The sequence below is a fragment of the Thermobia domestica genome, chromosome 3 (genome assembly GCF_964235325.1).
Source record: "Thermobia domestica chromosome 3, izTheDome1.hap1.1, whole genome shotgun sequence".
NCBI lineage: Eukaryota > Metazoa > Arthropoda > Insecta > Zygentoma > Lepismatidae > Thermobia > Thermobia domestica.
This window is the reverse complement of record NC_137456.1, coordinates 221,004,372-221,076,460: the sequence shown is the minus strand read 5'-3', so window position 1 is coordinate 221,076,460 and position 72,089 is coordinate 221,004,372. Positions and strand designations below refer to the sequence as shown.

The 72,089-nt window shown below is 37.8% G+C and overlaps 1 long non-coding RNA gene across 1 annotated transcript; it reads right to left on the bottom strand.

Annotated features, from left to right (window-relative positions):
• Positions 1 to 28,295: 28,295 nt before the first annotated feature.
• Positions 28,296 to 33,453, bottom strand: LOC145681583 (uncharacterized). Its single transcript, XR_014130825.1, has 3 exons — positions 33,292 to 33,453; positions 30,292 to 30,457; positions 28,296 to 28,390 (listed from the first exon to the last, which is right to left on the bottom strand). It is a non-coding gene; the product is annotated as an uncharacterized LOC145681583 (long non-coding RNA).
• Positions 33,454 to 72,089: the final 38,636 nt, after the last annotated feature.

Sequence of the window (72,089 nt, the reverse complement as noted above, 5' to 3'; positions counted from 1 at the left end):
GTGATAATCCTTCTTCTTCAATGGGGAAAAAGACAAAAAATACAAATACATGTGACAACCAGGATTCGCAATTTGAAGTGTTCGATTTCGAGGAAAGTGAAAATGAACTAGATGTTGGAGAGAGCGAAGACGACAGCATTGCTTCTGAAGTTACTCATTTATATTTTTTGTCTCTTGCTTTCTTGTAATAAATACTTCAAAGATAAAAATGTTTGCAGCAGCCTATTTTAGCCTTGTTTTACTCTACCTACTTATTGTGTATTTTATGTTATTAACGAAAAGTAGAGTATTATCTGTTAGTCTGCGTTGTTTGAACCTTCTTTTATTTCTATGCATTCATGTGCATTCTTGGAGCGAGAGGAGGTAAAGCAGTCTTCAACTTCTTCGACTACACAGAACACACCGTTATTATTGTTTAAAAAGCTGAAAGAAGAGGTAGTGTGTGTGCCACGCGGAATTCGGTAGGTCGAGCATATTGCCACGAACTCCCGCAGCCCATCCTAAGTCCTGCATTTTTTCAGTCTTACCAGGTGAATGCTGGAATGGCACCTTCTATAAGGCCAACACAGCTGTTTTCCACATTCTTGTTTCTCCCCTATTTTGGTCTGAGCCTTAGCTAACTAAAGAGTATAAAAATTGAAATTTAATTATTGTCAAAAAATGTCTACATTGCCCAGTTCTCACTTTCGTTGTCCGCCCACCCAGCAACTAGGTCCGCCTCTTTCCGCCCACCCATCAAGCGTTCCTGGCGCCGTCCCTGGTGCAAGGCCATAAGCCGAACAAACACGACGGCCTGGGAGCAAAGCCCCCAGGTATTTCAACTGAAATTCAGTATACTTGCAGGTATGTGAGGGCGAGGCCGTAAGCCTAGCAAACACTGATGATTGCAGGTTTGAGATGCAAAGCTTTAGACCGAACAAATTTGCGAGTCTGAGGCAAAAGCCTTCAGCAAGACGAAGGCTCGTATTGAATAAACTCTGATGAAGACACTAAGGAGGCTCACACAATATTTTCTTAATTAATAAAGAAATAGGGAGTGATAGTAGATTTATACCACTCCCGGTGTTAGTAGATTATATTCTTGGGGATTATATTCTTGGGGTGCTTAATTGATTGCAGAAAACTGCGTCTTGCTACCTACTTCCGTATAGAGGTTGATATCTACCAGTTCCAGTTTTAGTAAAGGTTAAAAGATGAAGATGAAGTGTATTCTTAGTCGATTGTAGAAAACCGGGTTACGGTTTCTGCTCTGCAGTGATCAACGTTAAAACCGGAAAGGGTTGATGTATACCACCTCCGGTTTTAGTATAGGGTTAAGGATGGAGATGAGAACGGATGGTTAATCGATTATGGAAAACAGCGTTTTGTTAACTCCATAGCAATCAACGTTAAAAACAGGAAATAGTTAATCGCTACCACTTCCTGTTTTACTTGTAGGTTAAGAACAGAGATAATATGCATTCTTAGGACGCTTAATCGATTTTGAGAAACAGCTTCTAGTTTTCTACTAACGTCTTTTGCTCTACAGTGATCAATCTTAAACCAGAAGTCGTTGATTTCTGCCACTTCTAGTTCAAGAGTCACCTCCATTAATTTTAAAACATTTTTTCCTTCATAATTATGTAACACTTGGTTTAATTCCAACTAAACTAGATATGTCTTACAATCTGGAAAGAAATACGCGGGAGGGTAAGAAACCCCTAGCATCCCAAGGAATGGGGATGGGAGAGATGACATTTTAAAATAATTGTAATGATCGATATTCGTGTTGAATCCATAGTTTTCGGGTGAGTCGCTGATATGGATAATGACTGTTTCCATGCCGTTCAAGTTCATCTATGAAGAATCGGGAAGGGTGACATTTTAAAAATAATCGAAAATGACGGATATTAAAGGCGAATCCAAAGTTCTCATTAGTGCTAAGACGAATAGTGGTACTTTTGATACAATTTAAGAAGAAGTTAGAAGTTTGAATTTAATTAATGTAAACTTATGCATTAAGAAAAACTAGACTATTTGCCATTCAATGTTGTAGGTGCGACTGTAGAGTTTATTATTATTATAATTTTTAAAGTATACTTTTAAATAGCACCACGACATGGGAGGGAAAGAGATTGAGAAATTTCTGGCCTTTTTGACATATTCTTAAACGTTGAATCATAAAGATTTTATTAAGATTTCCTCGTCAATTTAATTTATGTTTGTTTCTTATAATGCAAGTACATAGAATTTGTAAGGTGTCAATAAAACTTAATTTTGAAGAGACTAAAAAATGGTGAGGCCATTTCCGGTGTTCTAGTAGCTAGCACGCGCGCCTTTCGTGCACGTAGTTGTACATTCGATTCCCAGTGGGAGTCTCTTACAAAATTTGGACGATTACTGTGTTTGAGTTTCATCATAATCTTTGAATCTACGTCTTATATAATCTCGATGCAGAAATGGAATCCTAAACGTAAATAATTAACTAACTCGAAACCGATGAGAGTTCAAAACTCAAGGTTTCGGCAGGAAACTAGCACAAAAGTTTGGAATAGAAAAAGTATCAAGTATCCAGTTGGAGGGGGAGGGAAAGGATGGGAACACGGACATAAGACCATAAAACACATTATTGAAATGGCAGTCAGTGATGATTACAGAGGTGGCTCTTGGGCCTAGAGCTTCGAAATTCCCTCTAGGGCATTTCCCGAGCGTGCTCAATCTGAGTTACCAGAATTTTCACAGTACTATATTCACCCATCGTTTATTCAATCCCCCAGCACTGGAAAATCTGAAATGAAAATTGTCTCTTATCATGCTCAATATGAATTACATGTATTTTTGCAGTACTGCTTTTCACCTATAGTGTAGTTAAATTCTTCCACGAGAAAATCTGTAATCAACACTCAGGTCCGGACCCCCCTCGAGACCAGAAATGAAAAAAAAATAAGGAAGGATAAAACAAGGAAAAAGAAGGATCAGCGTTAAAAATTAAAAACGAAACTACAGGAAGCTTTTGTTTACTCTTTCTTATGAGGAGATATGTACACCCTCCATTCCAAAAGAAACCGAACTTTTGAAAACAAATAGTACCACTAGTGCCATCTGTTGTAATATTTTACCGGTAGATGGCGTAGTCCCTCATTGACAACTGGTATAAATGTCATGGCATTTGGATGCACGGCAACAAAGTTATTGCGTTTCAACTGTCAGTGTGTTGTGTACATCGATCGGAAAATGAGTTTCAAACAACGAACTGCAATTGAGTTTTGTGTTAAACTGGGTAAAACTTTTAGTGAAACGCACCAAATGCTACAAAATGCATATGGTGATGAGTGTCTATCCCGTACGCAAGTTTACGAGTGGTTCAGGCGATTCAAATCGGGTAGAAAGACGCTGGATGATGACGAAAGATCAGGCCGTCCCAGAACCGGATTATCGGAAGAAAACATCGAAAAAGTGCGTGAATTCATCAAACACAACAAACATAACATAACTTGGGCGTCATGAAGCGTTTGCTGGCAAGAATTCGTCGTATTCGGCCCGAATATCGCGAAATCGGCAGTTGGACTCTTTTGGACGATAATGCACCATCACATCGTTCGCGACTTGTAACTGAATTTTTGGTCAAAAATCACATTATTCGATTGCATCATCCGCCCTATTCACCAGATCTCGCTCCGTGCGATTTCTATCTGTTCCCGAAACTGCATTTGGCGATGAAAGGAAAGTGGCACGCATCGATTGATGCCATTGAGAAGGCGACGACCGCCGTCCTAAAGACCATTTCAATAAAGGACATGGAGAAGTCGTTTGACAACTTGTTGGAGCGTGCAAATATGTGTATCGATGCAGAAGGGGAATACATTGATTAATAAAAATGATTTGTTCCAAAATGTACATTGCTTTTTTGTTTTTTTAAAACGTTCGGTTTCTTTTGGAATGGAGGGTGTATTACTTGCAATATGGTGGCGAGGTAAGCGAGGTATTCTGGAAGAGTCAGAGAATTTGAAAAATCAAGAAAAGTTATGGAATTCTAAGAATTCCTGCTACTAGTCAGGGAGATTTCAAGCTTTCGAAAACGTAAGTGCCGTTGTGTAACAGCGTGGACATTTTTAATCATAACTTTTCGTCATCGCATCCTTGCAGTATCAAATATGTCATTTCAAGGACAATTTTCTGTTGCTTCTTTAACCTGTCATTTGGAACCGAAAGTAGTTGACGGAATAATAAAAACAAAAAGTTCTGTTGAAAGAAAGTTCTGTTAGCATTTGATTCAACAGAGAAAGGAACGCATAGATTGTAAAACTAGTTGAATATACACATGCTTCGCACAGGGGCTGTATTTGGAAGTCAACGCCTGTGGGAGTATCACCATTGATCTCAGCGGCCGCGAAAGCTGTGGATTTGATACTAATATTGGTCATTTTGGGATATTTTTACATGCCTCGGTATCCACCCCCCGCTGACTCCCGGACCGCATACTTGTAAGTCATCGCTAATGGAAGTGTCACCATTGATTTCAGCGACCGCGAAAACTATGGATTTGACACTAATATCGGTCATTTTGGATTACTTTTATATGTCTTGCTATCTCACTCCCCTCCGGTGACCCACGGCCCGGAGCCGAATAGCGTGAATTTGGAAATTAATGCGACTGGAGTTTCACCATTGATTTCAGCGACCGCGAAAATAAGAATTCGATAATAATAGCTCAAGTGGTAGAGCGTTGGCTTCGCATTCGGGAGGTCGTGGCTTCGAATCCCTCTGCCTACCATCTTGACTGAAGTTTTCCAGGGTTTCCCTTAGTCCTACCAGGCAAATGCAGATATGGCACCCACTAAACTGGCCCTGGGCGATACCTTCCCAAATCCTTTCCATTGTTAATGTTGTTGGATATTCAATAAAAATGGTCTCTGAGCTGTATCTGGTGATTGTTAAATAAATAAATAGTAAAATATCGGCCATTTTCTACTACCTTTACATGTCCCGGTAAACGCCACCCTGAGACCCCGTGGCTCAAATTTCGAGAAAAACGTTTATTCTGGTCTGGACCCTTGACCAAGGTATTCGTGACTAAAATTTGGTAACGCTCGGTCAATTTATCTGGTTCCCAAGCCGGTTCCGGTAAAAGACCCCTGAGACTCCACTGCTTCGAAATTTGAAAAAATCGCTGCGTCTTTATCTGGGGCCTGGGCCAAGGTACAACTGACCAAAATTTGGTAACCCTCGGTCCACTCGTCTAGTCCCCAGGCCGCACACAGACACACAGCAAGACAAACACACAAACAAACTCTTTATTTTATTTATATTAAAAGATAGTTTACAAGACAGTATTCAGTATGTACTTTTTATAATAATTGAGGTCATAACGAAAGGAAAATTGTTATATTTGAATAAAGAAGAGAAGAACGTAGATATTGCAAAATCTTTTTCAATACTTTTTTTTATTATTTAGCTCGAAATGTCTTCATAGTTTGTTATTAAAATATTTGCCAACATATCCTCATTTTATTGTCCTAACAAACCAATATATATTGAAAGTAAAATAGTTAGATTGATCGAGGTACTGGGTCTTCAGAATTTCATGTCACTCCCACTCACCGTTACGAAATGTTGGCTAAACGAACCAATATATGTTCCAGTAAAATAGTTTAGACTAATCGAGCCCTTTTAATGATGACCACAGTATTTCATATCACGGACCCCCTTCCTTCACGAAATCCTGGCTACGTGCCTGCAACACGGTCAGTAGCTACGTCTTCGACTAATATACATTTACAAGTACAGCTTTATTTTCGTATTTTTTGCAACAGTTAACGAATTTAAAACCGTATTATAATTCAAAGTACTTATCATATTTTTATCGCTAAACAAGAATATGTAGTTAACTTCTTAAATACTTCGCTCCGCAGGAACTCGTTCAGCGCGTGCAACAAGCAAAAACAACATGCTTGGCGTCTCACAAATTTCAAAGGAGAAAAAAGAAAAGCAAAAGCAGCACAGCAGTGCCTTATCGCAGTTAGAGCTGACAACATAGTTTCGGTCGTCACTTACGCCAATAGACCTACAAGCGGTGTTCAAGAGTTATACAGTTACAATATACGTTGTGCCACAGTAGCGCTACAGGCGGAATGTGCACGAACTACAAATGAATACCGGTATGTTTCTTCCAAGTATCAGCCACTGTTGAACCCTCTTTACATTCTACACATCCTTTTTTTCCCACTTTTTGAACTTGACAAGCAGAAGTACCAGGCTTTCCGAGTTCACAACCATAAACTGTTTGTGTACAGAGTACGTTTTCAGTTCTTCGAATGACTCTGCGCGCGAAGAACAGGGGTGATGATCGGGCTACCGAATACGGCAGCCAGGAACACCCGGTTGCAATTTTAAATGATTTTCTAGTAAGGAATGTATATAGAACTTCTTTTAATATTTTTTGCTGTGTAATAAACAAAAATTTCAATACGTTAACATTCCGATTTTTCTATTTAAAAACAGCGTTTTTGTCTGATAAACTCATAAGGAACTAATTGCACTGAATTGTCATTCTGTAGGGAACTACCTTTTTTTTTCTTGATTAATTTATCTAGAGGATGTTTACAACGTTATATAAAATCAGCGAGTAATTTAGTGCCGAGAAAATAAAATAATGACCGTAATAATAATAATAATAATATTAGTATTAATAATAATAATAATAATAATAATAATAATAATAATAATAATAATAATAATAATAATAATAATAATAATAATAATCTGAAGGTGTCCAAGAAAGTTCTGTCTGTGTTCAATTGGCCTTTACTCCGTGAGTTGAATGCGAATAAAGATATGGCGAAAGTCAGTTGTTGGACAAGACGAGACGAGAGAGAATTTTCATGAAGGGGTATGAGATGAGACAGAGTTCATTCTATAGAAACATATGTACTTTTCGAGACGAGACTACCTTCACGACACATTTTCGAGACGAGAATGCCCCAAACCTGGTCTCGTGAGAAACACTAGTAAGTATATCCAACATACTACCTGGTTGTGGCTGTTCAGATACACCGTGAGCATGCGTAAGGACAGAGTAAACATGGGACCTTCACAGAGCGTCATAACGGCTTGTTTGCTGTACGAGTTCAAATTGGGGTAAAACGCTGCTCAGCGGGTCGGAAGATATGCTAGATCTTTGGCGAGGGTGTCGTGACTACGCGGAGAGTGCAGCGGTAGGACGGTTTAAGGATGGTGACGAAACACTCGAAGACGCACCACGCCGGAAGACAAACAGATGTTCATAATAAAGATCTTCATTCAGCAATTGAGGCGAAGACCCGACAACCCGACGGTAGCTGACCCGACCCGTTTGAGAGCACTATCAGAGGGGTACAATTTACAGTACAATTTATTTTGTATGGTTTAGCATACTTTAAGGCTACCATATTTTTTGAAAACAGGATAAACGGGACATCGTACAAATTAGTAGTAAATATTGCATTTTGTATTAAATTTATCTTTCGAATTTCACTACAGCATCGCACTAATTACACAACTTAAAATAATGTATTAATATAATACATAATTAATGAACAGTGCTAAAAAATTATTATAGAAGCTAGAAGCTGTTACACAATATAAACGCAATCAGTGAACATACAATATTTAGTCAAAAATTATATTTTCAATATCAGTACACATACTACCTCACATGCTCTACATGTCTATAAAGAAACAAAATCCAGATTTATGAAGTTGTTTCCATTTTCAATGGACTTATTTATTTTTGTTAACCTAAAATGCGAACTAAAAGAAAGCAATTTGCATAATTGTTTTTCTGAAGCAAAAAAAAAATGTGTTTTCGGGGCTGGTTTGCAACGTCACAAGAATTTGTTGCCACCTCGGGGTATACATTCTTACTTTTGGTGATAAGAGTGCTACTTAGGAGGATTTAAACATTGCATGTTAAATCCGGGGAAGCAGCGATTGGAATAATAATAAAGGTTAGAATGAAATTGTTCCTATAGTATTGTCGGAATTGAAAGCAAAAGGAATAAGTCAATTTTATCATCTTTTCAGAGCTTTTGATATGTAATTAATAATAATAATAATAATAATAATAAAGACAGGGCAAGAAGTAAAATTTCTGCACACCGGGGCAAATTTTAAGAAACCGGGACATATGGTAGCCTTACATACTTATTTGCATGCGGAGTGTCAGTACGGAGCCACTACTTAGCGGAATTGAAACAAAACCTCGTAAATAGGGTGCTAACTGAAGAAAGCAAAATTACCGACACACCATCAAAATTCTCTGTACAAATGAGAAACTAAAGACTGTATTGATAATTATTGTATTTACCAGCAATTGCCACTTCTTTAAAATTTATCGAAACAGATGAATAATACTGGATATTAATCTTTACGTAACAACTGTTGATTCATAAAATGAAATTTACTCTATAAACTTACACTTCAAACAAAGGAAATTGCTTTAAAAAGTCATTTCTACTCTCAATAAATGTATAAAATTCTTTTACAATAGAATCTGTGTTATCAAATTACTTATGTTAAATAAATAAAAAAAATAAATGGCATAGATTAAAAATAAATATCGATAATGTATAATACAACGGAAATTTGTGTTTGTAAAGGCACTGTTGAAAAATTTCGATGTTCAATGTTATATTCTGGATTGCAAATTCCAAAATACCAGTCAGAAGCGGGCTAATAAGAAGTTTGTACTGGTTACCGGCCTTAATCAAAATCACAGCAAATACCGGCCAGTTAGCAACCCTAATCGTAAATCAGAATGCTGAATGCACCAAAATACTTCACCATACATTCTATAGTTTCTGCAAAATGAGTTTAATGAAGATGTTCCAATAAAAGAAAATACTGTGTGATAATATTCCCTTTAACAGTCTGCTTTGTGAATTTGTTATATCTTCCACTTATCAATTTCCTGTACGAGATGAGAATAACGGTTTCTGCGCAAGTAAGATAGAAAAAAATGCATTTTTCTCATAAGGATTCAGCTCACGTAGGAAATAATGAATAAGGTTAATAATAAAAGCCGAATAGTGATAAACTAACTCAGCAATAATGATTGTAAGTATAAATATAAATATAAAAACAAAAAGGAAAAGCATTTAATTCCTTCATCGTTAGAATAAGATCAGTGTAGTGAATCTCACGATAGTGTGAACATACCAATCGACACAATAGTGTGTACAAAGTCTTGTTAGTAAATACTTCAAAGTATATGACACATTTTTTAAAGTTTCTACCATTTAGACTGTCCCCCACATTGTTTTCCTTCTGGCGGCGCCCTTAATTCTGTACAAACGAAAATTTCTCCTGCACATTTCTGTACAAAAGATGTACAAACGATTACGAGAATTTGTGATTGAATTGGACATGGTGGGGGGCTACCATTTGGACAGCCCACACTTTGTTTTCGTTCTGGTGGCGCCCCTAATTGTGTACAAACAAAAATGTCGCCTGAACATTTTTGTACAAACGATGTACAAACGATTGCAACGATTTGTGATTGAATTTGACATGGTGGGGGCTACCATTTGGACAGACCCCCACTTTGTTTTCGTTCTGGCGGCGCCCCTATTTGTACACAAACGAACATTTTGCCAGCATACTTCTGTACAAACGATGTACAAACGATTGCGACAATTTGTGATTGAGTTGGACATGGTGAGGGGCTATCATTTAAACAGCCCGCCCACTTTGGTTTCATTCTGGCGGCGCCCCTAATTGTGTACAAACGAACATTTCGCCTGCACATTTCTGTACAAACAATGTATACACGACTCCAAAAGAGCATGGCCACCTGCAATTCAACTTTTCCTGCAATAGGAGGCAACCCAAAATGCTCGGCGTTTGGGTTGCTTGCAAATTCGAAAGGCGTTGACTAAACCTCAATTTTGTCACAAATATATCAGTGTGGAAAACTGCAAATATGAGAATAAAACAAATTGTTACGAATGACAATTTTATTATTGTGACGGAGTTGGATGACATCAAAAGTTACAAAATGACTTACTTAAGCAGTTCAAACAAGATGAATGGTAAGAAACAGACAAAAGAAGAAAGCATTTCTCTCTTCCCCCATCCAAATAAAGAAACTCATAAAAAGAAAAAGTTATATAATATAAAGCTTTCATATGAAAGCCTAAGAGCACAAAAACAAATAGATAAACGAAACGAAAAAGAGACAATCACAGAATAGGGGACACCAGTGGCGTAGCAGACTTGCGGTCCTCCATTGCAAGATAAAGAAATGGGACCCTAGTTGTAAACCCCATTGTAATAATAATAATAATAATAATAATAATAATAATAATAATAATAATAATAATAATAATTAGGAACAGAAAAGTTCTGCGCCTAAAAAATTATACCATATAATATTGCAAATTTGCAAGTGGATGTATTTACATTGCAATTTGTGGTAATAAAGATATTATGATTAGAAAACAATATTGTAAAAAGTAAGCTTAATTTCTTCATCGATCGCAAGTTTTAGGGGCCTCTTATACCTCGCCGCCCCCCGAATATCGATATCGAAAATTTAGAATGATATATTCATGTCCATATATTCGCGATATCGAACGTTGATATATGATAATATATATATCGACGATAGCGATGTATCGACATATCAGAGGCCCAGGTCCGAGAAGTGATGCTTGAAATATACTGGAATCAACAATCAAATTCTAAATAAGTTCTCTATTTCCGTATTCAATGTTGAGGGGGAAGGATGTGAACCCGAATAGAAATTTTAAGAAAGACAAATGTTAAGATAAAAGTAGGTTTTCCGCGTCCCCTTGAATACAAAAATTAACAGAAAACTATTACTGTAATTTACTTTTTACTTCTGTTTCTGATTGTTATCACAAATCAGCGACAGTACACATACTTTACATAGTATACCAATACACTCTATAACTTTTCACAACCAAGCAAGCAGGAAGATGAATTTCCTGTGAAATTAAAGTTTAATTCTACAAAATAGTCATAATTCTTGGCCACATTTCTATCAGTTCTTTGGTACGGACTAAGAGCTACAAGACTAACAGAACTAGAAATTAAAGATTTCATTCCTTTTTTCTCTCAGACTAAAAGACTTCTGCATTTTCCTGAGATTTTCATTTTCTTAATATAGGTCCTCTATCCTGGGCTAATTCTGGCCACCGCGGTTTCGAGGTAATCGGTAAACGAAAGAACAAAGTTTGTCGACTCTCAACTCTCGACAGTTTGTGAGAAGATATTTCACAGTTAATGTTATTTCTATGATGGATTTCTGGGGGCTCGGTGGTTGGTAATACTCCTATTTAGAGCTACTTTGAAAAGGTCCAAACTCTAGAATAAGTTTTATTTATATATAAAATAAGAAATATTCCTTTTCTGGGGAGGCAATCGCCATGATCGCCTGGACCCGCCCCCGCTCTTGTGTTGCAGACTTTGAAGATATATAGCTCGTGTATGCTCCTGACGATGCTGATTAAGGATTGCCACATCTGGATAATTTTTTATACTGAAATCGGATAGAAACTTATACGGATTTGCAATATCCGGTTGACGTATAACAAAACGGATGACGGATAACGGATAATATCAGGATAACGATAACGGATAATATCCGGATAACGAATGAGAGATAATATCCAGATAATGGATACTATCCGCATGATGGATAACGGATAATATCCGAATAACGAATAACGGATAAGGTCCGGATAACGGATGATATCCGGATAACGGATAATATCCGGATGTCGGATAATATCCGGATAATGGATATATCCTGATAATTTATAAAACTAAAGGATAATATCTGGATAATAGAGCATTCGGATAACTGATTACATCCGGATGACGAATAAAGGATAATATCCGGATAACGTATATGGTTTGAAAAAGACCATACAGGAGAGGGATATATTAGCCCTTTCCGCTCATGGAGTTATTAAAAGACGACCATCGGGAAATGGTATTTACCACTGAAAGATATTGCTTCTTAAAATGTTTCCTAGTAACTTAAAATTTTCTTATTCTTCTTGTGGGGCACAATGGTAAACCACTTAGTCTGGTGCGTGTGATCTTTATTGTTTCCATCCACGGGAAAGTGAGTTTGCGGTGGAGACGATCGTATCCGTATGTTTTCCCAGGGCACTCCCGCTTTTTGCCACTTTTCCTTCCACCAAATCTATTATCATTGACTTGTTGTAATCATTGGGCGCGGTGGTTCCTCTCGTGCGTGAGGTCCTTATTTTTTCGAACACCAGCCAGGTAAGTTGTGTAGTGGACAGGACCGTGGGTTTCCTCAGGGTACTCCCGCTTCTTCCCACTTTTCATTCCACCAGACCCTCTATTATCACTGACTTACTTTATTCATTCAGCACTGTGGCTCAGTGGTAGAGCGCTTCTTCTTGCGCGTAGAGTCTTTATTGTTTCGATACCTGGCCAAGTAAGTTTGTGGTGGACAAGATCGTATCCGTGGACTTCGCGAGGGTACTCAGCTTCCTCCGACATTTAACTCCACCAATTTTTTCTATCATCATTTACTTGCTTCAATCATTGGGCGCAGTGGCCCAGTGTTAGATCGCTTCTTCTGGTGGGCAAATTAAGTTTTTGGTGGACAAGATTCCATATGAGGGTTTCCTCAGTGTACTCCTGCTTCTTCCCACTTTTCATTCCACGAATTCTTCTATAATCATTGAATTACTTTAATGATTGGACGCGGTGGCTTAGTGGTAGAGCGCTAACTCTGATGCGTGGGGTCCCTAATGTTTCGATCCCTTTCGTGATAAGTTTGTGGTGGACGAGATAGTATCCGTGGTTTTATTCAAGGAATTCCCGCTTCATCCCACATTTCTTTTCAGCAAATCTTCTATTATCGTTAATTTGCTTCAATCATTGGGCGCAGTGGCTCATTGGTAGAGCGCTTCCCTGGTGGGCCAAGTAAGTTTGTGGTGGACAAGCTCGTATCCGTGGGTATTCTCAGGGTACTCCCGCTTCCTCCCACCTTTCATTCCACCAATTCCTCTTTTATCATTGACTTGATTTTATCATAGGGCACCGTGGCTCAATGGTAGAACGCTTCCTCTGGTGCGTGGGGTCCTTACTGTTTCGATCCCCTCCCTGATAAATTTGTGGTGGACAAGATCGTATCCGTGGGTTTTGTCAGGGCACTCCGGCTTCCACCCACATTTCATTCCAACGATTCTTCTATTATCATTGACTTGCTTCAATCATTGGGCGCAGTAGCTCAATGGTAAATCGTTTCCTCTGGTGAGCCAAGTAAGTTTGTGGTGGACAAGATCGTATCCATGGCTATTGTCAGGGTACCCCCGCTTCCTCCCACATTTCATTCCACTAATTCTATTATCATTGACTTGGTTCAATCATTGGGCGCAGTGGCTCAGTGGTAGAGCCCTTTTTCCGGTGGGCCAAGTAAATTTTTGGTGGACAAAATCGTGTCCGTGAATTTTCTCAGTGTACTCCCGCTGCTTCTCACTTTTCATTCCACCAATGCCTCCATTATCATTGACCTGCTTCACTCATTGGGCACGGTGGCTCGGTAGTAGAACGCTTCATCTGCTGCTTGAGGTCCTTACTTTTTCGATCCCCGGCCTAGTAAGTTTGTATTGGACAAGATCACATCGTGGGTATTGTCAGGGTACACCCGCTTCCTCCCACATTTCATTCCACAAAAAATTCTATTATCATTGCCTTGGTTCAATAATTGGGCGCAGTGGCTCAGTGGTAGAGCGCTTCCGCTGCTGGGTCAAGTAAGATTGTGGTGGACAAGATCGTATCCATGGGTTTTCTCAGGGTACTCCCGCTTCTTCCCAATTTTCATTCCACCAATTCTTCTATTATCATTGACTTGATTTAATCATTGAGCGCGGTGTCTCAACGGTAGAACGCTTTCTCTGGTGAGCCAAGTTATGTTTGTGATGGACAAGATCGTATCCGTCGGTTTTGTCAGGGTACCTCCTCTTCCTCACACAATTCATTCCACCAATTCTTCTTTTATCATTGACTTGGTTCAATAATTTCGCGCAGTGGCTCACTGGTATAGCGCTTCCTCTGGTGGGCCAAGTAAATTTTTGGTGGACAAGATCGTATCCGTGGGTTTTGTAAGGTACCCCCGATTCCTCTCAAATTTCATTCCACCAATTCTTCTTTTATCATTAATTGGTTCAATAATTGGGCGTAGTGGCTCAGTGGTAGAGCGCTTCCTCTGGTGGGCCAAGTAAATTTTTGGTGGTCAAGATCGTATCCGTGGGTATTGTCAGGGAACCAGCGCTTACTCCCTCATTTTATTCCACCAATTCTTCTATTATCATTGACTGGGTTCAATAATTGGGCGCAGTGGCTCAGTTGTAGAGCGCTTCCTCTGGTGTGCCAAGTAAATTTTTGGTGGACAAAATCGTATTCATGGGTTTTTTCAGGGTACCCCGCTTCCTCCCACATTTCATTCCACCAATTCTTCTATTATCATTGACTTGATTCAATAATTGGGTGTAGTGACTCAGTAGTAGCACGCTTTCCCTGGTGGGCCAAGTAAATTTTTGGTGGACAAGATCGTATCCGTGGGTTTTGCCAGGGTACTCCCTCTTCCTCTCACATTGCATTCCACCGATTCTTCTATTATCATTAATTTCCCTTAATCATTGTGCGCAGTGGCTGAGTGGTAGAGCGCTTCCTCTGGTAGGCTAACTACGTTTGTCGTGGACAAGATCGTATCCGTGGGTTTTTTCAGGGTACTCTCGCTTCTTCCCACTTTTCATTCCACTAATTTCTCTATTATCATTTACTTGCTTTAATCATTGGGCCCAGTGTCTCAGTGGTAGAGCGCTTCCTCTGGTGGGCCAAGTTTTTGGTGGACAAGATCGTATCCGTGGGTTTTCTCACTGTACTCCCGCTTCTTCTCACTTTTCATTCCACCAGTTCCTCCATTATCATTGACTTGGTTCAGTCATTGGGCGCAATGGCTCAGTGGTAGAATGCTTCCTCTGGTGAGCAAGGTAAGTATGTGGTGGACAAGGTCGCATATGTGGGTTTTGTCAGGGTACTCCCCCTTCTTTCCACATTTCGTTCCACTAATTCCTCTATTACCATTGACTTACTTTAATTATTTTGCGCAGTGCCTCAGTGGTAGAGCGCTTTTTCTGGTGGGACAAGTATGTTTGTGGTGGACAAGATCGTATCCGTGGGTATTCTAAAGGTTCTCCTGCTTCTTCCCACTTTCCATTCCACCAATTCCTTTATTATCATTGACTTCCTTTAATCATTTGAGAGGTCTTGTTCACTTTGCATTTCGGTGATGTCAGAAATCAGATTCGGTCCCAAGCATTTGGGTTGTGATGTAAAGCTTTGCTGTGGTTCAATCTCAGTATTTTATTACGCGAGAAAAAACCATCCATCCACCTATAAATGTTGTTCTCTCTTGCGCAACCAGGTATTGATATAGAGCCAATTCGGAACCTCATTTCTGGCGCTTTGAGACGAGGAACCGATTTCGGACATTACGCTGTTCTAAACGACTATGATCTTTCCAATGATACCATCCGCGTCCAACAACGCCATGTTTAAAATGGGAATAGAAAATTACCCGTGCCTAAAACTTCCGAACCCAGTTTCTTGAGGTTCAAGGCTAGGGATCGATTTCTGACAACACAATTGTGCTCAACGGATCAAAACCTTTCAAATGGCGCCAACGCCGTACAACAACTTCATCTTTAATAGGTAAAAAAAAGGACCCGACTCCATAACGTTAGAACCCCTTTCCTTGAGCTTCTTGGCCTGGCCAGACTTCTGACATTACTACTGCACTTAGGGGACCCGACCTTTCCAACGCTACCACTCGCGTCCAGCAACTCCATGTCTAACATGGTCGTCCTGACGTAGGAGAATCGACTCCATGCTTTTTTTCATAATTATTCTCCAAATGGATTGTATATGAGGTAGGGTGGCAAGTTTAGCAGGCAATACATAACGATCGCTTTTGGCTGTTGCAATGGTCTGTCCAAGCGGCTTGGTAAAAAAAAACATCAGCGTAGCACAACAACAAAAAGGTGTTTCTCTTATATGTTAAAAATAAAAGCACAGAAAGGAAAAGTCAAAGTTTGGTAAGGTGAGTGTCGGTGGATGCCGAATTCTATTTCGACCCGGGCAAAAAAAATTGTAGCTACGGCTCTGAGCTCCAACACTTAACGGTCTTTCAGAGTCTCATCCCTTACCTACAAAAACGTAGGCCTAGTTTGGTTAACCTGTTATACAAAAACGTTTGGAAAATCCTGTGAGTTAGACTTATTGATAGCTATGTTACGATTACGATTAGCTATGTTACGATTACACAATGTTACGATTTACAAGGCACAGACAAAAGTAGAGAGCAATGCAATATGTTGACAGAGTGCTAGTCTTCAGTTTAGCAACGAAGGTGCAAAATATATATCACATTTGAAATATCACATTGCTCTCTACTTTTGTCTGTGCCTTGTAAATCGTAACATTGTGTTTAAAGGCAAACAGAAACAACGTCAGTTGTTTAGTAGTTCTTTGTAGAACACCTGATAAAGTGTTTGTGTCTTTTACACAAATACTTTTTGGCAGATTGCTGTTTGAAGCCTTTTTGCATTATACACTACAAAACAACGTATCGAGATTCAGGGAAGCCCAAAGAAATTTTAAAGAAGGGTGAAAAATATCTTTATTATTCAGATGCTTTATTATTATTATTATTATTATTATTATTATTATTATTATTATTATTATTATTATTAGTAGTAGTAGTAGTAGTAGTAGTAGTATTAGTAGTAGTAGTAGTAGTATTTTCTTGAGTACAGAGATACAAAGAACAAGAACTCCGTCACCATTAACATGGAAGCGAAAATGGCTTCGAATTGGAAATAATAGATCAATGTTTTTAATATCGGGGAGAGGCTATAGGGCAGGGATGGATCCAGGGAGCGATCGGGGCAATCACTCCCTTCCCAAGGAAGAGGAAGCTTTCTTATTTTATATATAAATAAAACACATCACAGAATTTGGAGCTCTTAAATCTAGCTAAGTAGCAGTATTACAATGAAAACTTGACCCATGACCCACTGACCCACCACCCACCGCGATCCACGACCCACTGACCCACACCCACCGTGACCCACTCTGACCCACGACCCACCATAACCCTATGTGACCCACCGTGACCCACCACCCACCATGAACCACTCTCATCCACTATGATCTATTCTGACTAACCAAAATCCATCGTCATCAACTCTGAACACGATCCACGGCCTCTTCTGTACTGACTAAAGAATTTACACTTGAAATAAAACAAGACTGCGAAATTGTCACTAATCGAAGTTTGAATTTCTAGTTAATCGCTCAAGCACCACTCTGTTAGAATAACGGTGGATCTGACCTTTATAATATAAAATGGTAAAGTGTTTGTCAGTGAGGAAATTGAAACAGTTCATGGTGGGGGAAATTAGTGTGTGCCTCAAATATACTTGTGCTAAGAGAGTATTCTTGCAAGTGTTAATTTCTGAAGGCATTCCAAAAGGAACTTCTATTCGCAGGAAAATACCCCTGTACAATATGGAAAAGGTTATGGTTTCTCAGTTCACAGTATTTTTCTCACAAAAGACTTGAAAAATCAGTCTTTCATAGTGTATACAGGTGCTCGGGTACCCTCTGTGAGAGCATCTCCATAAAGTATGCTCATAATTGTAATTTGTGTAATCACTAAAAGACCACGTTAAATTTAAGTTACAAATATGCATAATTGCAATTATTATGAATACCCATTCAAAGTAGTTTACCTAAAGCATAGAAGAGACTTACTAAAAACTAGGTACAAAGTTGAATAACACAAATAAGCCATTACTAATACAACTATACATTTTCTATAACTCGTAATTTTCCACCTTAAAACAAATCTGAAATTGGGTTTATTTCCTGTTGGTAACTTTTTCGTGGAAAATCATCCGCAGCGGAATGATGTCCATCCTTCAGCCAAGAAATAACTAGCTCGTGTACTTTGAGCTTGTCTAGCGGCGGGCCATTAACATTGATGAACAACAAGTTTGACAATGTTTGAGCACTTAGTCTATCTCTAATATCAGTCATCTGTAAATTCATAAGGGGGAAATCCCCTTCGCACTCTGTCGTGGAAATTGATAATATTTCTACCCGATTTCTGCAACTTCTCATCGATAATCTGCTTGTTAAACTTAAGTCTGATAACGATTTTTCTTAGTCAGTTTTGAAATACTCAGTAAGAAGTATAATCTCTCTATCACCATACAACATCTTTTCCATATCGACCATGTCACTTGGTAATTTCGACTCATGGAGAACAGAAACTTCATCTACCACGCCTTCGACAGGGAATCTTGTGAATAAATTATCAATTAAAGCCTGATAAACTGATGATTTCTTATTTGTTTATAAATTTAATTTTTGTAATTACACATAAAGGTTTGATGCCATTACCAAGTTCCCTCTCCCGTCTAGAAAGCGAAAGGAACGAGGTTCCTGCAGTGTTCAGGGGTGATTGAGAATTTCCCTCCTTCCTCCCCTTCAATTACCACACTGCTGTTTGCCATGGGCCAAATTACGATGAATTAAAATTAAATTATCATAGTATAATTATTTCCTTGTTGAATTATCAATACTTTTCAGTGGAAATAAGGATGAAATTTGAAAGTTCGAAATCAAGGTAAGTAGACAAACGCAAAGGGAAAAAAGTGCAAAATTTTCCATATCCGTATAATCCAAACTTAAAATTTCCGTGTAATTAAGCTTACAGTACAAATTTTATGCCTATTTTAGTCAAACGTTTTTGGGTTGACTGCCCTGTGCTGTAAGCGCTCCATATAATAAACATAAGCTTCGGCAATTATTATAGTAGAAAGCAATGGATATATGAAGTCAAACACTGTATTTTTTGTTTGTGATTTTTTTTCTTAAATAACATCGATCGTTTTCGATTATTTTTACAAACCAACTCACTACCAATTTTCCATATATATATATAAAGTGCCCCCTTCCCCACACACACATAAGGAAGAATTTTAAAAAATGCTCGGACACATTCTATTTATTTTCAATAAAGAGTTAATACACTGAATTTCAGGTCCGAAAGTTTAACGGTTTGCGAGATACTCATTTTGTTTTCGCAAAAATCCGGATCCTCTCTATCTCCTTAGGATATTATGCATTATAATAAAAGCAATATAACATCCCAGTTTAGATTAAGGCCTAACAATATATCAAAAGTAATTTCATTTGACTTGGCAATTTGACCGTGATGATCAGGCACACACAGTTACATTCAATTTTTTATATAATAATTTATATATCACAGTGATTCAAAAATGTATTTTTTCCTCTAGTTAGCTCCTCTAAACACTCACAGATCTTGAAAGCCAAGTAGTAGTAGAAGTCCTATTTCTATTATTACAGTTAAAAATATCAATATCCAAAAGTCCTGAAGTTCTTTTTTCACTTGGTTAGATATACTCACCTCAGGTAAGTAGACATAAACAAATGGAAAAGGAAAGGAAATGAAGCTCTTGAAAATAAAACGAAGACAAATTTACCAGTCTTCAGAAGATACTGTCTACAATGCAGTGAGCAGAGAGGGTCGGTAGATCATACTGAGTCGGTGGGTCGCAGTGGGTCACGGTGGGTGTTGGGTCGCAGTGGATCACGGTAGGTGGTGGGTCGCAGTGGGTCATGGTGGGTGGTGGGTCACAGTGGGACATGGTGGGAGGTGGATCACAATGGGTCACGGTGGGTGGTGGGTCACAGTGGGTCAGATGCTGTTGACCCACGATCCACTGACCCACTCAGAAAACTTGCCCACTTGACCCACTAACCCACCGACCCACTGACCCACTCCATCTCTGTATTACAATCCACGACCTCCCCAGAAGTCCGTTCTGGATCCGGCCCTGCTACAGGGGTACTTTAGGGTTCACTGCTCTTCCTTGCAATCCACGCTCATTGTTGGATAAGTATTATATTTTATTATATTATTTGTCAAATTGAGCGAAATAGTTTTACCACAGCGGCAAATTCAACAATTAGGTTTAGAAAAAACAACGCATTGGTTCAAACACACACAGAAAAGAGAGTCCATTTGTTCGGGATGTTTTTTGAGGTTCGCGGCGTCTTCCAAGAAGAAATCTTGGTAAAACATATGTTGATTTTAACAAAGAACGTAAATGGCCATCCGGTATATCAGTACTTCAAATGAGACAAAGATGAGTGTATTTTCCTATACTGTATTTTCGGCATTGAAGAATACCGTTACTGTTTTATTGATCTACTGTACGCACTTCTGCGTTTTACTAACCAAGCCCCATACCATATATCGGCTAGGTACAATCTGCTGCCAATGCGCCTTTTCTTCAAGGAACTTTTTTTTTATTATTACACGCTCAGAAACAAGGATAATGACCTGAAACCTGAGAAGATCTGGCGAATGACCCAGTAACAATAAACTGACAAAGGGAAGGAAAGACAAAAGTGGAAAACTATTGTAATCCAAAGTTGAGGCATTTTTTCTTGCAATAACCGACCCTTCAAGTCGGGGGAAGTTTCTAGAAATAATAGTAATATATTTTTAACTTCCTCCTTATTTTAGTTTACGTGGTAATTTAAGACACAAAGATGTATCGCAATTTGCAATACATTTTTCAATTTGCATTGCATTTCCATGTTTGTACTACATTGCATTCCCATTTGCACTACAAACTGCGATGTGATACTCCATTAAAAATAATGCAAGGAGATTCCTGACCAGTTGTTCTTTCAGAAAGAAAATTTCCGGGGGGGGGGGGCACTGCTGGTACTATTCTATTTATTATTGTATTATAGACGTATTATTTTGGTCTCCTTCAGGGGACAATCTCAGAGCTCCGGGGGGGAGGCAGTGCCCCCAAAAAGATATCTGGAAGAAATACTGTTCCTGACACCAAGATAAGACAAAAGGTAATAACCAACCTGGGTGCGCAAATGCTTAATTTCGGAGTTATAGGCTGCCAAAAGCATGAAGAAATGAACTTTAAAGGTCCATACCTCCAAAACTAGGCGACCTACCGTAGTAAGGTCAAGAATTTATTTAGGAACTAGTACGTGCCTATAAAAATATCAATGTTTCAGAATTCTGCCATATTTTTGCAACAATTTTTATACAGATATTTGGTGAGTACTTCAAATTATATGCACATAGCCAAATTTCCTCTCTGAAAATTGTCGCGTGTGTACTTTAGATTCTGAAACATTGTATTTTTGGATAGCACACATATTAGTTTCTAAGTGAAGTCTTAACCCGACTACGATAGGTAGGGATGCGCACGAGGCAAGATTTGAGGCTGTCACGTCTCGAAAATGTGCTGTAAAAATGATGTATCGACTCGAAAATTATATTCTTTTCTCTTGGAAGAGCTGTGTCTCAACTCGAAATTTGTCAGGAAAATTCTGTCTCAACTCCCTTCGTGTGCATCCCTAACGATAGGCCCCATAGTTTTACAGCTATTGACCCTTAAAGCCGCGGATCCAGGATATGATCAAGGGAGAGACTAAATCACAGTTTGCCGCTTTATCCAGTGTAAAGCAGGATTGAAGCCTATTTTATCTAGTGTATACCTGAGTATCAAGAGTATCAAGAGGGCTCCCCTTGGATCCGCACCTGCATAATATATATATATATATATATATATATATATATATATATATATATATATATATATATATAACTGTTTCTGAGTGATTAGTTTCTTCAAAATTATTTTTAAAAATATGTGAAGAGTTTGGAGACATTCGAGTCGTATCAAGACTTTATTGCAGTCTCGATTCGACTCGAATTTTAGAAATTGTGTCTCGACTCGTGCGCATCCCTACTTCTCGGTTCGGTTTTTATATTGAATAAGCTGTGAGCCAAGCCGCACAAGTCGTTGACAACCGTAGACCCAGGCAGAACAGTTTTAAACATGTTTGCTTGGCACGCTATAACTTTTAACAAATTTTGGCAAAGGCACGAATACTTGCTCCTCCGGAACTCAAACCCAGAACCTCGTGAACGATGTCCTTGTGTCCTAGATTTCACGACTACCGAAATCGGCAGTCAACTAGTTTTAGTATTCAGACGCAAACCGCCTATGTTTCAAGTTTAATTACAGAATTTAATAATAATAATAATAATAATAAGTTGTAGTGGAAGTAGCAACATTGATAATAATTATATTGTTTATGTAGAATAAGTGAAAAGGGAACATGAAACTACCCACAAGATTTGCTCGATTTGGGTCGACTTGACTCGAAACTCGATCCACATTCGAGTCGAGTTTCGAGTCGAGTACTCGAGACAAGCTAAAAGATGTCTGTTTCGAGTCGAATCGAGTTTCAAAAAAAAAAACTCGCTCGTACCCATCCCTAACCACTGCCCCTTAGTGCAGTAGTAATGTCAGAAATCAAGTCCAGGCGACGAAACTAAAGGAATGGGGTCCTGACGTTATGGGCTCGGGTCCCGTCTATTCACCTATTAAAGATGAAGTTGTTCGACGGCGTTGGCGCCATTTGAAAGGTTTTGATCCGTTGAGCACAATTGTGATGTCAGAAATCGATCCCTAGCCTTGAACCTCAAGAAACTGGGTCCGGAAGTTTTAGACACGATTCCTTTCTATTCCCATTTTAAACATGGGGTTGTTGGTAACATTGGAAAGATCCTAGTCGTTTGAGGACAGCGTAATGTCCGAAATCGGTTCCTGGCCTCAAAGCGCCAGAAATGAGGTTCCGAAATGGCTCAATATCAATACCTGGTTGCGCAAGAGAGAACAACATTTATAGCTGTATGGATGGATTTATCTCGCGTAATAAAATACTGAGAATGAACCACAACAAAGGTTTACATCACAACCCAAACGCTTGGAACCGTATGTGATTTCTGACACCGCCGCAATGCTCAAGGGACCAAGACCTCACCAATGATTAAAGCAAGTCAATGATGATAGAAGAATTGGTTGATTGAAATGTGGGAGGAAGCGGGAGTACCCTGGGAAAACCCACGGATACGACCTTGTCCACCACAAACTTACTAGGCAGGGAATCGAAACAATAAGGACCCTATGCACCAGAGAAAGGGCTCTACCACTAAGCTACCGCGCCCAACGATTAAAGCGTCAATGACAATAGGGATATTGGTGGAATGAAAAGTGGGAAGAAGCGGGAGTACCCTGAGAAAAACCACGAATACCATCTTGTCCACAACAAACAAACTTGACCGGGGATCGAAAGAATAAGGACCCAACGCACCAGAAGGGGGGCGCGGTGGCTCAATGGTAGAGCGTTCACCTCCGGTGCTTGGTGTCCCTGGTTCGATCCCAGCTCGCACCGTGTGGACTTTGTGGTAGACAAACACCGTGCTCGTGGGTTTTCTCGGGGATCTCCCGTTTCCTCCCACTTTCTTCATTCCTCCATTTCATTCATTTCTTATCATCACCGTCTCCTTTAGCCAAACCGGCATAACCATGGGACGTAAAACTTAAAGATTTCATTTCATTTTTTTCCAACGCACCAGAGGAAGCGCTGTACCACTGAGCCACCTCTCCCAATGATTAAAGCAAATAAATGATAATAGAGAAATAGGTGGAACGAAAAGTGGGAAGAAGCAGGAGAACCTTTAGAATACCCACGGATACGATCTTGTCCACCACAAACTTACTTGACCCACCAAAGGAAGCGCTCTACCACTGAGCCACCGCTCCAAATGATTAAAGCAAGTAAATGATACGAGGGCTAGTCAAGAAAGACTTGGACTGATTTTTTTTCTAGGCAATTTATTATTACTCAGCAACAGGCACATGATCCTTTTCAAAGTAGTCCCCGCCCATTTGAATGCACTTTTTCATTCGAGTCTTCCAGTCCTCAAACACGTGTCGCAGGCCATTCTTTGAGAGGTCCTTCAAAACCGCCTCCGATGCCTTCAGAACCTCGGAATTATCGGAGAAGCGGCGTCCACGCAGTCTGGATCGAAATGATGAAGCCATGACTCATCGCCGGTGACAATTGACTCCATATAGGCGTCTCCACCATCCTCAAACCTTTGCAACAGCTCCCTGCAAGTCTCCACTCGAACGGCCTTCTGCTCTGGTGTCAGGAGTCGCGGAATCCATCGCGCACACACTCGGCTCATGTGGAGGTGGTCATGCAAAATTTTGAAGGCACTGCCATGAGATATGCGTAGTGCGGCTGCCAGATCGTCGATACTGATGCGGCGATCTTCTCTAACAATGACTGCTGCCGTGTTAATGTTCACCTCAGTAACAGCTGACGCTGATACACCTGGTCCACCAGCTTTCGTGATTGTCATTCGGTCCTCTTTAAACTCTTTGAACCATCAGAACACGGTACTTCGTGGCAGAGCGTCATCTTTGTAGGCTGCTCTCAACATTCCTAGAGTTTCTGTTGCACTTTTCCCCAGGCGATAGCAGAACCGTATAGCTGCAAATTGTTCATCTCGTAATGACTCCATTTCTTCTACAGGCGACTTCTAGAGGCGGCGCAGAACATCACCTGCAATAAAAAGTCGTGGTTACCAAACATGCAATGATTCCTTAACAACATTTTATATATATGCACAGCAAGACCCACCCTACTTGTATGCCAAACTATGAAGCTCCAGCGTTAACAGAACTGCCGGGAAAAAAATCAGTCCAAGTCTTTCTTGACTTGCCCTCGTAATAGAGGAATTGGTGGAATAAAAAGTGAGAAAAAGCACGAGAACCCTGAGAAAACCCACGGATACGATCTTGTCCACCACAAACTTACTTGACCCACCAGAGGAAGCGCTCTACCACTGAGCCACTGCTCCCAACAATTAAAGCAAGTAAATGATAATAGAAGAATTGGTGGAATGAAAAGTGGGAAGAAGCGGAAGTACCTGGAGAAAACCCACGGATACGATCTTGTTCACCAGAAACTTACTTGGCCGGAAATCGAAAGAGTAAAGACCCCACGCATAAGAGGAAGCGCTCTACCACTGAGCCACCGTGCCCAATGATTAGAGTAAGTCAGCGATAATAGAGGGATTGATGGAATGAACTGTGAGAGGAAGCGGGAGTACCCTGAGAAAACCCACGGATACGATCTTGTCCAACACAAACTTACTTGGCCCACAAGAGGAAGCGCTCTACCACTCAGCCACTGCGCCCAATGATTGAACCAAATCAATGAAAATAGAAGAATTGGTGGAATTAAAATGGGAGGAAGCGGGAGTACTCTGACAAAACCCACGGATACGATCTTGTAAACCACAAACTTCTTAGATGGGGATGGAAACAATGAGGACCCCACGCACCAGATGAAGTGTTCTACCACAAAGCCACCGTGCCAAATGATTGAAGCAAGTCAATGATAATAGAGGAATTGCTTTAATGAAAATTGGGAAGAAGCGGGAGTACCCTGGGAAAACCCACGGATACGATCTTGTCCACAACAAACTTACTTGCCCCACCAGAGGAAACGCTCTACCACTGAGCCACTGAACCCACCCAAGCAGCACACCGACGTCGAAAAGACGTGGTTTTTTTGGTGTAAAACACCGTAAAATACACCGAACATGACGTGATTTACACGTCTTTTCCCACGTGGAAATGTCCGGGAATATGACGTGATTTTTATGACGTCTTTTACACGTCATAGAATATGACGTGATTTTTATGACGTCTTTTATACGTCATAGAATATGACGTGATTTCTATGACGTCTTTTACACGTCTGGGGGGTTCTCGAAATGGGGCAGCGAGAAGCAAAGGGGTGTAAGTGACATTTGCAATAAAGTATGGATGACTCAAAAATGGATTCTGCACAGCTAAATATACAAACTGAATGGTGAAGCCCGTCGCAGTCCAATAGAATGTCTATCCGTGAATGCTCTACGCCGAACTTCATTATGCAGTTTGTATATTTTGCTGTGCATAATCCATTTTAGACACATACATACTCTATTGAAAATGTCACTTACAACCCCTTTGCTTCTCGCTGTCTCAAATGTGATGAAGGTCTGACAGGATTGTTCAGTTCCAAATGTCAAAACCATTAGAAATTGATGTGCATCCGCAGTTTTGACATTAGGAATCTCAATCCATGTACTATCTCGTTTATTCGCCACACTTTTCAGGCTATTTCTCATCCCCTATTCAACCGATTTGCACCAAAGTTAAGGTTTAGGCTACTAGGGCTACCTAGTTTTGCCCCTGTAAATTTGAAACAGATCGGTTGAATAGTAGTTGAAACAAAAAACCCTTAAACTGTGACGGATAATGGAGATCCTACTATACATGGATTGAGATTTCTAATGTCAACACTGGATACACATTAATTTATGATGATTTGGACATATGGAACTGAATAATAATAATAATAATAATAATAATAATATCTACTCTAAAACACACAGCTTACAACACATTTCTAAAAACATGATCAATAAGAAAAAATCATACTTTTTCTTTCTTCTTAACTCCGCTTTTTTTTTTTTTTTGACAGTGCTGAACTGGTCTCTAACCGCAACACTTTTCTTGGGTAAAAAAAAGTCGACGAATAAAAACTGGACAACGATTATTATAAGTAAAAACAATAATGAAAATAAATTTATCCTTGTGACTGCTGCTTGATTTTTCACCATCACTATACATACAATTGTGTTGTAATGTGCATAATAATTTACAAGATTCTATATCAGATAAGTAAGATCACTGGATTATTGTAACAAATAACTGATCAGGATAGACCCTAGGAACCCTAAGATCTTGCCACAGCGAAATGCATCACCACCCTCTCTCGAAAGCACACATTGGGGAACGTCAAAATATTGTGGTCTATTTGATTGGTCTGTACCAAGATTTTGAGATTTCGCTTCTCCGAAGGTTCGTATTATCTACGGATTGAGGATTTGCATATCCAATTGACCACCTCTAGTCTTGTTGATTTCTATTCTTTTTAGTATTTGGATAGTAGCCTATTGAAGAGTATATATTCGCCTCTTAATGTGTGGTATATTTACCTAATATTAAGAAGCGAATATACAATAGCTGTCAAAGAATAATTATATACGTAGTGCTACAGGAAAGAAACGGCAGCGCTTGCTCCACGAAAGGATAAATTTAAAGGCATACATTAAAACGAAAACCGAGACGCGTTGGAAAAATTAAAAAAAAACTCGAATGTAACTCACCCTTGTCAAAAAAAAAACTACATGACTTTTAATGAGAAAAGACGAAACATGGCAGAAACAAAGAATGAAATGGAAAAATAAAGAATCATTGTATTTACAGTACTAAGAAGAATCCACTCATTTCGGCACTGGAATTTATTCATGTGCATTTACTGGTACCTTTTTCTTAATGAAATTACCGTACAACACGTGTTTCCATAAATTTTATAGCTATCCATTATTGCGCTAGTATGCACAAACATACACACAAACATCCACATCCACACACTCACACTCACAAACACACAAGCACAATGGGTTTTATTGACAGTGCAAAATTTAGGACTAAACATTTATAACTCCAATTTAAGACATCTTTACTTTGGAGGTGAAAAGTCGAAAAAGAAAGTACATCTTAAAATTAATTAATATCTGAGGGATGAAAGCGAAAAAACATAACCATTAATTTGAATTCTATATTTATTAGTTATATGTACAATGTGCACATTTTTTCGTATAAAATATTATTCATACTATTTGTAATGCAGAAAGAAACACTAATTGTCCATATTATTTGTAATACAAACAAGAAATATGTAGACAATGCATATCTGTTGGTTATAATCTAAAACTTACAGAAATCTTTTAATAATATAAAATAAAAAGAATTAAATTTTCCTATTGATTTCCTATGAAGCAAACCACATTTCATAGTTATTAAAAGTACAGAAATACAGCATCATATCAAAAAACCCTCACGTGCTTAAGTAGGTTAAAAAAGGGGACTGCGATAAGTATCCCACTTCGTCTATTATTTCAGTAGCAGTTTCTTCCATCTTTTAGTTTTCGAAAGAGATGCCTTTACACTGATTTCCAACAAAGCGAGGAGCAGGTCAATATGTTTCGAGAATGCCAAATCCTTTTCATCCTCAAACAACAAGGCAGATGGAAGTGAATATCTTTCTAATAACGTTTTGAAGATTTGTCACAATTGTTCATTTGAAGATCTTGTTGATGCTTTATTTTTACTTACGACTATGTCTTTGAGACTAGTTTGCACAACGGGTATTTCGCCCTTTTTCTGCGGTAGTTGAATTTCATCTCCAGCTCTTTGGAAACCAAGCATTGGAGAAAGGTCACTTTTCCTCCCAATGATGACAGATAGGAACACTGAAACAGAAAAATAAAAATAAAAATCATGAACAATCATAGTGCAATTTTTCAGGTAGAGAGAAAAAGGAAAAAAATAATTACAATACCTCATGTGTAACTACAATCAATACGCAATAAAACGATTGGTTACTGTACTCGATTGCATGAAGTCACTTATTCTCAATAATCCACTTTTAACGACCTTCCATACAGCGAAATTAAACTACCATTAATTAAAGTTATTCTGTATTACCTTAACTTTTGATTTTATTGCAGCTGTTAACTCTGATTATTCAGGAGGATCAAAGAAGTTGGAAGGATATAAGACTTTATATACACACGTACATGAGAAATAATTCTGAAACGCTCATAGAAGGCTACATTACGTATGTGCTCATAATATAAAATGCCACTCCAAGACCAACTTTAGGATGTGAGCTAAAAGTGACGATCAAGTATATCGATACGATATCATAACTGATGCAAAAAAAAATCTTTGAGTTTTATGTCTCACGATTATGTCGTCTAGGCTAAAGGAGACGGTGATGATGAAGAATGAATGAAATGGTGGGTTGAAGAAAGTGGGAGGAAACGGGAGAACCCCGAGGAAACCCACGCACACGGTGTTTGTCCACCACAAAGTTCACTTGGCGGGGACTAGGATTATAACTGATGCAGACCAGCATGGTATGAAAGAAAGAACTTTCTAATAATAAAATAATATAGCTACTCATTTATGAAACACAACTAGACAACGATAGAAATTATTATCTTTCACTACTGCTACGTAACCTACAAAAAGAAGTTAAAATTCAGCATTTACTTATCGTGACAGAACTACGCTATCGGATGCAGCAATCTGACAAGCTGCATACAGTTGGAACTAAGCAGTAGAGGTATTCTTCTACTGTCATAAGAAATTTCATCCTGATTGGATACGATTTAGTAAGTTGAATTTATGATGCAAGTCGAAACATGTATTAGCATTTCAAAATATGGCAAAAAATAAAGTGAAAATTACAAACAAAATGGTGTATAACTTTTATATTCCGAAAAATCCCAAACTGAGAGCATAACGCTGGCTCCCTCACTTGTTACTGGAGTATTTTAAAAAGTAAGACTTCTAGGACCAGAATTCTATCACAATCAGTAGGGTGAAAATAGTCACATTATTTTTTCGAACAGTGTTAGAAGTTGTGGTAATAATAATAATAATAATAATAATAATAATAATAATAATAATAATAATAATAAAATATACTTCTCTTTGGTGAAAATTATATATTTTACCCCTCTGTTGAGAAATATATTTTCGGGAGGAGTACTTTTACCCATTCAAAAAAAAAAAAAGCGCGAACACAATAACATGTGATATATTCCATATTAGAGCTTTCCTTATATATAAGTACTTAAGTCAAATAAAATAATTGCTGAAGTAATAAAAATTATTAAACAAGGAAATCTTTAAAAATCTAAAATAATAAATAAATAAATAGTGTGTGTTTGAAGAAGACAAGGGTAGTTGCTGAAACAGTTACATTTAAATAAAAGTGGGGCAGTGGTGGCTCGGTGATAAGAGCGTTCACCTCTTGTGTCTGGAGCCCCTGGTTCGATCCCAGCTCACGCCAAGCGGCTCTGTGTTGGACAAACACGGTGTGTGTGGGTTTTCTTGGAGTTCTCCAATTTTTTCCCACATTCTTCATTCCACCATTTAATTCATTTCTCATCATCACCGTCTCCCTTAGCCTCAGTGCCTGATCGTGGAACGTTAAATCGAATACTTTGTTTACATAAAAGTATTGCCTTGTTCAGCAATTATTTTATTTTAGTTAAGTACTAATAAAATATTACTATTTTCTTTTCTTCTTGCTCGGCATTTTCTTACATGTGTATTATAAAATAACATGTCTAAAACTCACCTGTCACACCGTCGGTGTGTAGGTCATCCTCCACAGTGATTATTTCTAGAGCAGCTCGACGAGCAGAAAGGGGTGAGAGTCACGGCTTCAAGTTCAGTTAAGAAAGATTCCGTGCTAGGTGGTCTGCTGATCAATTCATCATTTGTAGGAGCATTGGCCACACACTCTGGAAAGTGGGAGTACATTCAAGTCTTATCTTTGCAAATAACATGTATTTACAGCTAGGCCTATTACAACGACTAAATACATTTAACATGAAATGTAGCAGTGTAATTTCATGTAAACAGTAAAGTGAGCTTTTTATCATATTTTGTATTTTAAAAAAAAGACCTAAGAGCATATAGAGGAAAATGAGTTGGCAAGAAAATATCAGCCATAAATTTCACATGCTTTCTGTTCTGGATATTTTCAGCGTAAAGGACGGTGTGAGGAAGAAATATTTTACAAGAATACCATGCTACAAAAAAAAAACAATTACATCCCATTCATTCTGAATATACGTTTTCATAATTATCTTTAAAAGTTAAATTTAAATAAATTACAGGTCGTAATGAACAGAAATGACTACCCAAACTGTTCTAATGAAACAATTTCTTGTTTTGGACATGCATTACCAATACTGGTACAATTTCGTTCGAAATTAAATTTATATATCAACCCAGAGTCCGAAATCGTGCTAATCTCAGTACGGGAATGGTTACTTCTTAAATGGAGAGATACGTAAAATAAATATTGACAAACTTGTGGACAGATAGATTTTATGGATTATTGTCTGCCCGTTGTTAACAAAGCAGGGATCGGATTTGAGAACGCAAAATATCGCATCTTGAAAACAAAGAACACTAATGACTACCTGCGTTTACGAAGGTGGACATTTTCTGAGCAAAGACACCAAGCCAAGTAATTTCTTGCTATGTACTGCTTCATTTAAATTCTGCAATGTAAAAAAAAATCTTACATTTATAATACAAGCTTGATAAAATCAAGAGCTCCAACTCTGGGATGGGTTTTATTAAAAAAATATATCCTACTCTGGGAGGGGCAGTCGTCACCTCTGGATCCGCCCCTGTTGTGTACACAGCTTCCTTCTGGCGGCAGCAGATATGTAAGCCCCGAAACAATGAGGTATGTTTCTCTTTACTGATGGGGCTGCAATGCCCCAGTGATAGGGCGTTCACTTCTAGTGCGTGGGGTCCCTGGTTCGATCCCAGCCTGTGCCAAGTGGGCTTTGTGGTGGACAAACACCATGTGCCTGGGTTTTCACGACATTCTCCCATTTTCGCCCACTTTCTTCATACCACCATTTTTCACTTTTCATTATCACCATCTTCCTTAGCCTCGGTGCCTTATCCTGGGGCGTGAAACTAAATATTTAATTTCATTTCTTTTTAATGATGAGGATGTGGTGTTCTACTTGAAAGCAGGCTTTGACACAAAGAGACTTCCCTTGTTATTGCACGCATAAATATTAGGGGGATATTCCCTATGTCAATAGCTCGCTAAAATACATCTGACTGGGACCACCACCAGCCCCCAACCACGGACCATTAATAAGACATTAGGTTTCCTTTGAATCGTTTTACGATTAGCAGTGGAACTTCTAATAATGTAGTCATGTAGAAGATACTTAACTGAGTTGGAATATATTTTCTTGAAATTTAGTGGCAACATTGATCAGTATCCATCATCACATGCTGGCACAGGAGCCTAGAATGCGATGGAGCTCTCTACTCAATTAATGAACAAAATATTCGAACACTGTCGAACGAATAAAACCCGTTACATTATTATGATTCCCACACCCAATTCTGTGGCACAGCTACGGTAGCCAAGTGTCTTGTGAGGGTACGTAGGTGCGACAGGACGGTGGTCGCAGTTTGAGAGTGCTCTCAACTGGGGTAATATCCTCCCACTGATTATGCACATATACAATGAGAGCACTACTTTAACAAACGAGTCTGTCAACTATACATCGATTTTGTGGATTTTTTCTCTAGATTTAAGGCACTAGTGTTACAAAAGGCTAAACAAAACATAACTGAGTGAGCCAAGGGGTTAGAACTTCCATCGGTCAGAACTTTGAAGTCATACACGATTTATACCAGCTGGCCACTAAAATGCAGGAATGCTATATAACCGAGTCAGTAGGAGCACAGCAAGAGAGCCCGAGTAGCAGCGACGGGACGCGTTTGTAGGGAGCAGGCGCGTCAGCGACGGGAAGTACACGTATAAACGAGGATCGTGGAAGAGCACACTTACATATACGATGCTTTCACTGATCACTTATGCTGTACACTGACAGTAATTGTTTTTTTTTTCACACCCATTCCTTCACGAAAAATGTTTCTCATAATATTTTACCTACACATTTTCTATTTGGTAGAACCGTGTGCTCGAGTGAAGCAGAATTTTGAGTGATGGTGAAAGCATTGTAAGCGTAAGTGTGCTTTTCAACTATCCTTGTTTACGTGTATAGTCTCCGTCTTTGACGTGCCTTCTCCCTACGGACGCACCCCCCCCCCGTTGCCGCTCGGGCCCTCTTGTTGTGCTCGTGCCCGGACTCGAATAGAATGCATTTGTCCTTTTTAGTGGGCACCTAGCAAAAGTTCGTTCGTGTTTTATGCACTGTGCTTAATATGCCATACGTCTACTCTGTATTTATACTAACCCCCGTGAAGTAAATCTGCAACTAGTAATGGAGCTCCGCACTTAGTGCATGAAAGCTCTAACCTAACCTGAAAATGTAATGTGTCAAAATTTGGTAGAACTGTCTGTTAAAGTAACGCCTCCAATATATTTAATTTGGTCTGTAAAATATTTAATTTGGTAGAGGTGTCTGCTAAAGTTAACCTAATGGAGGTATCCTCGTTCTTTCTACAGTATTTTAATACACTCTCATAAGAAACAATAGGCAACGCTGTATGAGAGAAGCTAATACTCAATCTGCTGAATTTTACACAGAATATACCTAGATAGGAATAGGATAGGAATTATACTTACTTGTCTTAAAGCTGACTTCTTCACTTAAACACAGAAAACCATCATAACACCACAAAGTTCCATGGCAATTCTGAAATGGCTCACGATTCCCAGCATGCACTGCTCAAACTGCAGTTACAATACAGGGAACGTCCGCGCTTGTAGCACTTAAAAAAGACGTCTATTTTTGGTGATGTTCGACACGTGATTCTTTGTACCATTCTGGCACGTGATAAACACGTACAATTTAGGTCATTTTTCACACGTCATTTTTGTTACCATTTTGGTACGTGATAAAGACGTTCCAAATTTTCAAAAGACGTCATTTTGAATTCGAACCCCCAAAAAAGACGTGTTAATGACGTGACTGTGCTACCTGGGCAATGATTGAAGAGAGTCAATGATAATAGAACAGTAGGTGGAATAAAGTGCGGGAGGAAGCGGAAGTACTCTGAGAAAACCTACGGATATAATCTTGTCCACCACAAACGTACTTGGCCCAGCAGTGGAAGCGTTCTACCACTGAGCCACCCCGCCCAATGATTAAGGTAGGACAATGGTAGAGAAATTGGTGGAATGAAAAGTGAGAAGAATCTGGAGTACCATGACAAAACCCACGGATACGATCTTGTCCATCACAAACATACTTGGTACACCAGACGAAGCGCTCTAGCACTGAGCCACGGCGTCCAATGATTAAAGTAAGTCAATGATAATAGAAGAATTTGTGGAATGAAATGTGGAAGGATGCAAGTGTACCCTGAAAAAAACCCACGGATACAATCTTGTAAACCACAAACTTACTTGGCCCACCAGAGGAAGCGCTCTACCACTGAACCACCGCGCCCAGTGATTGAATCAAGTCAATGATAATAGAGAAATTGGCGAAATGAAAAGTGGGAAGTAACGGGAGTACCCTGAGTAAACCCACGGATTCGATACTGTCCACTACAAACTTACTTGGCCCACCAGAGGAAGAGCTCTAACACTGAGCCACTGCGCCCAGTCATTGACCCAAGTCAATGATAATAGAAGAATTGGTGGAAGGAAATGAGGGAGGAAGCGGGAGTACTCTGAAGAAACCCACGGATACGATCTTGTCCAACATAAACTTACTTGGCAAACCAGATGAAGCGTTCTACCACTGAGCCACTGAGCTCAATGATTGAAGCAAGTCAATAATAATAATAGAAGAAATTGTGGATTGATATGTGGGAGGAAGCGGGAGTACCCTGACAAAACCCACGGATACGATCTTGTACACCACAAACTTATTTGGCCCACCAGATGAAACGCTCTACCACTGAGCCACTGCACCAAATGATTGAAGAGAGTCAAAGATAATAGAAGATTTGGTGGAATGAAATGTGCGAGGAAGCGGGAGTACCCTGTCTAAACCCACGGATACGATCTTGTCCACCAAAATCATACTTTGTCCACCTGATGAAGCGCTCTACCCTTGAGCTACCGTGCCTAATGATTAATGTAGGTCATTGATAATTGAAGAATTGGTGGAATGAAATGTGCGAGTTAACGGGAGTACCCTGTCAAAACCCACGGATACGATCTTGTCCACGAAAAACATACTTGGCCCGCCAGAGGAAGCGCCCTACCACTGAGCTACCGCGCTCAATGATTAAACCAAATTAATGATGGTAGAGAAATTGGTGGAACGAAAAGTGGGAATGAACGGGAGTACCATGATTAAACCCACGGATACAATCTTGTACACCACAAACTTACTTGGCACACCACATGAGGCGCTCTACCACTGAGCCACTGCGCCCAATGATTGAAGGAAGTCAATGATAATAGAAGAATTGGTGGAATGAAATGTGGGAGGAACGGGAGTACCCTGAAAAACCCATGGATACGATCTTGTGCACTACAAACTTAATTGGCCCACCAGAGGAAGCGCTCTACTACTGAGCCACAGCGCCCAATGATTAATGTAGGTCAATGATAATTGAGGAATTGGTGGAATGAAAAGTGGTAAGAAGCGGGAGTAACCTCAGAAAACCCACGGATACGATTCTCTCCATCACAAACTTACTTAGCCCACCAGAGGAAGCGCTTTACCACTGACCCACTGCGCCCAATGATTGAAGCAAGTCAATGATAGTAGAAGAACTGATGGAATGAAATGTGGGAGGAAGCGAAAGTACCCTGACAAAACCCACGGATACTACCTTATCCACAACAAATTCATCACGCAGGGGATCGAAACAGTAAGGACCCCACGCACCAGAGTAAGCGTTGTACCACTAAGCCACCGTGCCCAATGATTGAACGAAGTCAATGGTAAAAGTGGAATTGGTGGAGTGGAAAGTGGGAAGAAGCGAGAGTACTCTGAGAAAACCCACAGATACGATCTCATCCTCCTCAAACTTAATTGGTCCACCAGAGGGAGCACTTACGTATCGTATATTCCTTTTTAATAAATCGAATCGGATATGTCTATAAGTACTGCTATTTCACATCATATTTTTCCGTATTGTTGCCTTCCACAGGGTTCTGCCCTCAGCCCGCTCTTATATATACTATATGCCTCTGATATACCAAGACCTACGGAAAACGTATTCTTATTTCAATATGCCGATGACACGGCCTTTCTAGCTCTTGGCAAGACTATGCATCAGATCAGCACGGCATTACAATCTACTCTAAATGGATTTATGCAATGGTGCAAAACTTGGAAACTTACTGTCAATAGTGACAAAACTCAAGCGCTGGTCTTTTTAACCCCGAAATGCCGCTCCAAGTTTCATCGCAATACGCGAAACCTTAAAGTCACACTTAACGATCGTTCTCTACAACCAACTACTACGACCACATATCTCGGGGTTGTATTCGACTCCAAACTTAACTGGAAGGCTCATCTTGAGAAAATCTCTCAAAAGGCTAATATCCGGCTCAATCTTCTTCGCCGTCTAACTGACACTAATTGGGGCCTACACACCGCCTTGCTCCTAAATACATATAAAATGTTCCTTCGGCCTATCTTAACTTTTGGCCACATCGCTTTGTGCAACGCTCCCACGAAGTTCTATGACCGTTTGTCAATACTTGAGCGTCATGCCATTCGACTTGCACATCATATCAGGCTGCCATATCCCAACTTTCTGAATTATGAGCACATTGACTTTCCTCAACTGACTCAACACCTCGCCGATATCAGCTTGAAATATATACTCTCTCGACTACCAGTCTCACACCCATTTCTTCTCGATATCCTACAAGCAGATGCTGAAACTGACGCCCCATATAAGTACTTACACATGCCATTAAATGTACTTATTACGATATATCTTAATACTGAACACCCTATCACCGTCGAGCGCGATATCTTCCATATTTATCATATAGCTGATCATCTCCCTCATTTGTTTCCATCTCTGCACCATGTATAATTTCAGCACTAACACTGGGCTTTCCTTATGTCTCCATCAGTCTCGAGCCGCCCCGAGACAGAAGAACTCATCTTCATTTGTCTTCTTAACAATGTGTTTGTGATTGTGGCATGGACGCAATGCATCTCATCTTTCACCGTCATCATATTTATTTCATAAAGCACCTCAGTCTCTATATACACTTTTTTAAACATTAAATAAAGGTTTCATAGTTGCATCACCTTTATGTGTGTTCTTTTCTGCACTCATATTTAAATTTTGCACTAATCTTGTGCTTAGATTTTTTTAAATCTTTATTTTTGAAAATTACACATAGACCATCATGACATTCTTTAAACAATAGTATACTAAAACCTGTGCCAAAGAGAGGGCGTAACCCTCTAATGGCCAGGGTTAGAAAGAGTCTTTAAATTAAATGATGAATAAAGAACTCCCTAATACCTAACCCTTTACTATTAAAAAAATCAAAATTTACTCAATATTTACAAGTTACTTGTGTTATTGGTGACGGGTGATTTGATGAAACAGACTGCTTTGTAGACCAAGATACACTTTTTATGCGATCATTCTGGAAGCATGTCACAGGAAAGATCGAAAATTTTACGTAAAAACGAAGAAATACTAGCATTCTGGAGATGAAGATAGAAATACATTGTCTGATGAAGATGTGGCGATTTCAGGTTCGGATTCTGAATTTACAGAAGAGTGTGAGAACGTGTCCGAAAGATCAACGGAATCTTCTTCGAATGAGTCAGGCGATATTGAAGATTCCGTACCACAAACACATAATCTACCAGGATCTGTAACTGCGGCTGATGGAACAAAATGGAAGGTTATAGATTAATCAGCTCCATCTCAGGGTAGAAGACAAACGCATAACATCGTACATGTTACTCCAGGGCCAACACGTTATGCAAAGCAAAATATAACCGAGGATTCGTTGTTTAGTGCATTTCGACTGATTTTCAATGATGAATTCTTATCAATTATCAAAAGATGTACCGAGAAAGAGGCGGAGAAGGAAAAACCTAATTGGACAGTAGATAAAGATGAACTTCTAAATTTCATAGCATTGTTCTATGTTAGAGGTGCGTTAGGTCTGCGGAATATGCCACTGAAAAGTTGTTGGTCCAGAAAATGACGAGTAGCTCTTTTTAGAGATGCAATGCCTAGGAATAGATTTCTTGAAATCAAAAAGTACATTCGATTCGATATACGTGCAGAGAGAAGAATCAAGCTACCAACTAACAAATTTGCCCTTGCATCTTCAATATGGGACATATTTGTGAAAAATTCGTTGAATTGTTTCAACCCTGGGGAAAATGTTACATGTGACGAACAGCTATATCCCACAAAGTGTAGATGCAGATTTTTGCAGCACGTTGGAACGAAACCGGATAAATTTGGAATAAAGTACTGGCTGTTAGCTGACGTCAATACCAAATGCTTCATGACTTTCCTTACCTAGGAAAAGACGAAAATAAGCCTGCAGGTCAGCCTCTTCCCGAATATGTAGTTTTACGTCTAATGGAACCATATAAGAAAACCGGCTTGAACCTTACATGCAACAACTTTTTTACTTCTGTATCGCTAGCTGAGAGGTTGAAGAAAGATGCTATCAGCATTGTTGGCACAGTGCAGAAACAACGTAGAGAATTACCAGTCTGCACAAGAAAGTGAAACCAAATCGAGAGCTATATGATACAAAAATATATAAAAAACCAATATGGCTACACCATGACAGACTACCTCTGTAGAAAAAATAAGAACGTAATTTTGAGCACTCTGTAACCTGATGTAGAAGTACCAACAGCAGGGAAAAAGAAGCCTGAAGCAGTTGTCTTTTACACACACACGAAAGTGGGTGTAGATCTTCTGGACCAAATGGCGCGCAAGTACTCTGTTCGAGCTGGTAGTAGACGATGGCCAGTTCATGACCTTATAACATATTGGACTTGACAGGCATAAATTCTTGAATAGTTTACAAAGCCGTCACTGGAAGACGGATAAACAGAAGGAAGTTCCTCTTGGATCTAGCTGACGAAATCATAAAAGAAAGGAAAGGGAATCTACAACCCAGACAATATCTTCCACAGGAACTAAGAGTTCTACCAAAAGAAAGCACTGCCAGGTCACTAAAAAATGTGCCAACAAGTCATCTGCATGCTGCCCATCATGCGAAAGATTTGCCTGCGGAAAATGTTGGTGTGTAATGAGTGCAAGAAAGACGTGTAAGACAGTTTTCTCCTTGCACCATTTTCATGAGCAAATGAAGCTCTATAGCTCATTGTATTCCCAAGATTATTTCAATAAGAAAAGAAAACTGTTAACTAAATTGTTCATCTGTAAAATAACAGACTGTCTAGAAACAATTTCGTGCTCAAAAAAAGAATAATAAAAGGAAAACTATTAGAAACATCATTTTGTAATAAATCATTTATTTTTTCAACATGTTCATTCTCATACAAATTAGAAAAATAAATTGTGTATTGCTGAAGCATATATCACTTCCACATATCCTGTAACTAGCTATCTATCTGTATATATAAGTATATAAGTATTTCTGTTTAGAGCTTAATGTACGTAAAAGAGTACTTCTGAACTAACATTTACTATAATTCGCGCTCTCTAGTGCAGAAAGACAAGAACCCAACAGAAAAATCCACAATATCAATATTAAAATTAATATGGGTCAAAATACCCATTGCGGGCATTATAGGTAGGTAGAAAGTGCGATCCTTCTAGTGTTAAAACATGCTGTGAAAATTAGGAGTGTTGTCAATTTGAAGGATCGAAAAATGGACGTTTGATGCACTTAGAAACAGTCCTAAATTCATACTGGTAAACTATAGAACAAACATAAGCATACGATTGGCTTTTTGGAAAAAATTGCTATTAAAATTAGGTGTCAAATTCAATGGTTTCATTTTTCAAAACTGAAATTAAATCAAGATGGCTTACCTCAAGATGGCTCCCATCAAGGTTACCCTTACCGTACCACTTCCCTCTGGTCATAATATGTATAACTGAAGCCTTGACCACTTATTATCATTAATAAGCGGGTTAGAAGCGGAGGTAAGGGACTTAAAGCACATAGTAAGTAAAATAATTAATGCTTGTAACTTTTCCCCAAATGGGTTTTTCTTAAAACTAACTTCGCCACTGTCTTCCTGATTGAATTTTAGCTTGAAATTATGTATCATAATTACCCTATTCCCATTTTAAAAATTTGACCTAAATTCAAAATGGCGGATTTCAAGATGGCTGCCGTCAAGGTCATACCTACCGTACGACTTCCCCCTAGACCTTATATGTGTCTACATGGTTGTTCTTTCATTAACACTCGGTTTACAAAGGGTAGTAAGGGACTTCTGCAGTAATCTCTAATAACCACACCATAACTCTTAAAAATTATTAAAAAAATTGAAAACATGCACGATGACAAAAATTTCCGTCATTACAAGTAATTCATATATTTCCTCTATCAGGAAAAAAATCATTGAAATCGGATCCGGGCAATTGGATGATGTCCCTTGTAAGAGCGACTTTTAGCTCAATTTTCGTTGACACATTTATTCATAATGTTAGTAGTACTATTAATTGCTTTATTTGGTGCTGTTAATCAAAGATTTCTCATGCTTTTTTTCATTTCTTATCTTGAGACTGTTTGTTTATATGAGTTGTTTCAATTATAGTATATTACACAAATCTTGGACTTTTCTCTGTACCTTCTTGAAAAACTTAATTTATTGTTTGTAATCTCATATGGAAACCAATGATTGTTCATTTCCTACCAAGTTTGTACACCAATTTTCAAACCGTTAACTAAATTTGAAAGATATTGAATTGAAAATAGTGTCTTCCACATTGAAATAACTATCGGAAACTAGCTCTTTATTAGGTTGGTTATAAAATGTTAAGTAGTTATTTAGACGATGCGCCAACCATTGAAAGCCATACGGAACTCTTCAAAAAACTACACTCCAACTTCTACTATAGTTGTTAGAATCTATATTTAAATTGGTAGCGTGTCTGGCATGATTTACATGCTACGAGCAAGATCTGACATTTTGTCGTTAATACTGTAGCTTGACCTCATTTCCCAGTTTTTAGTGACTCATCTTTATACTTCGCGCAATTTCAGGGATACTAGTCAAAATAGTTTCAAGGAATGGTACGCATCGAGAGGGGTATGACCTCAATTTTGTCCTAAAAAAATCATATCAACATACGGTGTCGCACAGTAATCTCTGTAGACTTCATTTTTATTTTTCGTTTTCTTTGTATTTTGCGAGTACTATGACAATAATTAACGATCCGTATTATCGAAAAATGTATGGTTCATTTGGGAACACTGTGAAGAGCAATTAAATATTTCCTTCACTTCAAAATAAAGTGGTAGTCAGCTGCTATATTAATACATTCTTCCTTCCAAACTAAAGAAGAAAAAAATTAGATGTGTAATTGTTAAATTTAAGCTGTTAGAAGTGACTAGCTTATCCTTGACTCATTCGGAATCAAATATTGCTTTAAGTTTTATTTACACACAAACAAATACAAAAGCTTCTTAAAAATGCATGTGAAGGAGCTTTAAAATATTCCAAACTTAGACATATATATAATTTTTCCATGAAGATAATTATTAATTCTGAAACAATGGCTTCGGAGGTGACCAAAGTACGAGCAAGTATGAAAATCTAAGGTTACAGGAATGAGATTTCTGGAGTTTTGTCTGTTATACAGAAATTAATAGTTTGCGGTAATTTTACTACATTAAGTTTCCAACTACGGCAAAATTGGGAATGTCGCTATGAAGCGTTCGTCACATTGTTTCGATATTCTGCACTGTGGGAAAATTTGTTCCCGATTGGTGTCATTACTTTTGTCCAACCAACACAAGATGAAGCACGGACAAGTCTGCAACTTTTGGAACAGTTCACCCCGGAAGGGGACAGGCTTCGTCACGAGATTTTCAAGATGACGAAACATGGATTCACCATTGCATACATAACACTAAGCCGTCATCAAATGAGTTGAAATATCTCTCCTCTCAAATAAATAAATAAATAAATAAGTAAACAAATAAATAAATAAAAATAAAAAAATAAGGTGACGCAATTTGCTGGTAAGGTGATGGTCGCAGTGTTTCGGAACAACGCACTGATCAATACTGTGATATCTTGACACGATTGCGCGAAGCAATCAGAAGGAAACGGTCAGGACTTTTCACCGAGAGCGTCATCTTTTTCACGACAACGCGGGACCACATACAGCCCAGAAGACTACCACGCTGTTGAATCAGTTTCGCTGACATGTAAAGGGGCAAATGGATGAATCGAGTTGCAGGATGAGAGTGAGTGCACTTGATAGTGGATGTGAAAAGATGCTTATGTGCAAAGTTATAGCAGCTGACCGCCGTAAGAAACGGAGGGGGAGGTGGTCACAGCTAGTGGGAGAAGGGCTATGCTATGTAATGGAAATACATAAAAGAAACACTTGTATCGTGAAAATGGTGAAAGACAGACAAAGCAAACGGTGGTAGTTTCACATGTTGTCAAAAGAAGTATGGCCAGAGTAGATCAAGAAACCTCTGTCACCATCTTGAAATCTGCCATTTTGAAATCATTGATTTTTTTTTTTTTTGAAATGTTAAAATAGTCTTGTGATATATCAATTAGGGCCAGCATGTTCTCAAAAAGTCAATTATGAACTTTAGTGATCGTTATCTGTACTTATTTGGAAGTTTTATGATCGTCTTTATAGTTGTTTACGAAATTCTAGGAGGCTGATACTCGTATGTTGAAAGTGTGGATTATCACGAAAAGAGATGTAAGTTACACATACCTACAAGTCAAGAAAATCAACAGTGAAATTTGATCTCCAAGTTCTATATTATTACATTACTATTATGATCAAATTTCACTGTTGGATATCAAATTTCACTATTCTTTCCTTGGCTTGCAGTTATGTTTAACTTACATGTATTTTCGTGACAATCCGTACTTTCAACATACGAGTATCAGTCTCTAGATTTTCGTAAATAACTGTAAAGATAGCCCTAAATCTTGCAATTAGGTACAGATAACGATCACTAAAGTTCATAATTGACTTTCTGAGAACATGCTGGCTCTAATTGATATATCACATAGTTACCTTTCCATCTCAAAAAATATCACAGATTTCAAAATGCCGGATTCCAAGATGGCGGCAGAGGTTTTCGATCTACTCTGCCCATTCTTTTTTGCCAATATGTTAAACTAAAACCGTTTGTGTTGTCTTTCTTTCAGCATTTTCACGATTCAGCAGTTTCTTTGATGTATTTCCATTACATAGCATAGCCCTTTTCCCACCAAATTTGACACCCTCCCCGTCCGTTTCTTATGGCGCTCACATAATATAACTTTGCACACATACATATTTTCAATCCTCTAACAAGCGCACTAAGTCTCATTGATTCATACATTTGGACCCTTTACTTGTGAGATATCATCGACCATCCTCCCTATAATCCGGATCTCGCTCCAAGCGACTTTCAGCTGTTCCCGCAGTTGAAGGATCACCTAGGACGCCATCGATTCGCTTCAGACAGGAGGTGGAACACTTAGTGACAACTTGGCTGAATACACAAGGACAGGGAATTTTCAAACTCACCCCACGATGTGAAATGTGCCTCAACCGATATTGAGACGATCTCCAAAAATAACCTAGTATACTATCTGTTAGCTGTATTGGTTGTATGAAATATACACACGTTCCACTGTACACTTTGTCACTTACTTTCTGACCACGCCTGCTATTAAGTTCTGGGTGTGATTTCTTATTTCTTTGTGCTTTCTTTCTAGCAGGACGACAAATTTTCAGTTGAATCAGACACTGAAAAAGATCTACAGTGAAAACTTCATTACAAGATTCCCAAATTCGGTTCCAAATTCTCACATTTTGTTCAGTTTTATCTGTGAGTAGGCCTACTGCTTCATGTGAGCGAGGCTTCAGTAATCTCAACGGAGTTATGACTGCCTTCATAAAGTCACTGAAGACTGATACACTGAATGATTTGCTGACAATATCCGTCAATGACCCTTCACTTAAAGACTTTCATATGAAAACTGCAATTTACAACTGGTACCTCAGTGCAGAGAAGGAAAATTACACAAACGTGGTCTTAATGTAAGTTTTTTTTAAAACATGTACGTATATGAATTGCCCACTTGAATCTAAATATTTGGTTTTGAAATCTTATGCTGTGATGTAATCTCTTCTTTTGTCAAACCAAAGGCCGTCGCACATAGGGCCAAAGTATCGAGTTACGGCGCCAAAAATAAAAAAAGTTGATTTTATTGGATATCCTGCTCAGAAATCCTCATGAGATGACTACGCCAAATGCCTATATGGGAAATATGATTAAATTTTATTGTCTTATCGCCGAGAACGATTATTGTTGGCTGCAATTGTAATATTTGTGATTGTACTTCTTCCTACTCTGATTTCACATTGTGAACCGTTTCCTTTTTATCTTAAAGGTAACTGGTCCGCGCTACCTTGTCGATAATGGAGTCATGTTCCTCCAAAATATTGTTCTTACAATTAGATTCACACACGTGCAATGGCACATTGGTACGTAAAAGTATGTTGGAATCCACATATTGGGAATTATTCGCGAAAGTTTGTTTATATATGCTGTGGCCATCGCTACCATCTAGGCCCCATTTATAATAAATGTCGATAGTATCACAGTCCTAACAAATGTTGTGCAGTATTACATCACTCTGTACGTGTACTGAACGCTGTGTAGTATGGTTGAGCAGATCTTTCAGTGGCACCACAGCCTCGTTTTCAGTTATCGTAATATTGCAGAATAACACTTCTTCTTTGTCTCTGCTAGCACATGATATGAGGGATAATTATCTGCTCCTCTTTCTTTTGCTCCAAGTCCCATCCTTTTATAATCTTCCTTTGTCAAGTTAAGATCCACTAGAAGACCTAAAGCTTCGTCAGGGCTGTACGGACGTATAATAGCAGATTATGTGTCATGGATCGCTTTCATATTTTTCAGTCTCTTAGACGGAGACTAGATCCCTAATTTCACAACTTCGGCTGCAGTACTCTTGCCAGATTTAACCAAACTTGATTCTGCAGCCAACCACAGCTTTCCGGAACTGGTATTTACAATTTCCCTCCCATATATTTTCTTACTTCGTTGCGAACTCTCTTCGAACACTTTTCTTGGTCTTCCTCTTCTCATTTACTCTGAAAGCCGTGATGTTGAGGGACGCTGTGATGGTTGTAACACCAGAAGTGTTACGTCTTGATCAAGCCACTCCACATACTTATTTCTAAACCACTCGTACATGTAATTACATGCCCACCATTTTGCCAAAAGCTTTGACGCAAATACCTTCACTACAGTTTTCAGTTTATTCCCACATTGTTCAGCAAATCCACTAACACCAAACTTGTTTAATATATACTGTAGTAATTGTTCATTACATTTTAATGAAGACCTATTGTAAAAATGCTTTTTAAATAACACTATAAAGAGTTCTCTTCTCTTAGTTTTCATGTTCTTCACAGCACGTTGCAACAACTGCGTGTAAACAATACGCTCCAATCAAGCAAGGGGAAGGAGGGGGGACAAGTGTTTTCCTTTTCTATGTTCGATATAAGATATATTGTCGAAGTGGCCAAGAATAGTCGCGGTACTCTTTAGAACTTTTTTTATAACTCTATGTATAGTAAATATTTCTTCCTTGTTTCGACACCGAACTACTCCTTCATACCACCTGTACTATATTTACACTAGGCTCACTTGTTAGGTTCACAGTCATTTTAGATGTACACTATATATCTAACTCTTCAATATTCGTATTAAAACCGTGTTACTGTCACTTTGAGGAAATTTAGCACGAGCTATTTCTTTGTCAGCAACTCAGGCACAACTAACTGCTGTTGACCGTTCGAAATAAGCTCCAACTTTGCGCGCTTACGCTGGCTACTGTGTTGCGTTAACAAAACAAATGCTTACGGTACATCATGGACTGGTATATAGGGATTGTTTTGAAGGCACTTCTGAATAGTTTCATCACAATATTTTTTTCTATTTTTGGCGCCGTAATTTCGTTTTTCGGCCTTATGTGCGTCGGAGGAAGGTGGGATCTCATAATTTGTACGTGAGAGATACTGGCGACTTTCATTTCTGGACTGGCGAGTGGGTCTGACCCTGAAAGTTTGCGCCCTGCTTCGTAGTATATTGTATGTTGCAAATATAGTTGGAAGTCTGAATGACAGAAATGCTGGAATAAAAACCAACCTCGAACATTTGGATATCCAGTATATTTTTTTCACTAGAATTAGCCATGGACAAGTACAGCATTCAGTATCTGTCTAAATTATATATTTAATTGTTTTACGCTACACTCGTAGGAAGTTTGACACCGAGTTCAATTCATAGCACGCTAGACATCCTACGAAGAGCTTTCTTTAAAAGATGTAAATTTATGTTTTAAAGAACATAAAACAAGAGGCTATCTTCAATCTTCAATTATCCTACAAAAGCTCAGTGTTCAGATCTGCTCATAGTTTTCTTAAAGATTGAGATTATCTCATTTTTAACAACGAACTTAATGAAAACGAATTGAACACATTTCTTGATTTCAATAAATAAAGGTAACCAAGATAAGTTAGTTCTGTCATTTTGTGTGAAGGTCTGTGTTCAATTAACCCTCACTCCGTGAGTTTAATGAGAATATAGATAAGACGAACGTTAGTTGTTGGGGTGGGTATATTCCGAATACTACCTGGAAGTGGCAGTTCTGTTACACCGTGAAGTTGCGTAAGGATAGAGTGAACATGGGGCTTCCAAAGATCGTCATAAGGGCGTGTAGGCTGTTCGAATTCAAACTGAAGTCAAACGCTGCTGCAGCGGGGAGGAAGATACGCCAGGCCTTTATTGAGGGTGTCGTGACTACAGTGCAGCTCTGGTTTAACAAGTTTAAGGACGGTGACGAAACACACGAAGATGCACCACGTGCCGTAAGACCAACATGTCTGCGCAATGAAGATTTTCAGGCAGCAATTGAGGCGGGGATGCGGCACAGGACCGACACGGCATACGACCGACAATTCAGCTCAGAAACCTGTTTCGGTCCTGTGCCGTTTCGGTCATATGCCGTGTCGATCCTATGTCGTTTCGGTTCTGTGCCGTTTTGCTCTTACGCCGCTGCTCTGAAATAATTGAACTTTTAATCATGTGCCTAAAAATGATATTTTTATTATCTGTTTAATCTTGCTCTTACCAATTATAAACTCCTGTCGATTCTATGTCTGTGCAAGCTATATGCATAGAATACGTACGATCGAAACGGCATAGAGCCGACGCGGCATAGGGCCGAAACGGCACAGAATCGACACGGCATAGAACCGAAACGGCACAGGATCGACACGGCACAGGATTGACACGGAATAGGACCGAAACGGCATATGATCGAAATGACGCACGATCATCGCCACTGCGTAGGATCTATAAAACCAAAGATTTATTTCTCAAGAAAGCAATCAGAGCCCTGTCAATTGATTTTAAAATATAAGAATTATAAGATATTTGCTATATGAATATTAATAATTGTGAGTGGCAAAATAATGATAGTGCTAAATGGACAAAATGTAATTCGTTGTGTAATTGGTAAAAGCATTTCTATATGTATGGAATACTTATATTATTATTATTATTATTATTATTATTATTATTATTATTATTATTATTATTATTATTATTATTATTGCTGATCTCGGTTTTAACCGGTTTCACTTTAATTATCTGACGGCCGTCTCTGACGACTGCAGATTAAAGGGTTCTCCAAAGAACTTCCTGACCATTTGATAGGTGTCTAGTATTACTGATTTTTTTTAAAGATTTGTTAGGAGATGTTTTGTGATTATCTCTTCAAGTTGTGTCACAATACTTTTAGGGACAGTTGCTGTAATGTCCCTATTGAGATAATGATTGGTATTAACTAATTGTATTATTATTGTATTTACAGTTTGCCATTGATAGGATATGTTCCCTATGTATTCTGGATGTTAAAGTGTATACTTGCATTGTCACTTCCTGAATATATAGAAAAATACGTACAATATGTTTAATACATCATTATAGAACATGTTGCCGCCTCCTGTATAAGCAACTTTGTCAACGTTTATGATGTTTTTTTCTTCCTTGTAACAGCAAACACACCTAAGACTAGACCGTTCTATTTGCTGTACTTTGTAAGAGATTTATCCATTCCACGTTCCATCTATGTATTCTAACGATGGCAGTCCCTGGGCCAACAATGAAAATAATTTAACTTCTAGTCAGTTGACGTCCATGTATAGTGTGGCTCATTTTAATATTTTCACAGAAATATCTCGAAAACGGTTGAATATAAATGAACCGAACAATAACTCAAATAGGAAATGCCATGGACCACACCGAATGCTGTTGTTGCGTTTCCCCCCAGGGCCGCTCTTTATGGGAGCCTAGGGCCCAACTTTAAAATTTTAAATAGAAACATGGGTGAGTGACACCTCGTTCGATAGATCTTTAAAAACTAAGAAAAGTATTGTGGCAAAAGATTTGTCATATGGGTCACCGTATTCAACATTGCCACCAAGACATGATGCCTGTATCAGATAAAACGTGCAGTACCACTAATATGAAAATGGTTGGGGATAAATGAACAGAACAAAAAGGGAAACAGGCAAACGACATGGGGCACGTCGAATGATGTCGCGGTGACCCCCAGGGCCCAACTTTAAAATTGTAAGTGGAAACATGGGGCGAGTGATACCTTGTTGATCTTTAAAAGCCCTAAATAGCAATGTGGCAAAACATTGTTCATATGGGTCATCATTTTCAAAATGACCACAAAGACATGGTACCTGTATCAGATAAAACTTCCAGTGCCCATAAAATAAAAAGGTTAAAGATAAATGAACAGAATAAAACTCGTATACGAAATCGCAGAGGGTATTTATCATTCCACGGCTCGAGAATGATACAATAGAAAAAAAGATGATTCGAGTAAAAGTATTATAATGCAGAGTGAGGTGCAATTAGATGGAGCAGCACCTCACTCTTCGCAAAGAGTGGTGGAGTATTTGAATATGCGTTATAATGAAAAACGGAATGCAAGAAATGGACCGATACTATGGCCCGCACGATCCCCAGATTTATCCTCACCAGATCTTTATTTCGGGAGATATTTGAAGAATGTTGTATATAAACAAGAACCAAAAACTAGGGAAGATGTGATGGAGCGAATTCCAATGGGTTTACTCAAATCCTAAGTAACGTTTTATTACAAACTGTCATGCATTTTCGCCGAAGGATTAATATATGTATACAGGAAAATGGAGATCTCATTGAATAAACTGTGAGAGTCCCCATTTTGTTGGTACGTGAGAGGCGAGGAGACTCACAACATGAAGAAAAAACACCACGAACGTGGGAGGCGAGGTGAATCACGAACAAAAAAAGCCGGACGTGAGAGGCGAGGGGACACGCAGAAAAACAGCCCGGACGTAAGAGGTGAGGGGCTCAGAAATAAAAAGCCCTGGCCATGACATGCAAGAAGACACAGAAGGAAAGGAATCGAACCAATATCACGCAGACGACGGTTGAACAAAACCAACGTTTGTACACATTGTTATATCTAAGAACTGCATTGTTCATAAATTTTGTTTCGCATTTCATTTGATTCATTTTTGCATCAAATCATTGCCTGCGATAAAAATGGAAGATACCATTTAACACGAAATTTACCTACATTTTCTCATTACAGAGACATCTATCTCTTATAAAAACACATTTAAGATACTTTTGTTGAGTAGATTCAATTTGCAAAACCCAAGGTTCTCATTTGAAATTTCAGCGTTCCTTCCCGCTTCACCACTTACGGAGGGAGGTTGGAACGATAATTTTTTTAAGAATTAGATTTCCTCGCTTACATTATGGCACTTTTACTCTAATCATCTTTTCATCTGTTACATCATTCTCAAGCCGTGGAATGATAAATACCCTCTGTGATTTCCTATTCGAATTTTTTTCTGTTCATTTATCATTAACCGTTTTTATTCTATGAGCACTGGACGTTTTATCTGATACAGCTAACCATATGACCAATGTTTTGCCACGGTGCTCTTCAGGCCCGTGCTGGGTCACTTCTACCAAAAGGGCGCCCATACAAACGTGAATATATATATATACACAATAACACACCGAGCAAGGCTATGTGATAATATGTAAAAACAGTTTCAACACAGTAACTATGCCTTCATCAGACTTCCACTCCATATATATATATATATTTACATCTGCTTATGCTTATGACATCAAATATGATCCGAAGCTTTCTGGCATCCAGTGGAAAGCTTGGAGTATATTAATATTTGTTTGCATATATTGTTATTGTAAAGTGTTCCCATAATGACCATCGACTTCGATTTTATAAAATTTCAGAGAGAGAAATTTAACTATTTATTTTGTGGTCAATTTGAAGGCATTTTATTACACTGTCATTAAGAAACCTATATACATCATCTTACGAATCAATCATTATGGAAGAATTGCATGTGTATGTTGCAGCAGTATTGCCAATCTTTGAAAGTTTCATTAACAACTATTCTTTTTTTTCTTTTTTTAATTGATGTTCTGAGTAATTGCGCGTTCTGTGTAAAAGTGCAATAAGATTCTTTCTCTCTCTCTCTTTTTTTTTTGTTTCCAGCTACCGGCATAGACATATGGGAACTACCAGATATACTTTCGTGTGTACATAAGTTAGTGTGTGTGTGTAACGGGGTCGGGGGTATGAATCATTTATTACGATCACTAAGTGGAACTTACCGTAACATTCCGCACGATAACTTTTGAATGAATGCGAATTATTTAATTCTGTTATTTGAAATAGACAAATAGAGTAATTATCTCGAGGAAGTTCGTTAACGGAGATTATTTAGTCAACAGAAAGTGGTGCAAATGAGCCATTTCCGGTTTCAACGTTGATCACTGTAGAGCATATACTGTAATAGATAGCGACAAACGGTTTTCGGCAATCGATTAAACGTTTCAAGGACAACTCCCATATTCATTCTTAAGACGATAATAAAACCGGAAGTGGTATAAATGAGTCATTTCCGGTTTTAATGTTGATCACTATAGAGCAAAAACGGTATAAGATAGCAAGAAGCAATTTTCGGCAATCGATAAAGCGTGTGAAGGATAACTTTCATCTTCATCATTAACATCCTAGTAAAACCGGAAGCAGTAGAAATTAACTATAATTTCCGACTTCAAATTAATCTACATAGGGAGATAGGGAGAAGCTGTTTTTTGAAATCAGTTTAGCGTTGTGGGAATAAGTATCATTTCCTCTCTTAAACTTCTAAATAAACCGGGAGTGGCAAAACCCAACTACTTCCGGTTTTAGTATTGATCACAATAAATTAGAAACCGTAATAAATAGCGAGAAGCGGTTTTCAGTAATCAATTAAGTGTTCCAAGAATTTTCTAATTCGACTTTAATCTTTCTACTCAAACCGGAAGTGACAGAAATCAGTCACTTCCAGTTTAAGCATTGAGTGTAATAGAATATATAGCGAAAAGGGAATAGAATGAAAAATTTATTAAGTGCCCAAGAGTGTGTTCCGTCTCAACAGTAATTACTCTACTCAACTAGGAAGTGAAAAAAAATATACTACAACTTCTGATTTCCAAATCAATTGAGAAAATATTACGTAAATATTTACTGTTTTTACTATTAGGATTACGTAGTGAAACTTTTAACATCGTAATGTTTGTACATACGTCCGTCCGTTACTCCGTACGATGACATTTGAACGGATGCGAATTTTTAAATTGTTTTTGCAATAGAAAGATACAATGATTATCTGGAGGGAGTTCTTTAATAGAGAAGATTCACCAACCGGAAGTGGTAGAAATATGTCATTTCCGGTTTTAATGTTGATCATTATAGAACAAAAACGGTAATAGATAGGGCAAAGCGGTTCTTGGCAATCGATTACACGTTTCATAGCCAACTCTCATCTTCATTCTTAATAGTCTAAAAAAACCGGAAGAGGTACGAATGAGCCATCGAGAATGGACAATCGAAAAAGCGTTTCAAGATTAATCTACGTCTTCACCCTTAGCACTCCAGTAAAACATGAACTGGTACAAATGAACCATTTCCGGTTTTAACGTTGATCACTATAGAGAGAAAAGGGTAATAGATAGTAAGAGGTAGTTTTCGGCAATCGAGAAATAGTTTCAAGAATAACCTCCTTCTTCATAATTAAAACCTTAGTGAAAAAGATGTGGCAGAAATTACCTATAACTTCCGGTTTCAATTTAATCTATATAGTGCAAAAACTATAAGTTATAGAAACTGTTTCTGGGAACTAATTTAGCGTTGTAGGAACAGGTATTATCTCTATTAAACTTCTAATCGAACCGGAAGTAGCAAAACCCAACTACTTCCGGTTTTAGTGTTGATTGCTATAGATTAGAAACTAATTAGCGATAAGCTGTTTTCTGTAATCAATTAAGTGTCCTAAGAATATGTTCTATCTCGACTCTAATCTTTCTACTAAAACTTCAAGTGGTAGAAATCAATCGCTTCCGGTTATAACATTGAGCGTTATAGAATGGATAGCGAGAAGGCTTTTTTTGGTAATTCATTAAGTGCTCCAAGAGTATATTCCACCTCAGCAGTGATCCCTTTACTCAAATCGGAAGTGAAATAAATATACTAGAGCTTCTGGTTCCCAAACCACTATACAAAATATAACATGATCCTCTTTAAGATTTTATTATTATTAGGATCATGTGGTGGAACTTGAAATATCGTAATGTTAGTACGTACGTACATACATACGTCCCTTATTTCGAAAGATAACATTTGAAAGGATGCGAATTTTCTATTATTATTATTATTATTATTATTATTATTATTATTATTATTATTATTATTATTATTATTATTATTATTATAAGTAGATAGTGTGATTTTCTCGAGAGAGTTTATTAATAGAGGTGATTCGACAAACAAAATGGTAGAAATGATTTTTTTCAGGTTTTAACGTTGATCAATAAAAAACAAAAACGATAATGGATTGCGAAAATCGGTTCTGGGCAATCGATTTTACGTTTCAAGGGAATCTCTATTCTTATTCTTAACATTCTAGTAGACCTGGAAATGGTAGAAATGAGCAATTTCCGATTTAACACTCATTACTATAGAGCAAAAACGATAATAGATAACGAGAAGATGTTTCTGGCAATCAATTAAACTTTTCAAGGATAACCTTCTTCACATTTAACAAGCTAGTAAATTCTGAAAGTAACAGAATTGAGCCATTTCCTGTTTCAACGTTGATCACTATACAGCGAAAACGATAATAGAGTGTAAGAAGCAGTTTTCGGCAATCTATAAAGCGTTCCAGGAGTAACTTTCATCTTCGTACTAAACACCCTAGTAAAAAGGAAGTGTAGAAATCACCTATAACTTCCGGTTTCAATTTAATTTACATAGAGCATAAACTATAAGATATAGAGAGAAGCAGTTTTATGGAATCAATTTAACGTTGTGGGAAGAGGTAAGTTATTATCTCTCTTAAACTCCAAACCGGAAGTAGCAAAATCCAACTACTTCCAGTTGTAGTGTTGATCGCAATAGATTAGAAAAGATAACAGATAAGGAGAAGCGGTTTTCTATAATCATTTAGTGTCCCAAGAATATGTTCTATCTCGACTCTAACCTTTATACTAAAAGCAGAAGTGGCATATATCAATAACTTCCGGTTATAAATTGAGTGTTATAGATTGGAGAGCTAGAAGGGATTTTATGTAATTCATTAAGTACCGCAAGAGTGTATTCCATCTCGACAGTAATCTCTGTATTAATACCAGAACTGAAAGAAATACGATACAAATTCCGGTATCCATATTAATTTAGAACATATTACATAAAATCCTCTTTACGGTTTTTACTAGAATTTATTTTTAAATTTAATACTAGCCGGATGTTCACTATATTTTGTGAGCTACTAGCCCATTCCCTAAGGAATAAGTACTGGCATATTCTGTGGTCAAACTCGGGCAAGAACAGGGTGGACGCGGGTTGCATTACATACCTTATTTCTCGATAACTACTTAATTAGCCAGCAGCATTTTCTTGATACCTATTGGCCGAATCGGAACAAAATTCGGTGGTGGACAGCCCTCAACCTAATTAAGATCTCTACATTTGCTGGTCGAGTTTGGCCAAGTTTTGGGCTTGATTTGCGTGTGGTAATTTATTTCTCGGTAAACTCTTGTCAGACCCAATCTGAAGGGTTGCCATTACAGAAAGCCGCTCGTAACTATTTATCGATTTTGCTTTATAGTGTTCAACGTAAAACCGGAAATGCTTTATTTCTACCACTTTCAGTTGGTAACGAAAGGAGATTAAAAATATTCTTGAAATGCTTAATCTATTGCCGAAAACCGTTTTTGTTTTATAGTGGTCAACGTTAAAACTTGGAAAAGATTGATTTCTACCACTTTCGGTTTATGGATCACTTCAATTAACTAGCTCCTCCGAAATAATTACTTTACCCATAGTTTGCAAAATAATAATAATAATAATAATAATAAATAAATAAATAAATAAATAAAATAAAATAAAAATTTGCTTTCTTTCAAGAGCTATCGTGCGCAGTAACTTAGTCGCAGCAGCTATCGTGGTCTGTTATTATTATTATTATTATTATTATTATTATTATTATTATTATTATTATTATTATTATTATTATTATTATCATTATTATTATTATTATTATTATTATTATTATTATTATTATTATTATCGCGTCTATGTTCTATTATTCTTTTAACTGTTAGAAGAAAGGTTCGTTTTTTCTACAGTCTCACTTTATCTTCAATGCTACTTCGGTATTATATTTAATGTTTAGTTAATTCAAGGAAAAGCGGATCTAGTTGTGTGAATCCTCCATTTCATGTTAGCCTTCGGTGATAATTTAGTACTGTTCAGCGAGGTAATTTAACAGAAGTACAATGTTCTTATAGAGTATTCGTTGTAGTGTTATAAAGTAGGAAAGACGCTGTGTTTTTTAAATTAAAGTTTTGGGATCTTCTAGGGCAATTGTTCCAACATTTTTAACAAGCGCCGACATTCTTAAACCCTACATACTTCACGCCTACATCATTCGCGATGTCTTTGACCGTTTCTGCAATTTTATTTGCAGCATTGTATTCTCAAATCATCAGTGATAGCAACAAAAATAATAACAATAATAATAACCTATACTGTATATAAAACAGCATAAGTGAGTTACTCATTATCGACCAAGCCATAATGCTATAATTAGCAAGAATACTCTTTTGGACGAAAGCAAGAGATAAAGAAGGATTTTGGTAATATGTATCCTTAGGGGCGTAAATAGGATAGTGTATCTTGATAATCCCTGAGGTAAGGAAGATGAAACTAGGCATATAAACTAACCATTAAAAATAACTGAACATGTTTCTCACAGTTTCTGAAAATTCCGGACCTAAACAAGAAAGGAGTAATTCGTATAACATTAATTTTTCAACTGTATTTTATTTCATTTTTTTTTTACAAAATGATAAATGTCATCATCATAGGTATTCTGCCTTTATTGGCAGGTCACTTGCCGCAGCTGAGAAGCTTCTTTGCTCCACGGTCCTCCGCTAACCTCTTCGTCTTCGCGTATGATCCTTCTGTTTTTATATAATCCATTAATTGTACTCTACTTCGCCCCCTCCCTCTCTTTCCGGCCTACTTACCCTCTAGGACGTCCCTCATGATACAATCTCTTCTTAGGCAATGTCCCAACCAGTTTCTCTTCCTCTTCCTAATAATATCTAAAAGTGTTCTTTTCTAACCCACCATTTCTAACACTCTCTGATTCGTTTTCCGCTCGACCCAACAAATTCTTTCCATTCTTCTCCACATCCACATTTTGAAGGCTTCCAGTCGATTTTCATCACCTTTACGTGGTGTCCACGTTTCCGCCCCATACAGTACAACACTCCACACGAAGCATTTTATGGTCTTTTTCTCAACTCTTTATTCAAGGTCCCACAAAACAGACTTTTCTTTCTCCTAAAGCTTCTTTCGCCATTCCTATCCTTGCTTTTATTTCAAGTTCGCACTTCATGTTATTACTAAGAATACTACCCAGATATCGAAAACTATTCACTTGTTCTATTTTCTTCCCTCCTACTTTTATATTTCACACAGACCCTTTCGTTCCAATCACCATGGCTTTTGTCTTTCTAACGTTTATTTTCATCCCATATTCTTCAAAGCCCTTTCTCATTTTTTCTAACATTTTAATGATTTTCTTTTCAGATTCTACAACAAGCGCCATATCGTCTGCAAATCTTATGTATTTAATAATTCTACCTCCTACCGAAATGCCATCATCATCATGTAAACTCTTTTTCACTATCTCTTCTAGATAGACATTAAATAGTGTTGGCGAGAGGCAGCATCCTTGTCAAACTCTCCTTCCGATTGCACTCTCTTCCGTCAATTCTTCCCCTATCCTAACACTTACTTGTTGGTTCATGTATAAGTTTCTTATTAGTCTTCTATCTTTCCATTCCAACTCTATCTTCGTTAGAACTCCCAACAACAATTCCCAATTCACGCGGTCAAAAGCCTTTTCTAGATCAATAAATATAACATACACCTCTTTCTTTTTTTCTATAAATATTTCACCGATCGCCCTTAATAATCCAATTGCATCTCTTGTGCCCTTGCCTCTTCTGAACCCGAACTGCTCCCCCTCAACTTCTTTATTCGTTCTTTCATATAACATTCTGTTCAGTATTCGGAGCAGAATTTTAGCTGCATGAGATATGAGACTAATAGTTCTATAATCCTCACATCTCTTTGGGTTCGATTTCTTAGCCATCGGTATCATGATCGTTTTTTGGCCATTCTCCTGTTTCATATATTTCATTTCATAATCCGAACAATTCTTTCTTTCCCTTGTCTCCTATATTTTTAATGAATTCGATTGGTATGTTATCTATTCCAGTTGCCTTTCCATTTCTAATCTCGGATATAGCCTTTTCAAACTCATCCCTAAGAATACTAAATCCTTTATCATCCTCGCCTACTTCATTTTATACTTCAGAATTTAGGCTACACGGTCTATTCCTACTCTCATATAAGTCTTCAACGTATTCTTTCCACCTTCCTATGACCTATTTTCTCTCGCTGACTACCTTCCCATTCTTATTTTCTACTGCCATCATAATACCCTCTTGATAAATGTAAAAATTCTTTATATTGGAGACGTCAAATTTCAAAATTAAACTCAATTAGAAACGAATCAATATATGTTTAGGTTTTCCGAAAATTCTGTCCTAAGATCAGAATGGAGGATAGTGTCTACCTATTAAAATTTCTGCATTTGCTTACGTTTGAGGTGTAACATTTGGCTTTCATTTCTTAACTATAAATAATTGAACGTATGTTTCCGGAAATTCCCCTCTTAAAGATGGAGAAAAGAGACGATTTCTATAATATTAAAATTTACCACTATTTATTCAGAAAATATCATGAAATGTGAAATTCGCTTAAATTCGTAATGTGAAATTTCGTAAACCAACTCTGAACTAAAAAGAATGGAATACGTATTTCAGAGTTTTCAAAATTCTCCTTTTAAGCAGAAGGAGGGAGGAATTAATTTAATTATTTCTCGACATTCAAATCGGCGTTCGATGTCTCATCATCATAGAATGTTCGAGGAGAATTGAAATTTAGAACTACTCTAGAGCATGGTTTCATCATATCGCTTTCACTGAAATGCGTATCCTAAGGAGAGGTTCCAAGGTCTAAAATAGTTGCTAAAAATACAGTATCTTTCAAATCTCTCATGCATGAAGATGAAATTTAATATAAAAACCAAGTGGACACGCAACCCAGCGTTCTAGGAAGTTCAACTTCCGTCTCATCTCATGAAAAATGATTGAGAATTTTAGAACATAGTTAGCACTTGGCTGAAGCCATTTCTTAACCATGTCAGTTTCATTAAAATTCGTATCCTAAGAGGGTGGAGGAGTTAATATATACGGCGAAAATTAAATATCTTCCAAGCCAAGGAGATGAAACTTGGTATATAACTTTTTACTTAACGAGGTCATCATGTGGACATGCCCCAGCGTTTTCGAAAATTCTGCTTCCAAAAGAGGTTACAGTGTGGCAAAGTGTTTGAAACGTCTGAAATGAATTTTTAAACATATTTAGCATGTGGGACATTTCTATTTTATCAACTCACTTCGAAATAAAAGAATCGTAAAAGCAGAAGAGAATTTAGATTTCTTGCAAAGAATAAATACTGCATCGTACGAAACACATTTTTGAACATGGTCGAACTATAGGTTTTATTTCACTTTTGTTAAAATAAGTTACGTAATGGGGAAAGAGTGATCAAATATATCTTTCAAATATTTGCCATAAACCTATTCTACCCGTACGAAGAACGGTCTTGCATATAATACTAGTAAATAATAATAGCCATATTCTCACAAATTTATATTTATTTCCAGCAAGATTCCTGCATAGCATTGTAATGCAGTGGAATTTTATATTTTACCAGTTTCGTCAATGAAAACACAGTTCTTACAGAATAGTTATTTCGTGTTTAAATATTTAATTTAATGTTTTTTACAACATTCGTAATATTTGTAATTTTAAATTTAGATCTGTCAGAGACTCACACCAATAGATTAGGAGCCACGGCTCTAAGGACTACCTAGAAACTTTGAATTTAATCCTACATAGGATTTGTGACGTGGGGTACCAGTAAGAAAAATTTTTGAAAATTCACGAAAAGAGGAGGAATTGTGGTGAGAGTTATTTTAATAAGATACCCTCATCTCTGAAAAGTATAGGACTGTGAACTTAAAATTTGGTATTTGGATTTCCAATTTAAAATAATTTAACACATGTTTCACCATTTCTTTTATATCTTAGTAATAAAGGAGAAGGAAAAGGTGAGAATAGGAATTATTACTCATATAATAGCATATCGGTATCTCAGAATCTCTGAAAGTTACAAACAGGAAATTTGGCTTTAGGACTTCTCATTTAAAACAAAATCACTTAAAGACAGTAAACAGGACCACGCAATATTTTTCAATTAAAATTGAAACCAGAAGTTGTAGTAGATATCTACCACTTAGTGTTATAGACTATTGATTAGAGTGGAGATAGAATATATTCTAGGGACGCATAATCGAATACAAACCGTGCCTATCTATTGCCGTTTGTCATATACAGCCTTGTTCAAGAAAACTTTGCCATTCATCTTTTTTGAAAAGGCCTGTGGTCTTACCTATAGTTAGAATTAAATCAAATAAATGTGAATTTTGTTTGGTCGATTAAGAAGTTTATTTAGAGCCACAGTATTATAATTTCCTTTTGCGGTTGCAAGAATATCATCTTTCATAGCAGGGTGAGTGGTCAAGATTTCTTGAACAAGACTGTACAACGATGAACGTTAAAACCGGAAGTGGTTGATTTCTAATAATTACGTTTGATTACAGGGTAAAAGAAGAGATGGTATTTTAAGAACGCTACCTATTTTAAGAACGCTCATTTAAAAAAAAAAACTCTTCTCGCTGTCTCTTATAGGTCATGTTCTATGTATATTACATTGAACCTGGAAGTCATACTGGATTACCAGGGTGTCTATCGGTAACGAAAAGGATTAAGGAAAGTCACGAAATCAGAAAATGGTCATGAAAGTCAAGAAATTTTGCTTTTGGGTCACGATTCATTTTATCTGTACAAATATAAGTACATACTTGTAAATGTTGTTCTATAAAGTGTCAAAATTCACCATCAAAAACGCATATAGTTTTAGACGCTACCAAATCACAAGTAAAGCACGCTTCTATCACGTGCGTGAAAATTGGCCCAAGTCGCACTAAAATTCGCTCTTGAGAATGTTACTAAACTTAATGGTTTGTTAAAGAAAAGGTCATGAAATTTCATTTTGGAATTTTAGTAGACACCCTGTAATTTCTGATTGTATTAGAGTGTTATGGAAAGACAAAATGTATTCTTGGGATGCTCCGTCGATTGTCGAAAACAGCTTCTCGCTATCTATTACAGCTTTTGCTCCACAGTAATGAAAAGTAAACCGAAAATTGTTGATTTCTACCGCTTCTTGTTTTATCAAAGTGTTAAGGATAGAAATGAAAGATGTTCTTGGAATCTTTTAGCCGATTTCCCAAAACTGCTTCTCTTTATATATTACAGTTTTTCCCCATTCAATGTTAAAGCGGGAACTTGTTTATTTCTGCCACTTTCTATTTCAATACAGTATTAAGGATGGAGTTGAAAGGTATTCTTGGGATGCTAAATCGACTGACGGAAACCATTTCTTGCTATCTATTACCCTTTTTGGTTTACAGGATCAACGTTAAAAGCAAAAATGGTTGATTTCTACCACTCCTGGTTTCTGATCCATAACCTCCTAGTTTATGATCCTCTACTAACGAACTCTTTCGAGATAATTACTTTAGCTATCAATTGCAAAAAACAGAAGTCAAATTCAGTTTCGTTCAAGAGTTTCGTGCGGAGTAACGGACGGAGTAACTAACTGTACAATATTATTATAAATCTTACTCTGTAATCCTAATAATTAGATACATATTTCAGCGTTTTTGATTGTGATCTAGAAAGAAAGAAAAGGGTTTGGAAGAGAATAAAGGTGGATATTACAATTATTATTATACTAAGATGTTTATAGCTCGGGATCCCGTAAAGTTGAAGACATGAAACGTGGTATTTGAACTGAAATTGGTATGCTTCCTGATATATAAAGTGCAAGGAAGGGACGGTGCTAAGGGTGGGCGGGGGTGGGCAACTGCCCACCCGATGGATGGCCTCGCCCACCCCAACGGAACAGTGGTGTCATTAAGGTGGTACAGGAGGGGGCAATTGCCTTCCGCAAGATTTTGAGGAATACATATACTTTATCGATTGTCTACTAATATACTAGTGCAAACTGTGAAAGTCTTATGTTGTTGGTGTTCTTTCCCCCTCAAGCGAAGTCTGAAATGACACCCCTGCAACAGAAGGAGAATAATAAAGGTGACCATTGCCGGATTTAGGTTTGATGGGGCCCTAAGCTATTGAAGATAATGGGGCCAATTTATTTCTAGCATTCTTTTTCAGCGACAAAATTTCGCCTTTTCTGTTTGAATATATGCTATATGGTAATTTATGAACCTAATACATATCTATTAAGTAAATACGTTTTCGTGTATATTTCGTTAACTTAACTTACTGTTTTGAATACATTACAGAAAAACTGTAAAATTTGTAAAATTAGCGGTAGTTTAATTTGGTACCAATAAAGTCCCTTGCCGATCTTTTTGCACCAACTATGATCCACGCTCCACGCCATGCTTCTACAATATGTGGAGACCGCATCATTTCTCATTTCAAGTTGTTTCTATTCAGTTGGGTAAAGTGAATAGTGAGCTCATCATGTGAGCTTTTTCGAGGTCAGGTTACTGGAGTAACTCAAAATGGAATGCAACCCTCGAAGATTACACATGGTGTAATACGACACAAATTCGCTGGAACCAGAGGCGAACTTAGAAGGTTAAAACTGGAGAAGGGGCAACTAAAACCCAGATTATGATAGATATATCGTGAGTTTACTCTAAACTTTCAAAAATATGTAAATAATGGCTTCTTTATATTTTTGTCACTCAAAAAACTGGGATCGTAGACCTCTCCGGTCCCTGGCTAGATACGTCTCTGGCTGAAAATCATAAAAACATCGTTAAAAAAACCTAACTGTTGCACTAAAATTATTATAAGACCTATAAATGTAGGTAGCATCTTTTTACTGTGACGTAAAAAGATGTTGGAACCTTGCCTTGCTATGTAGTAACCAGTGGCGTATTTAGGGGGTGGCTTCCGGGCTTAAGCCCCCACGAAATCACTTAGTATAGTAATGTAAATGAAATATCTTGCAGAATTTTCACATTTCCAGGCAAAGCGCCCCCCCGAAAGTTAGCAAAGCCTCTCCCGAAACAAAATCGTAAATACGCCACTGGTAGTAACTAGTGCCGAAAACCTAATGGATTCAGCCTGTTGCATACTAACTTACACAAGATAAATTCGGGCAGTTCTGAACGTAACAATACATAAAATACTGTTAATATATACAAACGAACGACTCGGTTGTTTTGAGTGGTTGTTTTGAAACAAGTGATTTTTTCTTCAAAATAAGCAACCCGCCCCGAAACAAATCACCTTCATCATCATTATTTCTTAAATATATTCTTATGTTTTTCAAATCAAATTACTTTTCTTCCAAACAAGCAACAACAAATCCATATCAAACTATTGATTTTGGTCTTGAATCGAAATTTGTAAGTAAAGGAATCAGATTGAATTTGAACACATTCTAAATTTATTTTGTAAGTTTCTCTTTCTATTTTTTCGAAACAAGCGATTTGCTCTTAAAAAATAACCAATAAGAAACGCTTAGCTTCGGTTTTGATTCGAGATTTTAAAGTGGAGCCAATACCAAATTGCATCACCCATTTCTCTTGAAAAGACTCTTTATGTTTTTCGAAACAGACTATTCTTTCTCAAAATAATTAATAGCATACGCATATCAAACGATTAAGTTTGGTTTTCAATCAAAATTTTAAGTGGAGGAACAAGGGTAAATTTGGACATATACCAACTTTATTTTGTAAACACCTCTTTATGTTTTAAGAAAGATACGATTTTTACTATTTTTTTCTTCACAAAAATCAATAACAAACGAAAAACAAACGGTTGGCTTCCGATTTCAAGTTGAAATTTGAAAGGAGGCAACTTCACATACGAGGTGCATTGCTTCGCTTAAAAAATTCCAAATTTCCAAATGCAAATTCTAAGCCTACAGTTTTAAAATTGCAGTTACATGTACATACTTCAACTTAGTATACATAACAAATTACAACATTGTAAAAACATCAGACAAATAATATTATTTATTCGGTATTGAAAACTTCGAATCAATTATTGGAGTTATTTAGCGTCATTTTTTTTAATATAACAAAATTAAAAGTGTGGGACATGGATATATTACGAACAGTATTTTTATACAAATTTTTATATAATTTTTAAAAATAGACCGTTTAGAATTATTTATCCTTAAAAGTTTTTATATCCCCAAACTCAAGGTGAGGGATATGCGATACTGGTATATTCAGAAAGTGTTGACCACCCTACAGAATGTCGGTCGTACGCTGTTTCGGTCCTATGCTGTATCGATCCTACACCGTTTCGGTCCTGTGCCGTGTCGATCCTACGCCGTTTCGGTCCTATGCCGTGTCGATCCTACGCTGTTTCGTTCCTATGCCATTTCGATCGTATGACGGTTCTCTCCTATATATCCTTAACCCTTAACAGGAAACGTTATATTTTTTCGCTTACAGGAAATGTGTGTCTGTGGGACACGGACATGTATAAAGCAATATCTTTTTAAAAAAAAACATGTGTGTAATGTAGATTAATGAAACTTTATATTTTTTAGTTCAAACAAAATATGATAAACAAAAATTATATATATTAATTCGGTTCCATTGGCATATAAATACAGAAAGAATTTCAATATCTAAATAAAAATAGTACATAAATTAAAAAACTGACAAATTTTAAGTTAGTATAATTCTACACATTACTACCATGCAAATATGATATTTGTCCACAGTTAGCTACCCTGTCCAAATGTGCTATTTGTCCAAAAGAGCTTGGAAACGTTTGACGGACATGGTAGCTCAAAATAGAGGTAGTACGATATTGTCTTGAAAATGGTGAATACATGTCTTCGTATCCTGATTTACAAATAGAACAGAACATGAGGAGAGCAAGAATGGCTTTATTTTCAGATAGGTCAGTAGATCTGTAGTTTGACTTTATTCTACTTCAAATTTGTTTCGACCTTCTTCCAACTTCACGTTGAAATCTCTTGAATTATATCATCACATACGGTAGACCAAATATCAACTTTGTTAGAATTTTTCCCCAGATTTCTTACATGGGTGGCTATACCAGGCATCCCTCTTGCTATATGTTTTGATGAAGAACCGTTCGGCTTCTTAGTGGTTCATTTGAATTCCACACTTCTCTTACTACTTGACTTCACACCTTGCACTGTATCAGAGTTTGTATCGCCCTCACTGTCAGTATGTAATTATTGACTTTCAGGAAAAAATGACAGACACATATTTCCTGTTAAGGGTTAAGAACATAATTGTTACTTAATATTGCGTAATTATAAAATAATGTATTTTTTATTATTTCGATCGTATGAAAGTTCTGCTGTCGATCCTATGCCGTGTATGCCGTGTCGATCCTACGCCGTGTCGATCCTGTGCCGTGTCGGCCCTACGCAGTGTCGGTCCTGTGCATGTAACCCATTGAGGCAAACAGTGGCCAGACATATGAGGAGCTGGGGTTACAATTCACTGTGAGTGGAGAAACCACTCGGCAGAACCTTCATCAACTTGGGAAGCACTACAAGTTGGGTCAGTAGGTCCCACATGATTTGACTCAAGACCAGAAGGCAACGCGAGCAGACACCTCTGTTTCTTTGCTGTCTCGTCTGAGGAAGGAACAATTCTGGACAGGATTTTGGCATGTGATGAGAAGTTTTTTCTGCATGAAGCTGCACGGAGCCGTCGTCATTGGTTAGCAACTCATGAATCTATTCCAAAACAGCTGAAGCCAGCACTGCACAAGAAGAAAGTCCTCCTGTATGTTTGATGGACTACTCGCGGCATCGTGCATCGGGAACTGCTACCAGCTGGTCAGAGTATCAATGCAACTGTGTACCAGGGTTACCAACGTCCCGATTCTGTCGGACTGTGCCGATTTCTGACCTGGTTGTTCCACGTCCCGACCGGACACTCGTCGGGACGCATGTTATCCCGATTTATCTATTTTCAAAGTTATTTAGTATTTTACTGAGCCTTTTTTACAAAGGAATAACTTATTATTTTACATGCACAGTTTTCTGTAGAATCAATTTAACAAATTTGTGTTTTACTCATGTTCTGGACAGATGTTCGAAACAGCTGAGCTATTCATTATTTTAAATTTAGACATGTCTTGTGCTGACTTTATCTCAAGTTATAAGAACAACAAGAAATTGATTAAGAGTACTAGGAGTACCGAAAAGTACATTTTTAAGAAATACTAAATGCTGCAGCAAGAACACGGTCTCTATTTTGCATTTTTTAAATTTAAGTTTACCAAGGGGAATAGCCAAAGAAAAGACTTGTTTAGTTGATAGTCTGTTTCATTCATTCATTAAAGGAATTCGTTTGTGATAGAAATCAAATTCTATATAGTATTTTTAAATGTCTTTTTACGTTAAATAATTTACAATTGCTCTAATTTGGATTTGTTGTATGGTGATAGCCAAAGAATAAGACTTAATTTTAGTAATACTTTTTGCCAGTAACTCCTTAACTATGTTATGCCTCATTTGTGCTTAAAAAAATATATGTAGTTTTTCTCTAGAGAATTTCTCTGTATTAAATAAATTGCAGTTGTTTTGGTTTGAATTTGTTACATATATTGCTTACACCTACAGAAGAGCAGTGAGTGGGCAAATTAAAAATAAGGTTCGCATTCATTCAGGTTCGTATTATTTAGCTGATTATTTACATTGTTTTCAGCGTCTCAGGGGATAAAGAGGGCTCCAACACTGATTGTTCCGTCCCGATTTTTCTTAAGAAAAGTTGGCAACCCTGCTGTGTACTGTCAGCAGTTGTGTCGTGTTCCAGAAAAACTCCTAAGTCTGGAGGGAGCACTTCTGAATCGTAAAGGGGTCCTCCTGTTACAGGACAACGCTAAGCTCCACCTTGGTAGGATGACCTGGGACACCATTCTACGCCTTGGAATATTATTATTATTTTTATTATTATTATTATTATTATTATTATTATTATTATTATTATTATTATTATTAGGGATTTAGCCTTTTGGCAAGTCCTGGGAGTAGTGAGGTTATTTCTTCTTTTTTTCTTATTGGATTCCTTCTTAATTTCCTTATTAGATTTTCCTTCTTAATTTTCAGTTTGGACCTGGAAATGTTTCTTACATGTTCCTCGATTTACAGCTTCCTCTTTTAACCCCCAACAGTTTCTTCTTCTGTTCTTCTTCTTCTTCCTGTTCCTCTCCTTCCTTCCATCTTTCCTTCTATGGTGGTATGAAGAAGACAATTTCTTCGCCAGATGTGTCAAATCCAATTGGCTTTTCTACGAAGGATGGTGGCTAGAAGCGTCCTCCCCTGTCCTATCCATTTTAAAACTCCTTAGTTTGTTACTCATTCTGTCCATTATATCTTCCCCATCTTCCTCCAACACCACATTTTGAAGCTCTCTAAATATTTCTTCTCTAATTTCCGTAACACCCAAGTCTCTGAACCATAAACTCCAATGCTTCATATATAGCACTTTTGCAATTTCTTCCTTAGTGCAATATTAATGCTGCTAGTTAAGAGTGGCTTTTTCTTGTTGAATGCTTCTTTGGTTATGACAATTCTCGACCTGATCTCTTTGGTGCAGTACGGTACTTTGGTGCAATACTTCCCAGATATTTGGAATGGTCAAGCTCTTCAAGCACTCTTTGTTCTACTCTCACCTGTAAGGTCGCATTCCCACGGGATATCCTCATGACTTTCGATTTTTCGAGTTGAATTTCATTCCATATAGCTTCCCAGTGTCAACTATTTTGTCAATCATCTTCTGTAGTCCTTCTTCAATTTTAGCTATAATAACCGTATCATCTGCATACCTGATCTTATTAATGATCAGCCCTCCAATCTTGAAATCTCCAATTCCCATTAATGCTTCCTTCATTAACCATTCACTGTAAATATTGAACAATTGGGGCGACATACTACATCCTTGTCTGACTCTTCTTCCAATTTCCACACTATTGGTTTCTCCTTCATTCAAGCGCATCTTGACCCGTTGTCCTATGTACAGATTGCGAATGAGCCGTCGGTTTCACCGGTTAACCCCAATTTATTTAAGCGTTTGCTAAAGCTTGGCCCAACTGACTCTGTCGAAAAGTTTTTGCCATTTATGAAGCACAAACACAACTGTTCCTTTACGTACAGAACTCGTTCTGAGATAATTCTCATCACCCTAATGGCATCTCTTTCCGGAATCCAAACTGAACTTCGTCCAACATATCTCTTATCTTGTTTCCCAGCCATCTATTCAGTATGCGCGAAATTATCTTTCCAGTGTGACAAATGTGGCTAATGGGTCTGTGATTGCTGCACTTCTTAGCTTCCATTTTCTTGGATAATGCTATCATTGTAACATCCAGAAAATCCTTTGGCCATTCTCCACTCAGGTAGATCTTGTTGATAAGTGAAATCTGTCTTTTCACTGAATTGTCTCCTAATCCCTTGAGTAAGTCTGCTGGTATGTCGTCGCCCCAGTGGCCTTCCTCCTTCTCATGTTCTTGATGCCTTGTACTACTTCACTTTTCAATATGCTGGCTCTTTTTTCTTCATCATCCACCTCTTCCTCTCCTTCGATCGCAATATCCTTGGGGCCGTTCTTCTGGTCATACACATCTTTTATGTATTCTTCCCAAACCCTAAGAACTCTTTGATGGTCGGTGACTACATAGCGTTGTTGATTTTCGATTCCAAATGTGCGTATGCATTTCTTAGATTTTTCTCCTAATTCTTGTGGTTTTTGATACTTCAGATCATATCTACCGCGACACTGAAATTCCATTATTTATTCACGTATATGTTCCATGTACTTTTCTTTGGCTTTGTCTGTCTCTCTTCTCAATTCATTATTCAGCCTTCTGTATTTTTTTTTATGTCCGTGCTTTTCGCCCTTCTGCGTTCTGCCATCTACTTAAGCATCGCTTGAGTTACCCACGGGTCAAGTAGAATCTGTTTAACTTTTCCCCAACTATTTTCTACCTTGTATACCATATCGCCAATCACCAAGATGTTTTTTTTTCAATTTCTTCTTTTACATCACTCTTCATACTTCTTAGACGCTCTAAGTTCCATTTTCGATTTCTCCTCCCATTTTTCCTGATTGTCTTTAACCAGGTTTGCAGTTCCGCCACTAGGAGGTTGTGATCTGAATCGATATCTGCTCCCAATCGTGTCTTCACGTCTCGTAAACTATTCCTGGAACCGTGCTTCACAAGAATGTAATTGATTTGGTAGCGTTTCTTATCTCTGAACTTTCCATGTGTACAGCTTGATTCCTCTTTTCTTAAACAACATTTTCGTCACCACCAGACCATGTTGCCTACAGAAGTCGATAAGCATTTTTACCCGTTCGTTTCTTCTACTTAGACCACGCACCACCTTATTCGCGGCTCCCTCTACTACTACGCTGTTAAAGTCTCCCATTACTATGGCGTTGACATTACCTCTTCTCTCCTAGTGCAATATGTTGCTAATCTCACCACACAGTACTTCTACTTCATTGTCATCAAGGTCGCTTGTTGGCATTATATCTCTATTACCACAATATCTACTGGATTTGCCCTTAGTTTCACAAACAATAAGCGGTCACTGCTCAGCGTTCCACTTTGGTTACACTCCTTGCTACTTCGTTCTTAATTGCTATCCCGACACCATTCTCGCACTTAACGCTACAAGAATAGAATATTGTGTAATTTTCCGATACTGTCTCACCTTTTCCTGGCCATCTCACTTCACTTAAGCCCATTATCTTCACTTTAAATTTGTCCATTTTCACTTCTAAATTTCCTAGTTTATTTATACATCGTAAAGGCCGTACGTTCCAGGTCCCAATGCTGAAATGAAAGTTATTATTATTATTATTATTATTATTATTATTATTATTATTATTATTATTATTTTCTCCTCTAATGATTCTTCCCGGAGTAGTCCCCACCCACAGATCAGAGGAAACACTATTGCATCCTCCATATTGCCCGGACATTGCATCCTTTCATTATCACCTGTCCCATTTCTTGAACAATTACTTTGTAGACGCCAGTTCAAATCCATGGTAGAGGTGCAAACTGTACTTGATAGTTTTTTCGCTTCACAGCCTACCAAATTTTCCCGCGATGGAATCCATGGCCTTCCACAACTTTGGCAGAAGGTCGTCCATGCTGATTGGGACTATTTTTGATCTTCAAAGTACGCCCTAGATAGGCAGTAGAAATTTAACATTATAATGCTCTAAAAGATTAACCCTTTAGAGACGGACGTTCCACATAAACACACTATGGAACATTTCATTGAGGTCAGGATGGTATATAATTCGAGGTAAAAGTGGAATGTTTTTTAAGCCCCATATATGTTTAATTTTTAAAATGAGTCACTAAACATTTGTTAGAGGTTTCAATGGTTTCTTACTTTAGTCCAGGCATTTTGTATCTAAAATACCTTAAAGTTGGAAAAAATTCCCATAAAGCTTAATTTTTCAGAATATTTTCCTTTGTTAATGTAATGTAACATGTCAGAAGTCCCCTACTCTTCGATGTGTGCTTTCTCTCAAAATGGCGGACACAGATGGCGGCCATGAAATTTCAACTTGACGACTTTGGGCGACAATAACTTTCTTCTTTATAATACTTCTTAATACCTATCAAGTATATATACATACAGAAAGACTGAAATTAAATATTTATGATACTTATCTTGTCAAACTTTAATTTTGATAGGTTTAAATTTGTTATATGTATAGTCAAACCAAATATTACTTTTTATGTTTGGAGGCAATTATATTAGATGACAAATTAGAAATGAGGAACATTGTTTGATAAAATTTGAAGATAATTTTATTAGCTTTAAAGTGAGGTATTTACTTTGCTTTACGTAACTTGATGTAGATTTTATATAAGATTTATTATATGACTTATTATGTACCTTATGTATTATGTACATTTTTAAGAAACAAGAAAGTTTTCTACATTTTCAATTTCGTCCTCAGATTTTAACCGCAAAGTAACTGCACAAACGAACAGATCGTTCTAAAGTAGCCAACTGAAACCTCTGCCTTTAATCAATTTGAATGCTTCCAACGTAAATACAATTGATACAGCTCTGAAGATGGCGGTAGACGAATATTCAAAATATAACCAAAGAAGTTGTATTGTGATGTTTGACCAGCCACTCTATTTCAAAGCTGCACAGACTGTCGAATCATGAGGACGCGACTCTTGGAAATGTTGTAATTAGGTTATGTTGATTTCACAGGAAATGGCGTGGACGATTTGTGGGCTACGGTTTTTGCATTAAATTTCGTTGTGCACATGACGGATGGTCGTGCATTTTCACAAGCAGTGAGGGCTTACATTCTAACGTTTATTGTCTGATGTAACATATGTGGACAACTTTCATCCAAATAGATGAAAGTATTGTCAGCAGCCCGGAAGTATTACAGAGAGTACCTAGCACGGTAGATACTAACTATGACAGTTTGGATGTACGTGAAGAGATTGAAAAGCTTTCTGGTATATACTCTTCTTCGACAGAACAACATGTTGAACTTCGTGAGTCTCGACAAAGTCGTGATAGATAGGACATTAACACCTTTCAACCACGGGTTCACGCTCATTCACCTTTGCGGCAAAGATGACCCTGAATACCTCATATATCAGCTAATGATCTTGAATATAATGAAGCAACAAACTCTGAACAAGAAGAGGAAGTAGGAACTAGCATAATGAATAAGATGTGTCGCAAGAAGTTTTTGTGATTTAAAGGTGCGGCGAAAATATCATGTCACTCCAATTTCGGCCTTCAGAAATTCCATTAAAGTTGATGAAGTTATGCTGGAGATCAACCCTCTTCAGTTGTTAAGTCGCATAGTCTGCCTTTTGAAATCTCAAGCTGATCTTTCAAAGTGTTCGTCGTATAAATTAGAAAGTTTTCCGCCAGCACTCTTCGATGAATTTTCAATGAGAAACAAAGTAAAGTTGTTCGACGTAATTGAAGATACCGTGCCCTTTGTAGACTGTCCTACTAACTCGAAGTGGGTCACTGATGGTGGATTTTTATTGCATTGTGTGGTTTGGCCTTCAACAACACCAGCAGCTGCTATTACGCACAGCAACCTTTGTGAGAGATACTACGTACGTCGAATATGTGCAAAAGCACTTCTCTTCAACAGCAACAATAATTGTCTCTGTTGGATATGATTCCATAAGCACAAAAACACTAGAAAGAGAGCATCGGTCATTGAAAAGACATCGGCTTCCATTGCTTGTCTACCAGAATTGAAACTAACTGTGAAACAAGATGAATTTCTAAGAAACTCCAAAAACCAGAACAAATTTATTGCTATGTTACAGTATAATCAAGACAAGAAATGAAGTAAAGCAAGCAGAAGGTGATACCGATCACTTAATAGTGTCAGCTGGATATGAGATTCCCCGTATATACCAGAAAGTTGTCACTGTTGTAGGCTCAGACGTAGATTTACTTGTTACCCTGCTGGTCAGGACAGTACCTGAAACTCCAGGGTTTTTTTCTTTGTCAAGCTCCAGCTTCAGACCAGATAAACGTTTTGACGTTTCAGCGATTCAGAATAAATTTGTGACACTGAAGGGCAGCATTCTTTCCTCCACGCCATGACAGGCTGTGATACAACGTCAGCTCGGTAAAAGAAAGTAATGTCCATTTAAACCACTTTACAAGAACTCTGAACTTTTGGAATCGATAAAAGCGTTCTATGAACCCAACGCACAGTCAGAAACCATAATCAAATTTGAGGGAAAGTTTCGAGTAATCTTAAATGAAGGAAACTCTTGTGACGGCCTAAACAAACTTCGTATTGTTCTCTTTTCAGAACTAGTGTCTCGGCAATTAATTTCAGTGTTTTTCCAGTTAGCATCGCTATCTCTAACTGAGGCTGCTCCTTGTCAACACTCGCTCAGGGTCTACTACCAAGTACAGCAGTGGCTAAATAAATAGTTTTGATCCACTTGACTGAGGATGGACACTAAAACGAAGACAATTACGAGTACGTCCCTTTCCAAATAATCTAGAAGATGTATCACCTGACAAGCAAGGGGCGCGATATCGAGACTCGAATTTCGCAATAAGAGTTACATATACTGAAAGAGCATCAGGTAGTTAGTAAGTTACCAAATTATTAGCTGCAGTCCGCCAGTAGGGGAAAAGTTATGGGAATGTAAAGTTCAGAGCCTGGCGTACGAAAACCACACAATATGTAGCATTTGGCTTGTTCCTCTTTGTATTGACAAGAGATAATGAACTCTAACGTATTCCCATCACAGAACATGATGTTTGACATAAGAAAATCTGTATGAGAAGAATTGT